This window comes from Liolophura sinensis, chromosome 3 (assembly GCF_032854445.1).
Source record: "Liolophura sinensis isolate JHLJ2023 chromosome 3, CUHK_Ljap_v2, whole genome shotgun sequence".
In the NCBI taxonomy this organism is placed as follows: domain Eukaryota; kingdom Metazoa; phylum Mollusca; class Polyplacophora; order Chitonida; family Chitonidae; genus Liolophura; species Liolophura sinensis.
In genome coordinates, this window is record NC_088297.1 from 23,979,428 (window position 1) to 24,051,516 (window position 72,089).

General features: G+C 40.6%; 2 protein-coding genes across 2 annotated transcripts; both read left to right on the forward strand.

Annotated features, from left to right (window-relative positions):
* Nucleotides 1-12,652: 12,652 nt before the first annotated feature.
* On the forward strand, nucleotides 12,653-52,304 carry LOC135463487 (multiple epidermal growth factor-like domains protein 10). Its single transcript, XM_064740745.1, has 5 exons — nucleotides 12,653-12,722; nucleotides 22,427-22,552; nucleotides 26,764-29,160; nucleotides 35,092-35,130; nucleotides 52,276-52,304. The coding sequence occupies exons 1-5, from the start codon at nucleotides 12,653-12,655 to the stop codon at nucleotides 52,302-52,304; spliced, it is 2,661 nt and encodes an 886-aa protein (XP_064596815.1).
* A 12,650-nt stretch (nucleotides 52,305-64,954) lies between these two features.
* Nucleotides 64,955-66,914, forward strand: LOC135463583 (uncharacterized). Its single transcript, XM_064740889.1, has 2 exons — nucleotides 64,955-65,269; nucleotides 65,566-66,914. The coding sequence occupies exon 2, from the start codon at nucleotides 65,567-65,569 to the stop codon at nucleotides 66,575-66,577; it is 1,011 nt and encodes a 336-aa protein (XP_064596959.1). The 5' UTR covers nucleotides 64,955-65,269; nucleotide 65,566; the 3' UTR covers nucleotides 66,578-66,914.
* Nucleotides 66,915-72,089: the final 5,175 nt, after the last annotated feature.

The window sequence follows — 72,089 nt, forward strand, 5'->3', positions numbered from 1 at the left end:
ATAATTCGACGTTTAGCGTGACGTGGGTTATCATTACCATCTCTCCTCGAAAAATATTTATGGTATTCATCCTTTACTCTGCAATATCCTGTCAATTACTCTACTTTAACTTTTACTGAGTAGCTATATAAGACGCTCGTTCTGCCTGTTTGTCCGTCCGTCTGTTTGTCGGTCTGTCTGTCTGTCGGTCAATCGGTCCAATTTTACTAGGTGACATTATATCTTCCAATATAAACCCATTATGTTTTACTTCAACCGGTCACTTAGCTTAAGGCTGAGGGCAGGACGAGACGAAATCATTATAAGACATTTATCCTACTGGCTGAAGGTTTATTTCAGACGTGCTTTCCTTCTTCCCACAAAAACATATCAACCTCACAGATCTGTTTTCTTGTGAAAGTAATCTCTTCTCTTAATGTAGAAAACTACTCTGTGTAAGCTTTTGCTGTAGTAATATTTTTTATTTCCTCAGGTAAACCCTACAGGGACCGAGCAGAATGGTGTCTACGAGGCCATGGGGGATACTTCTGGGTTAAGGAGTACTGGTGAATATGAGAATGTGGGGGATACTCCCGGATCAAGGGCTTAATAACGCGCTGTACAACGCTATTTAATACGGATATCACCTGAATAACGACATTCATACAAACTGTAACATATACATAGTGCATGTATCAACGGACAGATGTAACGATATTTCTCTTTTACAACACACCAATCAAAAACACATCAATGTGTACATCTGTAACAATATTTCTCTGTTACAACACACCAATGTGCATATATGAAATGACTTCTGTCTGTTAGAAGACACCAGTGTATACAATTGTAATTATATTTCTCTGTTAAAATATTCCAGTGTGCACATATGAAAAGATTTCTGTCTGTTAGAAGACACCAGTGTATACAATTGTAATAATATTTCTCTGTTAAAATACTCCAGTGTGCACATATGAAAAGACTTCTATCTGCAAGAACACACCAGTGTGTACTGATGCAACAATTTTGTATGTTAAAGCGTACAAGTGTGTACATGGGAGCAAACTTCTGTGTGTTATACCGCACAATTAATTACATATGTTCTAAAGTTCATACTTGTGTGACGAAAGTTTCAGTAAAGCACTCGTGTGTACATATGCGACGAAGTCTGTTTGCTAAACCATACAATCATGTACATATGTGACGATTTCTGTTTGCTACAGCACACAAGTGTGTACATATGTGATGATTTATGTTTACTAATGCATACAGATATGTACATATGTGACGATTTCTGTTTGCTAAAGCATACAGGTGTAGACATGTGACGATTTCTGTTTGCTACAGCACACAAGTGTGTACACATTTGACGATTTCTGTTTGTTACAGCACACGAGTGTGTACATATGTGACGATTTCTGTTTGCTACAGCACACAAGTGTGTACATGTGTGACCATTTCTGCTTGCTACAGCCCACACGTGTGTACATATGTGTCCATTTCTTTTTGCTACAGCAACAAGTTTCTACATATGCGACTATTTCTGTTTGCTAAAGCATACAGGTGTGTACATATGTGACGATTTCTGTTTACTAAAACCCACAACTGTGTACATATGTGACGCTTTCTTTTTGCTACAGCACACACGTGTGTACATATGTGACGATTTCTGTTTATTAAAACATAGAGGTGTGTACACATGTGGCGATTTCTGTTTGCTAAAGCATACAGGTGTGTACATATATGACGATTTCTGTTTACTAAAACCCACAAATGGGTACATAAGTGTCGATTTTTGTTTGCTACAGAACACAAGTGTGTACGTATTTGAAAATTTCTGTTTGCTACAGCACATGATTGTATAGACATGTGACGATTTCTGTTTGCTACAGCACTCAAGTGTGTACATATGTGTCGATTTCTGTTTGCTACACCACACAAGTGTGTACATATGTGACCATTTCTGTTTGCTACAACACACAGGTATGCACATATGTGACGCTTTCTTTTTGTTACAGCACACAAGTGTGTACATGTGTGACGATTTATGTTTACTAAAACCCACAGGTGCGTAAATATGTGACCATTTCTGTTCATTAAAGATTACTCGTGTGTACATATGTGACGAGTTATGTTTGCTAAAGCTTAGAGATGTGTACATATGTGACGATTTCTGTTTGCTAAAACCCACAGGTGTTTACATATTTGATGATTTCTGTTTGTTAAATTATACAGGCTTGTACGTATGTGACGATTTCTATTGACTAAACCCCAAAGGTGTGTACATATGTAACGATTTCTGTTTGATACAGCACACAGGTGTGTAAATATGTGATGATTTATGTTTACTAATGCATACAGATATGTACATATGTGACGATTTCTGTTTGCCAAAGCATACAGGTGTTTACTCATGTGACGATTTCTGTTTACTACAGCACACAAGTGTGTACACATTTGACGATTTCTGTTTGTTACAGCACACGAGTGTGTACATATGTGACGATTTCTGTTTGCTACAGCACAGAAGTGTGTGCATATGTGACCATTTCTGCTTGCTACAGCACACAAGTGTGTACACATATGTCAATTTCTGTTTTCTACGGCAACAAGTGTGTACATATGTGACCATTTCTGTTTGCTACAGCACATAGGTGTGTACATATGTGATGACTTCTGTTTGCTTCAACACACAGGTATCCACATATGTGACGCTTTCTTTTTGCTACAGCACACAAGTGTGTACATATGTGACGATTCACAGCATGATTTACATCTTTACATGACGTGGAAAAGTCTGTCACTCACTTGCCCAGTGCCCACGGTTTAATGCAGTCACTCCGCATTCCTTCCAGTATTACACAGACCTCTGTCATATGAGTAAAAGATAATAATTTAATCACTGGATATAGGTTATTGTTTTTCCCCTCAATCTAGATCCGAGTTTCAGTGACGCCATCGACAAGGGACAGGTCAATCACCGTCAGATCCCGGAGGCGTCAGGGTTAGCTGCCAAAACCGAATATTCGCCCTCAACGCTACAAATGCTCACATCCAGGCCACGTTCACCATATCCGATGCCACCAATAAAGACTGGGAGGATGTTGCCGTGGGCACGTGCGGCCAGGAAACATATTTATACATCGGTGACATCAGTGATGGAGGCCCTGAGCCTCACACGATGTACCGAGTGAAGGAGCCGACAGAAATACGTCTTAGGTGTGACTCAACCCAGGATTGACCCTGGATCTACCGCTCCCAAAAGCAGTACCAAGTGTGCTATCGGGTCCGGTCAATTAAACTCGATATTGATGATCTGAATAAACGTGTAAAAATGCTAGACTCCGTTGACCCAGCTCTTGAATCGAGGGTTCCTTCTGCTGAACGAAAAAGTCAAATCCTTGCAACAGGCTGTCATAAGCTAGGCTGAAGGCTTATATTTCTGATCTCGAAAAGACACTAGCTGTAATAGAAATTCACGAAAGAAAACACAACCTCCTGTTCTACGGAATTTCGACCAGACCAGTGACCATGAAATTACCGAAGAAGTCATGAGAAGATTTCGGAAAGATGACATGAACTTGGATAGAGAATCGGCTGACTCTTTTCCGATCTTCAACGTTTATCGCCTTCCCACACCACGACATATTACCAGGACGCGAGACAACAATCTCCCAGCCATCAGTAGGAAATTAGAGCATGCAAAGGACAAAAATCGCAACCTGAAATCTACTGCCACCCTTATGGATAAGAAGATGTCTATACGTACAGATTTCCCACCTCAACTAAAATAGAAACGACAAACTGGATCAAGCCCTGCAAGTGGACTCAAAACTTCTATATGAGTAAGTGTGACATCTTCATATGTTTCTTCCCATTTGGTGAAAAAATGGAAATATTTATCACTTTTTATACTCGGCCTTTTTCGAGGCCTACCTATCAAAGAAAACCTTATAACTCAGAAACGTAAATGAAAGCAGTGAAAATAAAACAAAACAAGATAAATATTAGAGATACTGAGGTCAACATCTTTTCTCATGTATATTTGAGCGAAACTATGTTTTAGAAGGCGACCAAACCGATATATTTACCAAAGAAAACTGTAGCCATCTTGATGAATGTACTGGAGAAAGCCTTGTTAAGTCTTATTTATACATACACAGTAGAGAGCACGAGGAAAACAAACGTGTACAGTCACAAGACGACAAAGACGTAAGAAAACTAAAACTAAACAATTTACAAGCCATGCGTATTAAAGCATACATTGAAACATATCACAGAGAGAGGGAGAGAGAAATGTGCGTGGGTAGGGCGAGGGGAATGAGAGGCATATTGTCTACGTATAGAGGGGCAGGTGGAGTGGTTTATTGAATACAATAAGTTGCTTGAGGCCTTTGACCCATGGTTCACAGCAGGTGATTTCTGTATATTTGCGACAAAAGAGGGTTGAAAAAAGCGGAAATAAAATGGCTTATTTTTTTTAAATGACATTATTGCTATGCTGGAGCATTTTTGTTGTCTTTAAACTTGAGATTTTCAGACGAAGACTCTGAAACACTGATGATTGATCCAAACGAGGAACTTTACATAGCCTCTAAGACGGATGACGAGCCATCATGTATTGCGCATGTGCCAACTAGTGGAAATTGGGGGACAGGAAATGTCGTAAACGTCCAGAGACAAGCCAACTTTACACGATACACCAGCAAGAAAAACCCAGTGGTCGGTGACATTTCCCCGGACGGCACGGAAATGCTGATCAAATTTAAAGAATGGGTGTTATACTACAAGTTAGCAACAGGCGAGTCTTACGTGGATGCCGTCAAAAGAGAACCACTTGTATTGCCATATCACCCAGAACCGCGTGGTGAATCCGTCTGTTGGTCACATGACGCGAATGGATATTTCACTTTGTCTGAAGGTAAAAAGGCCGACCAACCGCTTTACTTCTATCGAAGGGAGTCAGCTACCCACGACTAAGCAGTTCAATGTGAAGCATTTATATCCACGGACAATGGGAACGGTCGTCAGTTACTTGACAGAGGCAGGATGTTTTTGTCGTGTCGTCACATGGATGAACTCTTCTCCAGGACATTGCTATACATAATGAAGTAAACAAATAAATAAATAAGTAGTTAAAATGCTAATAACATAATATACTTAATACCGTTTTTCCCCCATACATCTCGGATTTACTTTTAGTATTTCTGTTGTTATTGGAATGTCATTTCTGTACAATAAAAGCTCTTAAATGAACAAATAACAAATGATATAACCTTATTTATTTCGGAACAAGGGCGTAAACAGGCTTAAATGGCCACAGGCATATTTCTCTGGCTCACTTGTTAACTCTATTAATCTATATTTAATTTAGAATTCTCACGAGGCCATCAGACATTGTGCGAGATTTCGCTTACTTTGAATTCCAGACTCTGAGAAATGCAATATCAGAAATATAAAATGATATGCTTTTTAAACCTGAAGTGGGATGCTTTGCCATACATGTATTCCTTTGGTGAAGGGTTGTCTTTTTCTTTATTTAGTTGGTGTTTCTGTCATATGTGGGATAAAGCAATCCATATTGAGTACCATTTCCATGTAGAAGTAAAATTTATCGAAGCTGTTACATTTTAACGACAAATGCTTTATGGGATTAGCTGGTAACAAGCTTATTTCGGTGTAGTGATGAATGTGAATAAATAAAATGATATATTATGTGAAACTTTATTGTAAAACTTGATTGAGCCAGCTTCTATTTCTACATAGTCCACGGCTGTACGTGGGAAGGTCTGGCAGCAACCTGCGGATGGTCGTGAGTTTCCTCCCACCATAATGCTGGCCGCCGTCATATACGTGAAATGTTCTTGAGTACGACGTGAAACACCAATCAAATAAATAAATTAACATGGTCCATGTTTTTCGGCTAAAAGAGTTCGACGAAGCTGTCTGATGTTTTTAATTTTCCTAGGATTTTAAAATTACCCAGGCCAAGGGATTAATTAAAAAATACATGACGTTTTCCTGTGCTTTCCATCTAACTTATAAAATTCAAATCTGTCTCAAAAGCTAGGTCTTCAACCAGTTTATGCCTCTTCCACTCCGAAACTTTTCATTAGCCATAAGGTCCCACCTAACCACTGTTTACTCTTAAGAACACACCTTTTAAAACCGGAGAGTGGCCTCAAGGGATGTAATTCGGAGCAGACCTACTCTGTTATATCAGTTGATGTAATCGTCTGATGTAGTCAGTTCAGATCCTAGTCTACGAAGCGTTTTGTTGGACTGGGAAGTATTTCTTCTCTACACATCAGTGAAAAAGGAAGTTCACTCCTGTTTTTGTTTACTACCGGAACCTGTTGTCCATTTAACAATTGAATTTGTATGAAGATGCTGCTCTCAGAAAACTTTCAGAGATATATACATCTATCGTTGCGATTTAATGTAATGGTCGTGACAGTGATTGTATATATAATTGTCTTATATCTGATTTTTACTGTGAAAATTGTTCTGGCGCTTAATAAGGCAGCAACAAAAACTGTGGCCAAAAACGTGTAGGTGAAGAGTACATTGTACCTGGTCGGTCTGACTGTGTGGGAGGTATAGATTCCCTTTCTAGAACGGCATTTTTGAATTGCAGCCCGAGGAGTGGAGTTATTGCTGATAATATGCGGAAAACCAAACGGCAATTGATTATGCTTTACGGGACTGTCGTAAAGTAGAAAACGTATCAAAGCGGATATAATAACTAAAGCACTAACACAAAACTCGGTTGATGATTTGTGGATAGAAGTTGAAATATCCAGTAAAATGTAAATGTACTGCTCTCCTTAGTAGAATAGATAATGCAGAAGGCGAATCAGAGAATGTTGTTGTGGCGTGGTAAATTTAGAGGCATCTTAAATTGTATTAAAAGTGATCTGCAACAACAACAGCACGTGTACCGGAAATCGATCAGAAAAACATGTCAGCCAAAAGGGAACAAACATCGACCTTGTGAACCTAAAACTGGGAATGAACAAGACTCTAACTGTTCCTCATGGAAATAGGTATTAAATCAATTAAGCTTGAGTGAGTGAATGAGGGCTAGTGATTTAACCTTGTACTTAACATTTTTTCAGTCATATGACGACGAAGGAATACTTATGTAATGCATGTAATGTGCCTCCTTCTTGCAGGGCAGATTTCCACCGCTCTTTTATCTAGTGCTACTTCACTGAGGCGCCTTGCCAAAGGCAAGTAAGCCGACCCGCCCGAGCTATTATACTGATACCTGTCAACCAGTACTTGCACTATTCCTCTCATGCCGAAGGGCGAATAGAGGAAGCCACTACTTCCTCTTTTAAAGTCTTAGGTTTGACTCAACCCAGGATTGACCCTGGATCTACCGCTCCCAAAAGCAGTACCAAGTGTGCTATCGGGTCCGGTCAATTAAATTCGATATTGATGATCTGAATAAACGAGTAAAAATGCTAGACTCCGTTGACCCAGCTCTTGAATCGAGGTTTCCTTCTGCTGAACGAAAAAGTCAAATCCTTGCAACAGGCTGTCATAAGCTAGGCTGAAGGCTTATATTTCTGATCTCGAAAAGAAACTAGCTGTAATGGAAATTCACGAAAGAAAACACAACCTCCTGTTCAACGGAATTTCGACCAGACCAGTGACCATGAAATTACTGAAGAAGCCATGAGAAGATTTCGGAAGATGACATGAACTTGGACAGAGAATCGCTGACTTTTTTCCGATCGTCAACGTTCATCGACTTCCCCACACCACGACATATTACCAGGACGCGAGACAACAATCTCCCAGCCATCAGTAGGAAATTAGAGCATGTAAAAGGACAAAGATCGCAACCTGAAATCTACTGCCACCCTTATGGGTAAGAAGATGTCTATACGTACAGATTTCCCACTCAACTGAAATAGAAACGGCAAACTGGACAGTATAGCCTATGACATTCGAAACATCCCAGAACAAACTGGGATACAAGTGGTAGATACCTATGTTGTCTTGGAAACTAGGCCAGGCAGTGGTATTGGCCCTTGACAAATGCACAAGGAGTAAACAGTCTCAGGTACTCAACTTGCTTTAAAATATTTCTTCTGAATAACTACTATTTCTGATAATAAGTACTAAATTGAGTAGATACATGACAGATAACCTATTATAAAACTATATCTTTTTTTCTTTGCAGTCCTCACAGTATGAACTCAATACAATAAGTACCTAGAATTATTTACATTCTAATTTAACTGCAAATCTCTATGTAAATACCTTAACCACCAATGTTGTAGAACTTCCTTCAAAGGTCGGCCTTTGTGTAACGCTGCTCGAGGGATTCGTAGAGAAAAACTTAGGACAGTTGCACCTGCGAATCATGCCGTATTTTTAAGCGGATTTAATGGGTATAAAAGACACATAACCGTTCCGTTGAATTCAGTCACTAAGTTGCTTCTCCAACCTGCCAAGATATGCCAAGACTAGACACCGCTACCGGAACATCGTCATTGGTCGACTCCTCGCCGGTGAATCACAGAATGCAGTCGCTAGACGTTATCATGTTCACCGGAGCACGATTTTCCGGCTCTGGCAACGGTACCAGCAATCCGGTTCAACAGCTGACCGTCAACGTTATGCCGACCTAGGGTCACAACAGCAGCCCAAGACCGTTACATCCGGTTACTTCATCTCAGAAACTGAACCGTAACAGCAACAGAAACAGCATCAAATGTCCCAGGTCTCCGACGAATATCGGCACAGACAGTCAGGAACCATCTCCGTGAAAACGGCTTACGTCGCAGACGTCCTTACTTTGGCGTAGTACTGAGACAACAGCATCGACGCGCAAGGGTACGATGGTGCAACAGATTAAGGGACTGGAATCTGCGAAATTGGAGGCGAGTCTGGTTCAGCGATGATCCAGATTCATGCTGCAGAAAAGAGATGGCCGTACACGCGTCTACAGACGCCGAAATGAGAGGTTCGCAAGGAACTGCGTCCTTGAGTCGACAATTTCGGTGGAGGAAGTGTGATGGTGTGGGGTGCCATATCATACGCCCGAAAATCTCAACTGGTGCACATCCCAGGCAACCTTAACGCCGATCGATACAGAGATGAGGTTTTGACGCCACACATGCTGCCCATAATGGACCTTCGTAGGGAAGTTTTTCAGCACGTCAACGCTCGGCCGCATACAGCTCGTGCTACGGTTGACTTTCTGGAGAACCAGAACGTAACAGTGCTGGCCCTGGCCGTCCCAAATCACCAGATTTGAACCCAATAGAACATTTGTGGGATGACTTGGGAAAACGCTTGTGCAGTCGTCATCCAGCGCCCTAAACTCAGCAAGGAAGTGCTGCAGGCTCTTGACCAAGAATGGAGAAGAATTCCGCAAAACCGTATTCGCCCGATTGATCATGTCTATGCCGAGACGGATTCGCGCTGTGTTACGGGTTAATGGTGGGCATAGCAGATATTGGCTTTGCAGTGACGTCATCTGAGTGCTATGGACTTTAATGTGATAAATTTTGACATTGTAATTAAACTTAAAAGTCTGAACAACCAGTGTGGAAAATTTCAGTGTGATGTGATGCTTATTTTTGTATTTAAGATGATGTTGAAAAATTCATATTTGGATAAAACGAATCGGATGTTGCGTTTCTTTTTTGGGAGAGTATATTATAGATATCCATTACAGTCTCTTTGAAATGAGACATGGCAAATATGTTTGGATTTCCTAACGCTCAGAACCATACATGTGTCTAACATGAGTGTGTGTGTGTGTGTGTGCGTGCGTGCGTGTGCGTGTGCGTGTGCGTGTGCGTGTGTGTGTGTGTGTGTGTGTGTGCGTGCGTGCGTGTGTGTGTGTGTGTGTGTGTTTGTGTGTGTGGGGGGTGGGTGGGGGGGGGGTAGTATGTCTGTCTGTCTGTCTCGCTGTGTGTCTGCCTGCCTGTCTGTCTGGATATGTGTATCTGTGTGTGTTTATGTCAATCTGTTCATCTGTCTGTCTGTCGGTGTGTGTGTCTGTCTGTCTTTATGTATTTCTGTTTGTGCGTATGGCTGTGTGTATGTGTGTGTGTGTCTGTATGTGCGTCTGTATGTCTGTCTGTTAAGGTGAAGAAAACGTACAAAAAGCATTTCATCAAGTTTAGACGAAAGAGTGCCGAAAAGTAGCTGTGAATGTGGTGTGCAATATTTTTTTCGATTTTTCTTTAAAGGAGAAGAAAACTTACAATTATGACACTATAGGGTTGAAAAAAGCACATGTTTTTTTTCTATCTGGTGGTGCCTGCTGCATAATTTATCGATTTTTCCCTCGCCACGCACGTAAATCCTGAAAATGTCAAAGCTGGCATAAATCGCTGAGTCCTTCGCGTCCTCCATCTTTAATACCTTGTAATTTATGCTGGGGATGTTTTGCCTCTCAGCCAATGAGAGTTGCTAAACTTGCCGGCTTGTTCGCGTAAACTCGGAACCTACGTCCAACATTCCGATGTCCCGATCGTCAAGGGGAAAACGAACAGTACTGTTCGCGAACCTCTTGGAAGAAGAGTTCTACTGGAAATGTACGTACTGCACTTCGACGGTTTCCGATGGCAATTCTCCTCCTAACACAGAAGGCTTCAGGTCTAGTTCTTAGGCTAAATGAGTCGCCCACAACGGATTTTGACGCTGACTTTATTTATAGTTTGTCAACTTAAGGTACATATTAGAATTTTTATGGCATGTATCTGCGAGAAAATACATTCTCTTTTCAATGATATTCGTTTAATATTTAAGTTTTCTTCTCCTTTAAGAGAAAAAGACACTTGAAAATAGTTTTTGTATGGTGAGTGTTTGGGACCATTTTTTGGGTACATATAGTCTTTGTGTAATAATTTTATAAATGATGGTTTAACACGTGATTAATGAATACAATTTGACTAGAATTTGATCTTTTTAGCTAACAAATATGTTAAACCTGGATTTTGATATTATTTTATATTTTTTATATATTCATTAGTAATATTATAATCCAGATTAAATGCATGTGTTTGGATAGAACAACAACTTTACTTCAGATATATCTGTTAGACATTTTATAATTCATACAGCATTATGGTGGGAGGCAATCGGTCAGAATCCTTGGAAAACCCATGACCATCCGCAGGTTGCTGCAAGACCCTCCCACGTGCGATCTATTAATGACTAATGACACTCTGACATTCTAACTGTGAATCATGGCTTAGACTGTCGGCTTTTTTTTAAAAGCAGATTGATCATGTTAAAATTCAAATATATGTTTCTTTTCCGCCAATATTTGTTCTGATAAGTAATGTGTACTAAATGATTACGCTCTTGTGTAAATGTTTATTTTCCTCTAAACCTTATGATCATATTGCCGAAACATTGCAAGAAATAAATCAACAAAATGAAACTATATGCCTATGCAATTTCACTGTTACCTGTAATTATTAATTCGTGTATTTTCAGCACTCAGTCTTATAGCAAATATCTGGTCTTTAAGACTGAAAATAGACTTCGAAACATGCAGGACCTTCCTGGCTGTTGCAGAGGACTAATATCTCCAGTGATGGCACACAATGTGGCATGTTCACAGCAAGCTTAAGCAACGTTAGAAAATCGGAGATATAATTTATTTATTTATTTAATTGATGTTTTACGCCATCCTCAAGAACATTTCACTTATACGACGGCCGCCAGGATTAAGATGGGAGGAAACCGGGCACAGCCGGGGAAAAACCCTTGACCATCCTCAGGTTGCTTGAAGACCGTCCCATGTACGGCCGGAACGGAGATATAATGCAAAGCAGATATCAAGGGGCGGAGTTAATAATAACAGTGACGTAATTTTGGCTATAATTAGGGTTGATACAGAGCTGGATCTGATGCGGTAAATGTGGCCCTTTTACTGTACGCTTCACATAACCCCCTCTCCCTCCTAACCTCTTTAGCCCCCTATCACGACCCCCCCCCAACCCCTCCAAGATATCTTTTAAAGTGCCGCATTATATTAACTTTAACCAGCCAAAGCTAAATTATAGCGCTGTACGAAAATGTATGGTGGTGAAACATAAATATTGTGTCTCTTTCATTTGATATACCAAATACCCAATTATCTTTTTGTTTATTGAAGCCTGCATATGTCTATATCCCCTCCCCCCCCCAACCATCGGTATTTCAAGACGGCAATACACAGTTGTGCCTTTCAAACATGTTTTTGCTTATGTACCTCAATACCTGTAAAATGACCTGTGTGAGAATGACCATAAAGTAGATCAGACTTATTCTCCCGTGTGTATAAAGCCCAGTCACAATCTTATTTTGAAATTTTATACGCAGCACGAGAGTTATATAGTGTATACACTTGAATGTATGAACACGTTTTTAGGCCCTCACACTCAGGTGTGTAGGTCTTTTGTACCACCAGCGTGTTTTCCCGTGAATATAACCCATACAGGTCTAGATCTCGCTTTGTACGGAACAAAAAGCAGCACAGCATGCGCCTGGACGCCTATGCCATCACAAAGACCAGTATTTGTGAAGAATATATTTTTACTACTTATTCAGGCAACTTTAAGGTAAGCTTGATTACGCTGAAAGCTGTGCTGCTAGTTCAGTCTTTACTGTCTGTGCCTGTCACACGACGGTACCGCAGGATTGTCCGAACACGATGACCATGCTCGCGTCACTCCTGCTGACCCTGGTAGTTCTGACCTCAATTCCGGTCCGCCACGGGCAAGGTGAGTACAATCAACTTGTGACCGTATTTCCCCGACCGCGAATTTCCTCTGCCGTAGAGGCCTTCTTTTCGATAGAACTCTTACCATATATATATACATTACAAGTAATTTAACACACAGCAACATATAGATCAACGCAGTACTTTTAACAAAATAATATTTTTAAAATTAGGCCTTACTGGCTAAACAAATTTCATGGTACAGGCCGTGGTGCGGATGTCGCTCAACGTGGCACAGGTGGTGCTGACTGTGCTCCGCATGGTGGTGACCGTGGCAATGAGGGTACAGATAGTATACCGATTATACTTTTTATAAGAGCATCTTTATAGGATTACCTCGTGTTGCTGCACCCTGTGTTTAAATTGAAAGATTGTATGTATGTTTTGAATGCATGTAAGTTTGGCTTTTCACGTTGTAATTTTTCACTCGTACACGTACTCATTCACATCACACTGTTACTGGGTCAACTTGTCGTGTTTGTTTGTTTGTTGTAGCTTCTCAGTACTGAGCGCTAAGCTAGGCAGCAGCAAGTACCATTTTAAAGTCTCTAGTAAGGCACGACCCAGGCTTGTTCCTAGACTTTAGGACTTCAAGGGACTTTCATTTCAATATACATAGTTGTTCTAGTCCCAGCTGTCCACCATGTGCATACCTAGCTACAGGCAGTGATAGGTATATACAGACTCCTCAATGAGTCGGGTGCGTGGGTGCTAATCGTGTTCCCATCACCTCATCACTTATCGCGTTACAATCTCGATGATGTAGCATATGTAACGGCTAACGGTGAATAAACTTCCTATTTATTATATATGGGCGCTCATATTTATTTATTTAAACGAGCAGAAACATAAAAATGATGCCAAAATCAGATGAAAGAGCCTGAAATCTTATTTACAAATATTTTTGTAAGGTGGGTATTTGGAACCACAATTTGGCACGTGTGATGGATGTTTTAATAAATTTATTTAGATGTAAATTTGTGGTTCATATCCAAAAACATGCATTTAATCTGAATTATTATAATTTTTGAGGATACATTAAAATATAATTAAACTCTGTCAAAAAAGAAACGCCACCCCCGTATTTTAGAGATTTTAATACTTAGTTTTAGGACGGCACAACTTTTTTCTTATTGAAGACAGAAGTCAGAAATTTGGCAGAATAATAATCAAGATGGTCATGTTTAAAACTGTCTTTTCAAAAGTCATCTCACAGACACCAGTTGCTCACCAGGGGGCGTCTTCCTCAGTATCTCGTATGACCACCACGAGCTGCAATCACTGCACGGCATCTCCTTGGACAAGAACGGATAAGATTCCGCCGGATTCTCTCCTGGGGAATGGCCCTCCACTCCTCCTGTAACGCAACGGCGAGCTGTTGAAGCGTCTGTGGCGGTGGCTTACGTTGACGCACGTGTCGAGCCAGAGTATCCCACAGGTGTTCAATAGGGTTGAGGTCTGGTAATTTAGAGGGCCACGGCAAGACATTGACGTTGGAATCCTGCAGAAAGTTCATTGTTGCACGTGCAGTATGAGGCCTGGCGTTGTCCTGTTGAAAAAGCTGTGTCTGTCGGTCAATAATCGGGAGAAGGTGAGGCTGTAACACGTGGTTGATGTAACGTTGGGCTGTCAGGTTTCCTGGAACGATCACCAAGTCTGATTTCTGGTTGTACGAGATGGCTCCCCAAACCATAACACTGCTTCCGCCAAATCTGTCCACCTGCCGGACGCAGATGGGCGCAAAGCGTTCATGACGTCTCCTATACACACGCTGTCTTCCGTCGTGACGTGTCAAAAGAAAATGGGATTCATCAGAAAACCAGATGCGCCTCCAGTTTTGTAAAGTCCATATCCTTACGTTGTTGCACCACCTGAGTCGTAGGCGTCGATGTAAGGGGCGTAGTACAGGTCCAACAACTGGTCTACAGGCACGTAAACCCGCTTCTTTCAGACGGTTCCTAATCGTTTGAGCCGACACTCTCCTCAAACCTGGTATTTGTGTGGCAGTCAAGGTTGGTAGGGCATGCCGATTACGCAAGTGAAGGACCCGGATGTACCGATCTTGAAGTGGGGTCGTGATTCTTGGCCTTCTACTTCTCGGGCGATCGTTGGTCGAATTAAAGTTGTTGTAACGGCTCCAAAGTCGGGATATCGTTGTTTTGTGAACATTTAGGTGTCGTGCAATAGTACCAAAACTTTCTCCGGCTTGAAGACGACCAATGGCGATATTTCGGTCGGCAGCACTCAGTCGCGGCATTTTACCGACTGCCTTTCGTCGACGAATGAATGAATAAAATATGAAAGCACGTGGGCTTTTATACACCCCCACACTATAACTGCCATTGACATGATTTGCATGTGAATGGCTCTGTGTGCGACGTCAACAGGGTCAGTCCATGCGTTGTGATGTCATAAGCAATAAAATACACTTAGGAGAGAAAAGGCAGTTGTTTGGATGGTAATCTTCATTAAAAACGTGTATAATTTCATTACATTTGGCTAAAATTTAGTTTGGAAGCAATAACTTTATTCGAACGAATTTTTGATATCCGAGGACAGGGGTTGCGTTTCTTTTTTGACAGAGTTTTATGTTCAAAATCCTGGCGGAACACATTTATTACCTGAAAAGACCAAATTCTAATGACCAAATATAAATAATAAATAATAAAGACCAAATATATTTATTAAACCTTTTTACACAAAAAAAATATTTATTAAAAAATTTTTACACAAAGACAATATGTACCAAGTGGTGGTCACATATACCCACCATACAAAAAGTATTTCCAAGTGTATTTTTCACTTTAAAACAAAAATCAAAGAAAATATCGAAGACAACTGTTCTGCGTAACCACATTATTACATTACAGTATAATTAGAACCTCATAAACTGTTATAGAAGAAAACACTTGATAAACATGAAGCATAAGATAACGTCACAATACACTGTATTGTGAAACACCGTAACGCTGTTTACAATGTGTCTTACATATATGGAAAAAATATGTAAAAAAATATGATCGTAAGATCATTCTATAACTATTACTACCGTATTGTATTTGTCAAATGTAATATCTTTATACGGTGAGAAATACGTGTGAAATGGAGCTACTTATCCCATATATTGCTGATGTGAATACCACAATGTCTGTTAATTATAAGGTTGAAATTCTTTGTTAAAAATGCTTCTTTGATTTTCCTCTTCTTCCAGTGTGGTACTGTAGATAACATTTTAATATTATCCCACCAAAAAGGTTTTGTTACAGCTCGAGCTGTGTTCAGCTAATGCTGATTTAGTGATTTCCCTTGTACGAACAACCTTTTTATGTTCATTGATTCTGTGATAAAGGGGTCTACCAGTTTCTCCAATATATTCACACGGGACACTCACATGATACGTAGTAAATGTTGTTTTTTTTTATCTACTGTTATGAGGTTCAATATCGTTGATATTTGTCAAAATATTACCTAATGTTTTCCCTGTATTAAAAACTACCCGAAAATCTTCCTTACGTAAAAAAACATCTTAGTTTTTCAACTAAGCCTGGAATATATGGTAAATTTATGATGCCTGTTGGTTTCTTTTCAAGTGTTTTTGTATTATTAACTTTTTTTTAAACTGTTGATGACATGACTAATTTTACATTTTTCATATCCGTGCCATAAAAATACATTAGTTAAGTGATTACGTTCTTCTTCAAGGTATTCTTTATAACAGTCCTTATAGGCTCGATTTACTAAACAACGTAACACTCCATTAGAATTCAGTAGAATGGCCTGACGCATAATGCATATAGAGGTCAGTATGTGTAGCTTTGAGATTCAATGCAGTTCTAATGCTAGTCTTGAATTCACCTACTCGTTCAACTCAAACATATCGGAATGTTAGTTTGTGGTCTTCTTCTACCTCCATGGTAAATTGAATAGACAGATGTTTGGAATTCAAATATTGTAAGAATGAAGGAAGATTCGGTTTACAATGATTCCATGTTACAAATGTGTCACCTACACATCTCTGTCATAATTTGGATCTTAATACTGCATTAGACACGGTAACGGATTCAAAATGTTCCATGAATATGTTAGCAACAGCAAGAGATAAAGGAGCACCCCTGGGGGTACCATCCTGCATTTTAAAGTAATCATCCCTCTGTTGGAAGTAGTTTAATCTCAAACAAAGTCCAGATAGCTGTTTCAAATAATTTGCAGGTAAAGAACTGACAATAAGATCTCTGTTGTGGTCGATTTTCTTCATGATTATCTCAATTGTCTCTGTTATCGTGACTTTGGTGAACAAAAATTTCACATCAAAACTGCCAAGTACATCGTTCTTCTTAAGGTGAATTAATTTTAATTTACCTACAAAGTGTGTAGGGCTCTTCACGATTAAAGATGATGAGCCCGTCAACGATCGAAGAATGGATGGTAAATACTTAGCTATGCTCTATGGCGCGGACCCGATAAATGAAACGATAGGAGGTAGATGAATATTCTTTTTATTAATTTTCGGGAGACAATACAACTTCGGGCTTGTAGGACGTGGTTGACCTCGTTCTCAACGAAGTTCATCTGTAATTAATTTTTCCTTATGCAAATTATTTAAATTTTCTTATTGATAATTATTGTCAGGTCTTTCTTGAGTTTCTGATAACAGCTGTCCGATAAGAGATCTTGTACTTCCTCCTCATGGTCCTTCTTGTTCAGAATAACTGTGGCATTGCCCTTGACCGCAGGAAGAATGACAACCTAGGTATTGTACTTCAGCTTTTTTTGACTGCATTTCTTTCTTCTTGTGCATATTTCTGTTGTTGTGAGACTGGCTGATGTTTCTCCAAAACATCTTTAATTTTAATTCTCAATTCTGTTGCATTGATGTCATCTGTCAAGTTTGAAATAGAGTTTTCCATTGAAGTTACAATGTCCAGATACGGAATATGTTATTCTCGACTCGGAATGTGTTTGAGTCGTTTGCAGAAATATCGTCCTGATATCTTGCTAAGGTAGTGTCACTGAGATTAACGACACATTTGTTTTGGGATTTATTCGATAAATTGCGTTCTGTTTCCTTCTTTTTAACTTTACGAATAGACAGTTTCTGCAATTTTGTAACTTAGGTCAACTTGGTGTGATCATAAACTGTTGTTGTGTATGATCTCATGGCGGTGTGGATTTAGAGATGAAGAAATTAAATTTCTTTATTTATTTGATTGGTGTTTTACGCCGTAATCAAGAATATTTCACTTATACGACGGCGGCCAGCGTTATGGTGGTTGGAAACCGGGCAGAGCCCGGGGGAAATTCACGACCATCCGCAGGTTGCTTGCAGACCTTCCCACGTACGGCCGGAGAGGAAGCCAGCATGAGATGGTCTTGAACTCGCAGCGACAGCATTGGTGAGAGGTTTCTAGGTCACTACGCTGCGCTAGCGCGCTAACCGACTGAGCGGAGGCCTCTAGGAAATTAAAACCATGTAGTCTATTCCTAGGGATCGTAGTGTTACTGCGTGGAGCTGCCATTGTAAAACAAATTTCTGTTCTCGCCCACTGTCCAGCATGTAACTTGCTTTTGAATAATTATAACGCCATCTCAGGCAATGATCTCTTGGTGTCGAAAATGAGCTTAAAGAATTGAACACATTATGAATTAGCAAAAATATTTTCCTTGTGATAATATGGACGTTCAGCATGTCAAAGTGTAGAGCTTGGACTGTTACGTGTCAGTGACTAAAGGCAAATCTTGGTAGTGAGTATGGCTGATTTTACAGACAATTGAATATAGGCGACTCTCTTAAAGAAATAGATTGATCAGCTTCATTGTATGGTGTAGTGTATAGACATAATTAAAGACGTACAGCATAGAGAGTAAAACCAGAGCAGCGACGACTGTGTGAAAGTGGTACAGCATTGCGAGTAAACCAAGAGCAGTGACGACAGTGAGATAGACGTCCAGCATAGAGCGTTAAACCAGAGCAGCGACGACACTGTGATAGACGTACAGCATAAAGAGTAAAACCAGAGCAGCGACGACAGTGTGATAGACGTACAGCATAACGAGTAAAACCAGAGCAGCGACGACAGTGTGATAGACGTACAGAATATAGAGTTAAACCAGAGCAGCGATGACAGTGTGATAGACGTACAGCATAGAGAGTTAAACCAGAACAGCGACGACAGTGTGATAGACGTAGAGCATAGAGAGTAAAACAAGAGCAACGAAGACGATGTTAGTCCATCATAATCATAGTAATAACTGCTGGATATAGTGCATCTTCAAAATTCTTCATGTCAAAGCAAGATGACAGATTATATATTAAGCGTCATAATATGTACCATAGACTATATTGGTAGCAGTTTCACATCAGCCATTTTCTGAGAATCATAGTACAAAACATAAAGCCAAAAGCTACGATAGAAAGAATTCAGAGTATATAAAGACTTTATTTATTTATTGTATTTAGAGCCTAATACAAGCAGCTTTTAACGTATCCTGAATTGTACATGTATTATATATATCTAGTTATATATGACTGAAATCCTGAGACAAATGATGTACAAGAAACTCAAAGTTAAATAATTAAACGCTGTTTACATAACACCGATGTATGGCCTCCATTGAGAATTAATGTCTTCTACTGGACGTTCACATATACTTGACCAATATACATTTAAGAATTGCAAAATAAGGACACGCATTTAACAAGCGAAAACTGCCATGCCATACTCCTTACAGCGCATGCGTCGCTCTTTACCTTTCGCTTTAGATCATTGCCACCAATAGCAAATTTTGTACAGGAATCTTTCACAACGTCGAGGTGATATTTGGTGACGGTGATGAGGCAGGAAGTGATATCAGAAAACACAAACAATCCGTTTCAACCTTTGTCTCTAATAATAATTTATACATATTAGTATCTATTCGCTTTACTCTCCGGCTGTAGATGAGAAGGTTTTCAGCAACCTGCGGATGGTCGAGGGTTTCCCCCGGGCTCTGCTTTGTATCACCTCCCCTACCCCCTACTACAAAACACACATTTTGCATTCTTTAGCTTTCTTAGTTCTTTTGGTAGTTTATGTTGGAGGATTTGGAACTTGACCTTGATTATTCCCCTCAAAGGTCCACTATGGTGGACGGTTGTGTGTTTCGGAGTCTACGAATATGTGGTGTTTTAGACGGTGAATTCGTTTGAAGACATACACGAGAGAGTTGTATACTGGTTGTATACGGAGTTGGTCCCAGTCGACGATGGGAACACGACTTTGGGATTGAACTGTATTACATGTAACAAATGAAAACAGCTCATAGCAGCTTTTTGTTTATATCGGGTTTCTTAGCAAAACGCCAAACTTCCTACATTTGCCATTTTGACTGTGACTGGCTGTAATCCTGACCTCCTAGACACTGAGGGTGATACAGGGTAACAATGCGACTTAATTAACCTGAAAGCAGTCACAGATTTCTGGCACTGTCAGAAACTGCGACTGAGGACAACTGGGCACTGATTCTAGTTACAGGAGAAGAAAACATGAAAAATAATGCCAGGTATACCGAATCTGAATAGTTCTAGACTCCAGCCCAATGTACTAGTACATGCACGAGTTTCCAAAGGCCAATGTGTCATTACATGTACCAGTTTCGAAAGGCCAATATACAAGTTTATCAACAAGTTTATTGATACATGAAAATGCATGTTTTTTTTCTACATTATCGGACAGTATTTGAGAGCTTACTGGTTAATGACAAGTGATCTTCATCGGCCAAACGAGCGTCATCCACCGCTAACTGTTTCCTAGCCTGACAATCAATGAAGGCGAAAATTTTTCTGTCCAAATAGCGAAAGTGAACCTATACCTACATGTATTGGGTATATATAATACGTTGAAGTCAACCTCTGTGTAACCCGTTAAACGCATTGATAAGTTTGTTCTTTCATTTGAAACACTATTTACTTTCAAGTTTTTCTTCTGTTATTCCACTGACTTGATAACGATGTAAGTTTAAGGAACTTGTAGATATAGACATCTTTTGTCTGTAATAATGCGTGTAGAATACATTGTATGCTGTTACTGTAGCCAGTTTGCAATAATACCTGTAGAATACATTATATGCTGTCCCTGAAGCCAGTTTGTAATAATACCTGTAGAATACATTGCATGCAGTCCCTGGAGCCAGTTTGTAATAATACGTGTAGAATACATTGCATGCTGTCCTTCTAGCTAGTTTGTAATAAAACGTGTAGAACGCATTGTTTGCTGTCCCTGTAGCCAGTTTGTTATAATGCGTGTAGAATACATTGTATGCTGTCCCTGTAGCCACTTTGTTATAATGCGTGTAGAATACATTGTATGCTGTCCCTGTAGCCAAGGTCTAAGTATGTATACAATGCTCACCACAAGCATATAAATGGCCCGAATGCCACACTTCTCAGCCAGAATGTCCTAGTGGTACCTGTGCCTTTCAGGACGCACTGTCGAGTCTCCCTCTGCCCTATCACCACCCCCGGGCCACTGAAGGACGTGTAGATTGCACTATGGTATGCACTGTGGTTTGGAGCAAGATTGAACTATGGGATTTACAGCCTGGAACCGAGCTTATTTATCAAAACCTGTCCAGTGTTGATGTTGCACAGAGTTGATCGAAGTTGATTATTTATATTATATGTATTTCCTCACGCCAGTTAACCATGCTCAAAAAGAATATTCTTTATTTTTTGACTGGTGTTTTTGGCCATACTCAAGAATATTTCACTTATGCGACGGCACACGGCATTATGATGAGAGGAAACCGGGCAGAGGCCATTGGAAACACACGGCCATCATCAGATTGCTGCAAGCTCTTCCATTTACGATTGGAGAGGAAGTCAACATAAGCTGGACTTGAACTCACAGCAGCCTAATTTATGAGAGAATTCTGAGTCATTTCGTCAAGTTAGCAGCCTAGTCGCTAGGCCAAGGTAAATTTTGCTCTAGAGCACAGGTGTAGGTCTATATATAGGGCTATATTAGTTCGGGACCGGTTGTAGCCGTGCACTCATGCACAAGAATGAGAACAATGGCATGGTTTATTGATTTGAGTTTAGTTTTCTCCTTACAATTGGGTAAAAGCAAGCCAATTAATTTAATAATACATTTTACAAACAAGCTGGCGTTTGGCTTTTCTCTGTTCCTTCACTATGGTCTTGTCGATCAGGCTATGAGCAGGCTTGCCCGATTTTTTTCGTTTTACGCACTTTTCAGCACTTGAGCTGAGTTTCTGGAATAGAGAAAAACATAACCCACAAGGTAAACATTCGGAACATCGTCGGAATAAAACCTCCAGAAGAGCTGCTTTGCGTACTTATGGCCGGTGGATTTTAACGTTAATATTTTACGATAGTTAAACAGCAGACCCGACACTTTTCACGCCTGTGGTTTAATCCCTTTGCTGATACTGTCTTAGGTGGTTTTTTGTTGCACCTTGATCATATTGATCGAGGTCCATTTGAGAGAGTTTACATGTATATATGTGTGTACTAGGCATCATGGTGTAATTGGGCCAATATAGCCTCATTTGCCTCGGGCAATTTATAGGACTCAGTTCTTTACTTGAGATTGACTTTGCGTACATTTTCACCTGGTTATGAAGTTTAAACACATTTACATACAGTTTGCAGGTGCTAAAACGTCTTACAAAAATGTCACGTACGTTGTGGAAACATTTATGTTTTAGTCTGTGACCCGGAATCATTCACTAAATGTGGAGATGAGTGTCACTGTGTGGACAGGATGAGGTGTGGAGGAGGGTTATGTGAGGGAGGCTGTCAGGACGGATGGACGAACAATGACTGTCAGCAAGGTAAGTGCAGATATTCATGTTAATACTTACAGGACGGCATACTTTCAAAACACATTGATATCTTCTGACGAATCAGAATACTCCTCTAAAGCATAGGCCTGTATAGTTACACTGTACACCCACCTTTTCATACATGTACACCTGCTTTTATTTACTGATGATTTACCTGTCGCTGTTTTCGCCGACGTTCTCTAACCGGTGTTTACAATGGTCATGTGGCATTCTCTGTGAGGGAGATAGTTCCGGGTAAGTGAGGAAGTCTTGTACATGCTACCGCGGGCTTTACATCAGGAGATTTGGTCTGCAGCTGGTTTGTGACCTCTTCTAAGAAAAGAGAGTTGTATTAATATATCAGTTTAAACACAAAAACATCTAGTTCAGAACAGTGCGATAAGAAAAAGCAAAGTTCAGATCCGAGCACAACTCATTTAGATGTCCAAGGTTTACATTTTGCTGGAAGTGATAACAAAATTTTTATGGCCATAGAAGAAATGATTGCATATTAATCACCCACTAAAAATGCATTATCGATGAAAATGATATTTTCTGGTTGAAATAAAAACGTGGCCGCTGATATATATGCTGAACCGCTTTAAAAACGCACCAACGTGAATCTGTGAAAAATATGGTCATAGTCTGAGAATAACAACGAAAATATCCATGGTTGGGAGTAAGAAGATCCAAAGATGATGTCAGGTCTGATAGCCTTTGTATGGGTCGTCACCAAAACGCAACAAGGTACTGGACAAAAAAAAAATATGTTTTTAGACCTGAAAATCACATTAGAGTCATTAATGTTGGGTGTAGAAATGAGGTAAGAAGGGAAGGCATTCAATGACTCTCCGCACAATCGCTGTAGCAGCGGAATAGCACTGAAGATGCAGTGTCACGATTGACACCGGGGGAACAGGAGCACGCCATTGATTTGACTGAGGTTGGCCTGACTGCAAGGGCCATAGGAGCAAGCTTTGGATGTCACCGCAGTACCATCACAAGACTGAACAGTCAATGGTTATTTCGACGCTGGTATGGCCTTCTCTTTCCTGCCGAATTTCACCTCACAGAACACCTAAGGACATATACGCGATGAGGAACGTTATCTTGATGATTGTGTTGTGCAGACTAATCGATGGGGTGGCAGAAGTGTGATGTTTTGCGGCGGTATCACTTTTCATCACAGAAAACAGCTCTATGAATGCACTGGTCGTGATAATGCAGTTTGCTGCAGTGACGCCATTTTAAGGCTTTTCCAACAGGACAAAGCCAGGGCACGTGCTTCTATGGGCTTGCTGGCAGAGAATAATGTACCTGTTATGCCATGGCCTACCTTATTTCCCGATCGCCCATCGAGCACCTTGCGGGATTACCTGGGACGGCACATTGCCTGTCGATCCCAAATCAACAACGTTAGAGGTCTTGCGCTTGTCTTACAACGTGCGTGGCGTCGGATACGACAAGCTGTTACAACATACACGGTACTGATTTTGTATTTGTCTTGTGTGTTCCATTTCCCTTACATTAAAATGGTGTGCTTTCCGGTGACACTTGTCATTACTAACGCATGACTGACTCTTCTGAGTGTGAATATAATGAACACTCAATACCAAATTAGAATCGGTTTAGTGCCATTTCCTCTTTACCCCTGATGCGTTTTAAATGCGTTTTAGTAAAGACACATGTATATGAATATTGGTTATAGATTCAATTAGAGGACAGAGCCATTATCTTCACCACTCAGATTTTTCTAATATAGAAAACATTTGTCTTTATACTCTATAATAATTAAGATATAGTGTTATTCTAGTGATATTCCAGTGTTACCAGAATCTCTTTGCTTGTACAGTCCTACGAGGGATATAAACTCGCATCCGAATGAACACTCATGCGTGCGCGGACTCGCTGCCCGTAGCCAGTAAAGTCGTGTGTTCGAATGCAGCTCTCGCCATTTCTAATACCATTTTAAGTCAATAGTTCTTGTCAGGTTGACTGTGCCTGGCGAACGTCAATGGTTTACACCTTACACTCCGTTTTGCCCCACCCATTAACCTGCACGTTTATTCCTGGTGAGGGATCTATAGTCACCGAAGTACAGACTACAATACTGACTAATAAAAAATAAAAACACATAAAACTGACTAAATCTGACTAATATTATTTGCATTACATGCATTATATTTTCATTGGTGTCTACTAAAAAATAGGATTAAAAAACAGACATGAATCATCAAACAATAGGCCTAGTATAGTTTTAATAACGTACAGATGCGACATATCACTTTACGCCTTACACACCGTTTTGCCCCACCCATAAACCTGCACGTTTATTCCTGGTGAGGGGTCTAAAGTCGCCGAATACAGGCTACAATACCCTGAATGAAATATTCGGAATTGTATTTAGCTTATTTTTAAGCCAGGGGATTTAAGATAATTGGAGACATACCTTGGTTATATTCAGGCTTGTATGACGTATTTGTCAGACATGGGCAATCAATGATACCCTGTATTTTCGTCTAAATTGTGTGTCAGGAGGTATGCCACATAAATGGTGATTTATCAGATAATTGATGACTTCCCTTGGTGGTGGATATCCAGAAAAAAATCCTTCCAGAAAACAAGAAACTGCGTGTTGTAGCATCGTTTCCTATATATGACCCATTACCATTTATACTGTGTGTATAGTATAACTTTATAGTATGTTTACCTGTGACCCATTACCGCATTTACAGTTTCGTCTCTTTATGTTTCAGTGTGTGATGTGACGAGTCCTACCAAATGTGGAGAGGATTGTCATTGTAATAATACCATGTCTTGTGGCTTTGATATCTGTTTGGGGAGTGGCTGTGCTCCTGGGTGGGAAGGGAGAACCTGTCAAACACGTACAGGTAACAGTATTTACTCTGTCATATCGCCAGTTAGCACCACCAACTGTGGAAAAGAATATCACTGTAATAAGTCTGTAATGTTAATCGGCCAGACCTCCAAGAGCAGACAGGTGTACATGTAGTCTTACTCAACAAGAGTTCTAAAGCCAGAAAGAAGCATATTTTTTCTCGGCCAGGCTTGGAACTGCAGATAGGCGTAGTCTTTTTTAGTCGGAGTTGTGAGGATAGAGATAGGCATAGTCTTTTTGAGTTGTTATAGCAGAGAGAGGCGTCCTTAATGGTAGTTTCCAACATTATTAAAATGATCTTTAAAACCCACATTAAAACTTTGCTACTAAACTGCACTTCATTCCGTCAAAGAAGCTAAGAAATAAAATAAATGTTTTTAATTAAATTTTTAAAAATTTCTTTATACTTCTTAACTTTGCTATGGAAAGTCATAAAGACTGTAATGTTAAAAGGCTGTACATCCCCAGCTATATACAGTATTTTGAATTTAGTAAAAACCCAAAAGATTTAAATTTAAAGCAATATTTAAATATGTAAGCATTAAAAGAAGGAATAGGGACCATATTGGAGCATTTTAATTCAGTAAAAATATGTAAATGGTGAGGAAAGAAACAGTTTTAAATGATCCGTTCACTGATGCTGACCTCTTTTTAAACCTTTCTTTGCCTTGAAGGGCTAAGTTTTGGAAACTAGAAGAAAAATATGTTCGCGACTAACATGTGTTATGTTGACACAATCCTATGACAGTCAAAGCTTTCAACATTCGTGTGTACAAAATAAATAGATCGTTTACTTCAGTGAGAAAGGTTTATTTTCAAAATCTGCCCCAGATACCTTTGTGTCAGTATACTGAATGGTATGGATCCTCACGTTGATCTTACATACGTCATGTATTTGTGAAAAATATTAATTAGATATTAATTAAGTTGATGAACACCAGCTTACGTTGTTTTGGCTCTAGTGGCAGGGTTAAATTTCCAGAGTACAGTTTTCTTTCTTTGACTCACGACCCAGTCCATTGTTATCAGTATGCTAAAAGAGTATTCCAAGCAGGCCCGGATTAAAGTCATGAGGAGACATTGTTGGTAAACCCAAAACAGGAACAGTGTCAGTATCTTGCTCTGGGCTCACATCTGGTTTTGTTCTGGTGAGTAGCGTGATTCAAATAGTGTAAAAATTAGCATTAATCCTTCTGATTTCATTGACTTTGAATGAAAGAGACATATACGTACAAAGATTTATACCCCTCCTGTTCCTGATGTGTGGTATATTGTGGGTTATAAAAGCTTCAAACTTGAATAGGTAGTGTTTTATTTTTAGCTGTTACAGGACCGTGTCTGGATGGTATGTACGGATCCAAATGCCAGGAAACCTGCAACTGTTCCAACCGACAATCAACCATCTGTGACAAGACGACTGGGGCGTGTACAGGACAGTGTAACCCCGGCTATACTGGACCAGATTGTCAACCTGATACAGTCACATGTCCAGTTGGTAGATACGGACAAACGTGTCAGGACATCTGTAACTGTCCGAACAGAGTGGCAGCCTCCTGTGACAAGACGACTGGGGCATGTACAGGACAGTGTAACCCCGGCTATACTGGACCAGACTGCCAACCTGATACAGTCACATGTCCAGTTGGTAGATACGGACAAACGTGTCAGACCATTTGCAACTGTCCGAACAGAGTGGCAGCCTCCTGTGACAAGACGACTGGGGCATGTACAGGACAGTGTAACCCTGGCTATACTGGACCAGATTGTCAACCTGATACAGTCACATGTCCAGTTGGTAGATACGGACAAAAATGTCAGGCTATCTGTAACTGTCAGAACAGACAATCAACCATCTGCGAGAAGACGACTGGGGCATGTACAGGACAGTGTAACCCTGGCTATACTGGACAGGACTGCCAACCTGTCCCGTGTCCTGTCGGGAAATACGGATCCACATGTCAGAACACCTGTAACTGTCCGAACAGAGAATCAGCCATCTGTGACAAGACGACTGGGGCATGTACAGGACAGTGTAACCCCGGCTATACTGGGCCAGACTGTCAACCTGATACAGTCACGTGTCCAGTTGGTAGATACGGACAAACGTGTGAGGACATCTGTAACTGTCAGAACAGACAATCATCCACCTGTGAAAAGACGTCTGGGGCATGTACTGGACTCTGTAATCCCGGCTTTACAGGACCAGACTGTCAACTTGATACAGTTACGTGTTTAGCTGGTAGATACGGACAAACGTGTCAGGCTATCTGTAACTGTCAGAACAGACAATCAGTCGCCTGTGACAAGACGACTGGGGCATGTACAGGACAGTGTAGTCCCGGCTATACTGGGCCAGACTGTCAACCTGATACAGTCACGTGTCCAGTTGGTAGATACGGACAAAAATGTCAGGCTATCTGTAACTGTCAGAACAGACAATCAACTATCTGTGACAAGACGACTGGGGCATGTACAGGCCAGTGTAACCCCGACTATACTGGACCAGATTGTCAACCTGATACAGTCACATGTCCAGTCGGTAGATACGGACAAAAATGTCAGGGTATCTGTAACTGTCAGAACAGACAATCAACCATCTGCGAGAGGACGACTGGGGCATGTACAGGACAGTGTAACCCCGGCTATGCTGGACCAGATTGTCAACCTGCTACGTGTCCTGTCGGGAAATACGGATCCACATGTCAGAACACCTGTAACTGTCAGAACAGACAATTAGCCATCTGTGACAAGACGACTGGGGCGTGTACAGGACAGTGTAACCCCGGCTATACTGGACCAGACTGCCAACCTGATACAGTCACATGTCCAGTTGGTAGATACGGACAAACGTGTCAGAACATTTGTAACTGTCCGAACAGAGTGGCAGCCTCCTGTGACAAGACGTCTGGGGCGTGTACAGGACAGTGTAGTCCTGGCTATACTGGACCAGACTGTCAACCTGATACAGTCACGTGTCCAGTCGGTAGATACGGACAAACGTGTCAGAACATTTGTAACTGTCCGAACAGAGTGGCAGCCTCCTGTGACAAGACGTCTGGGGCATGTACAGGACAGTGTAATACCGGCTATACTGGACCAGACTGTCAACCTGATACAGTCACATGTCCAGTTGGTAGATACGGACAAACGTGTCAGAACATTTGTAACTGTCCGAACAGAGTGGCAGCCTCCTGTGACAAGACGTCTGGGGCATGTACAGGACAGTGTAACCCCGACTATACTGGACCAGACTGTCAACCTGATACAGTCACATGTCCAGTTGGTAGATACGGACAGACGTGTCAGAACACCCGTAACTGTCAGAACAGACAATCGTCCGCCTGTGACAAGACGTTTGGGGCATGTACAGGACAGTGTAGTCCCGGCTATACTGGACCAGACTGTCAACCTGATACAGTCACGTGTCCAGTTGGTAGATATGGACAAAAATGTCAGGCTATCTGTAACTGTCAGAACAGACAATCAACCATCTGTGACAAGACGACTGGGGCATGTACAGGACAGTGTAACCCCGGCTATACTGGACCAGACTGTCAACCTGATACAGTCACATGTCCAGCCGGTAGATACGGACAAACGTGTCAGACCATTTGTAACTGTCCGAACAGACAATCATCCGCCTGTGACAAGACATCTGGGGCATGTACAGGACGCTGTAGCCCCGTCTTTACAGGACCAGACTGTCAGCCAATAAAAGGTAAATATGAGATGGTCTATTTTGTTGGCACCTTACTCTTCGTAACCATTGAAGCCAAGTTTTCTGCGAGAGGAAAATTTTCTCTCAAGGGGTGGGGTGGGGGAGGGGGGTGGGGGATGGGGTGGGGGAGGGGCTCCGTTGCGTTAGGGCTTGCAGGCCAGCGCGGCGCAATGACCCAGGAGCCTCTCACCAGTGCGGTTGCTATGACTGAAGTCCAGCTCATGCTGGTTTCCTCGCCAGCCGTACGTGGGAAAATCTTCAGCAACCTGTGGATAGTTGTGGGTTTCTCCTTGGCTCTGAGCAGTTTCCTCCCACCATAATGCTGACTGCCGTCATATGAGTGAAATATGTGAGGACGGTGTAAAACACCAATAAATTTAACAAGTAAATGTTCACTCAAGCCGTGTTTCCGATGTATCAAATATGAAACATTTACGCTGTTTTACGGTTTTTCTAACAGTCGATCAAATATAATATTTGTTAAATTTTATGTATTTGTGTGTGGGTGCATGTGTGTGTCCATAATGCTTTTCTTATTAATAACAATATTGGCCGCATTTTCTACGACAGAAATGAAATCATGTGTTTTTATTTGTACTATTTTGCTTCAAGAAGACTTTTTCGTTAGTTGTAACTCAGGCGTAAGTTGTACCAATGTTATTTACAAAGCTGATTTGATAATCCGAGTCACCATTGACACAAAACAATTGGTTTGTCGAAATGAATAATTATTATAGTTACACAAAGCCCACATGCTAAATTTTGAGTTTTTCTTGGCGATTATGCAAAAAGCACAACTTGAACGGAAATAATTCCTTGAAATTCATAATCCTGAGATCAAGGAGGTCTCAGAAATGTTTCTGTTCCATCCAAGTGTGCAGTTTTTACAGTTGAAGTACTTTTGCGCCATTCTCAATCGCCATCTAAGTCTAATTTTCATACCGAAAGGTGATTGATATTAAGAAGTTTAAATGCCGTCCAACTTTAGTCATGTGTGCCAGATTTGAAGAAACTCGGTTTAGTGGTTCTAGAGAAGAAGGTTCTTAAAGAGTTTTCATATATGTGATGTCATGTGACACAGGGCGACAATGTTTGAAGTGCACTGTTTCAGACCCTAGGCAATAACCGTGTAAAGTGACGCACATACGATCAATATTTTCGTCATTAATACAGGGATGAATATATTTGAAGGGAAGTTTTAGTTGCCCTCAGTATCAATAGCTGAAATCAAATCAAACGTTACTATGGGCGGATCGATCAGTTTAACCATTGCCGTAACACTTTCAAGTCTAAAGAATGCGCTGGGAAAGCGTGGAATGTGGACGAAACAATGGTGCCTCCAGTGCGTGAAAAATTTAGCCACCGCAATCTACTTCGAAAACTTCGACAAAACGAGCCAATGGATTATTAAGACTATTTTTGTCTCTTTTACTGTAGTCTTCCGATTTGATCATTCATATAAGCAGGGTAGCTCACGGTATGGTTCAATGACCTCGAGAATGAAAGCCCTTTTTTCTTTCTTTGGGCAATGCATGGTGCTTTCTCCTCGACGTCCACGGGGAAAATGAAACATTCCACAATAATACTGAAGACATCTGCACCCGTTAAATTATATTGGTGACTCATCAGTAAAAACCTAGTGAGATTTGATTCCTTCAATAATACTGACATCAATATTTTGGGCTTCAATATCACATACAGACAGACGCTCAGTACTATTGTCAAAAATCAGAGTTGAGAAAAATACTGACGAAAATAGTTGGCGTGTGTGTTCAGCAGATTTGTTATGGTGAATTTCTCTGTAGCTGACCCACAAAACCATACTTAATAATCCTGACAATTTCAAGAAAGGTAAGAACGGAAAGATGTGATGACGGTTTGGAGAAGAGAACCTGTAAGTGACCTGCAGGTATGACTGGGAAATTGTGATGACGGTTGTGAACCTGTCCGCTATATGTACATGTAAAATTGAGGAGTTGTGATGACGAATGAGACGGGGGAACCTGTTGGACACCTAGAGGTAAGATTTACTGGCAATTTGAGTAACGATATGTGGAAGAAGAAAATATGTCAGATACGTAAAGGTAAGGTTGGGAAGCTGTGATGCAGGTGGGAGGGGAGAACCTGTTTGAAATGTAAACGTTAGTCTGTTTAGTTGTGACGAAGTGTGTGAAGAGAGAACCTGTTTGACACCTAAACGTCTTGAAACAGACGAAAAACACTTTACATCTTGTTTTGACTTTTATAGTTTGAGAGACTAAAAATACCTAAGTATTTATTCGTTTCTCTGACTGATGTTATTACGAACTGTTTTATGTGTAACTCAATTAAACATTAATGCAACGACGAGAAAAAGAGAAATTAAACCGATCCAGACCGAACAATAACATTAAAGCAGTAATTAAATGCAATGAACAAGGTTCACTCTGCAACCAATGGGTCAAACAAGATTTTGCGCCAGGGCTATTCAGACAATACAGTGCTATTCTCATATATTGTGCCCATCGCCGTTATTCGTCTATGTCATCAGTCACCATGACTAGACAATTGAAGGTACGATCTCATACGAACATACCATAACAGAGAAACGGTTTCTTTTTAAAAATAACATGTCCACGTACCAGCTGTGCAGGTGATGACTTTTACATACCTGTGGAGGATCGAAAAGAAAAGACACATCATGTAGCTGATTTTAACATTTACTGTTCAAAATGGCGGACACAACAATAACGCTCAGTCATAGTATATACCCGTTCCTAGACGTTAGACACGAATTACCCCCCTTGAAACATTAACCCTGGCGTTGTAGAAAGACCAAAAAACGTAAGACCCCCCCTCCCCCAACATTGTCAACAGAAAGGCAATGGTTGATTGTCTTGTTGCCTGACAGAGGGATCAACAACGTAGTACGCAGTACAACTGGTCCAACATTAATTACATAATACTTACTGTCTATCTAACACGTTGATGGTTCGGTTGCAACGTATTTGTACGTGATTTAGGGAAAATAATTACTTTTCTTAAGAACTTGTTTTTAACTTTGGATACTTGTCAACGTATCAGTTTGCCTGTAAACAACTTGTATGTTGTCACACTTTGCGACTTTCTGGTGCGTGTCAGTAACGCATTTCTAATGTTGTAAAGAGCTAGTGGAACGTTTGAACTTGTCTGCATAGCTGTATCGTTCATTTCATGGGATAATCTATCTTTACGTCAAGACATAACCAAGCAATTACATAACCTCACGACCCCAAATCACGATTACAGTGATTATGGTGTTTTACTAATAAGAAAAATAAAACAGATAGTCATGTGACACGTTAGAGTCGCCGTCTCAACAAATACAGTAGAATGGAAACTGTTGTACTGGACTCCGTGATATCGACAAAAGACAACCAGATGACACTGAGTCCAAAACACTGTGGTAGTAGTGTGATACAATTTCAGCTATCGTGTACCTGTAGCGGGTATCTAGCTCAGGGGCCATAACTCCGTGAGGCAATATCCTACAATAAAACATCATATTGGATACGAAATCGGATACAACAAATGTTTTAGCTGACGTCTAGGGAAGAGTCCGGTGACGGAACTGTGGAATACTCCAGACAATTGGCCTAAATAAATGACATAAGTGAATTCTGAATAGTTATTTTTTTCCATGCGAGATTTTGTTTACACCCGAGAGCAGACAATACACAGAAGGACCAGTCATTTGATTGGGAAACCAATCAGAGTTCAGAGATGTCATGTATATGTTGTTGTTGTTGTATGCGGAACGTTTGACAGATCCTTACAAGATTTGTATGTATCGCGAGACAACACAGTGTGCTAAGAAATAGAATTTTTTCCCACGTTAATCAGAGAGTATTTTAAGTGAAACATAAGATGTCCATGTTGTAAAGCGTTTGTCTACTTCTCTGCCAGGATCATATCTAGAAACAAAAATTAATGTTTTGATCCCAAATTTTAAAGGTGACTTTGTGTCAGTGCACAAAGAAATCTTATGAAACGCAACTTAAAATGACGCTCTTTTTTTAGGCCTTTTGAATAAATGTGATTGAAAGCAATCGTTCAAAAAACTTAACTTTGTATAGGTAAACCACCGTAATTTACTTGTTAGTTTCAATACATCTTGATTGGTTTGGGCTCCCCAACTTTTTGCCAAACTAAAATGGCTCTAGATATGGCTCTGATTGCTATTTCCGGATCTGCGCACTTTGCTATGTCCTTATCTTTACAGAATGCTCTCATTTTCAGGGGCTGAATTACCTGTCAATGCCGGCGGTTCTACGGGACTTCTGACCGCTGTCATTGTTCTGTCAATTCTCTGTGTGATTTTACTGATATGCTTCATTGTGTCGTCCCTAAAATAGAAAACGCTTCGCAGTCGACTCAGAGAAGAGATACAAGCTGGATACGTCACCTACAAGGTTATTATTTTTTGCTGTTGCAAATTTTATTATTTGTTTTTCTGTTATTTTCTTTTCATTATCGCTAAAAACGGTGAATAATTTTTCGAAATGTTATTCGACACAAATTTCGATGGACAATGTGCATTCGTATTCGGACTAGGCCTAGTTCTTTTCCATCCGGTGGACAACATTTGATATGGCTGCTTTAGCGAGTACAGGTGTACAGGTGTACACACACATTGTGTATAATCGACTGGACGTGACCACCAAAACTTTCCAAGTTGATGTCAGCTGTCGTCTGTACGTGGTGTTCTTAGACGTACGCTGTGCACGTGGTGTAATCAATTTACTGTACGTTTCCATGTACGCCTTTGAACTGTGTGTCCTTGTGCAACGTCAGTTTTTCGTTCGTACATTGCTATATAGAAAGCATGTACATTTTGATACATATATCAGACCATTGGTGCAAGACGTGCGGTCTGCGACAAATTATCTGTAACATCTCACCGAGAGCCCCGTGAACGGGTTTTTGCCACCAGTATCCGGAGACCAACGAAACGGAAGAATTTTGGAAATTAACTGTTGCAAAAATGGGATAACAACAGGCAATCGTCTTAACCACGCAGATTCTTCCCGGTGCCAAATCAACCAGTAATTCACCAGTGTCCACTGTTAGAAGGACTGGGTCAAAAGCATTGTCATAATCTACCAAATATTTCTGTTTACAAACGTGACCGATCAGAACAAGGTTTTAGCTGATTTCTCACTTACAGCTGTTTGGTTATCCGTTATGGTTCATTTTGAGTAAAAGAATCTTCTTCACACTGATTGTGAAAAATGTTTTATCCGGGTGAACAGAAACGGTGGTCAGACACTACATTACAGCACTTTTGCCGGCTGACAGCAAATAACTTTGAGACCGCTTCAGTGGTCTAATGGTTAGAGCGTCTGCCTCGAAGTCGGGTGATACTGGTACTTGCTGCTATTCGGTTTGCTGCTCAGCATTGAAATGTTGGAGCACGGAGATAGGAACGGTTGTCCCTGCGTCGGTATAATGAGACTGGATGGGGTGTCATGCCTGGTGTATTTGGCATGATGCTTCAGTGACGGCAACACTGTGGCGGCATGGATTCGCCCTGCCCCAAGGAGACAGTATATTTCCTAAATACACAGTATATGTACACACACCTAATGACTCCTCGTCGCCATAAGTGAAAAATTGTTAAGTACGATGTCAAACCCCAAGCATTCAGTCATTCAATCAAATAACTTTGTCAGACTGACCACAAGTAACTTTGTCTTTATTTCTCGTAAATGTGTTCGTTTAGCGTCACGTGGGTGATCATTCCCTTCTCCCAATCGAAAAATATTTATGATATTCATCCTTTACTCTGCAATATCCTGTCAACTACACTACTTTAACGGCTACTAAGTAGGTATAAGTCGCTTGCACTGCCTGTCTTTCTGTGTGTCTGTCTGACTGATTTTCTGTCTGGAAGTTTATCCGTCTGTCTGTCAGTCTGTCTGTCTGTCTACCTGTCTATCAGTTTGTCTGTCTGTCTGTCTGTCTGTCTGTCTACCTGTCTATCAGTTTGTCTGTCTGTCTGTCTGCCTGTATGTCTCTCTGTCTGCCTGTCTGTTTACCTGTCTATCAGTTTGTCTGTCTGTCTGTCTGCCTGTATGTCTCCCTATCTGCCTGTCTGTTGGTCAATTGGTTAAATTTTACTAGGTCACATTTTATATCGTCTAACACGGACAATTTTTTTTTTACTTTGGTCAGTGATTTAACTTAAAGGAGAAAAAAGTTTAAAAACATGGCACTATCGGCTGAAAGAAGCACATTTTTTCTATCTGGTGCCTGCTGCATAATTTTGCAATTCTTCCAGGTCATACATGTAAAGCCTGAAAACCGAAAGCTGGCATAAATCGCTGCGTCCACCGCGTCCTCCATTTTAACACCCTGTAATTTATGCTGGGGTTGTGTTGCCTCTCAGCCAATAAGAGTCCTTAAAACTGCCGGCTTGTTCGTGTAACCTCGGAACCTACGTCCAATATTCCGGTTTCCCGATCGTGAAGCGGAAATCACCGAAGCAACGCGAAGTACCGGCGGTTGACAGGTCACATACATTTTCTACCAGAAATGTACGAACTGCACTTCGGCGGTTTCCGACGGAAATTCTCCTCTTAACACAGGACTAGTTCTCAAGCAAAATGGAGTCGCTTGCAGCGGATTTTGGCGCTGAATCCATCTATAATTTTATCAACTTCAGGTACACGTTGAAATTTTTTTCATGGCACACACATGCGAGGAAATGCTCACTCTTTTAAATGGTATTTGTTTGACATTTAAGTTTTGTTCTCGTTTAAGGCTGAAGGCAGGACGAGACGAAATCATTATGACATTTACCCTACTGGCTGTCGGTTTACTTCAGACGTGCTTTTCTTGTTCTCACGAAAAACATGTCAGCCTCAGAGATGTATCTGTTTTCTAATGAAAGTAATCTGTTTTCCTGATGTAGAAAACTACGCTGTGTCAGCATCTAGTAATACTTTTGATTTCCTCAGGTAAACCCTACAGGGGCCGAACAGAATGGTGTCTACGAGGAGATGGGAGATACCTTTGGGTTAAGGCGTACTGGTGAATACGAAAATGTAGGGGATGCTTCAGGATCAAGGGCAGTCTAATTCAGTATGGCTTAATAACGCGCTGTACAACGCTATTTAATACAGAGATCACCTGAATAACGACAACCATACAAACTGTAACATACACATAGTGTATGTATCATGGGGCAGATGTAACGATATTTCTCTGTTATAACACACCAGTGTGTACATCTGTAACAAGAAGTCTCTGTTAAAGCACATCAATGTGTACATATGAAAGGGCATCTGTCTGCTGGGAGATACCAGTGAGTACATCTTTAACAATTTTTTTCTGTTAGAATACACCAATGTGCACGTATGTAACATATTTCTCTGTTAAAACACAAAAGCGTGTGCATGTGAGCAAACTTCTGTCTGTTATACCGCACAATTGTTTCTAAAGTTCGCAGGTTTCTTTTTACTAAAGCACATAAGTGTGTACATATGTGACGATTTCTGTTTTCTACAGCACACAAGTGTCTACATATGTGAGGATTTCTGTTTGCTAAAGCACACACATGTGTACACATGTGACGATATATATTTGCTAAAGCAAACACATGTGTACATATGCAACCGCTAAGGAACACAGTTGTGTACATATGTGCCAATTTTTGTTTTCTACAGCACACAAGTGTGTACATATGTGATGTGCACAGGAGTGTAAATATGTGACTGTATCTATTTGCTGAAGCACACGCGTGTGTACATATGTGACGATTTCTGTCTGGTATAACAAAGAATTACTTACGTGCGCGACGATTTCTGTTTATTAGAACATTTCAGAATATTCATGTAATGACTTTTGTCTGTACCAAAACGCAAGTGAATAAAGTATTGACCTATACATGTATACTTTCGGCAGCACTCCTTCTCTACTTTCTACAGTTAAAGCGTAGGACAGCAACTTACTAATGTTTATGTCCACTGAAAGACTACCATACAAAGTGTCTTCAACCGGCATTAAATATTTGTTTTAGGTTTTTATAACCCAGTAAAGGTTTAGTGAAACTTTGTCTGGACACAACTTCAGCACGTCTCCGTTATTGAGAGACAGGCAACGTAACGTTTACTCTAGCTCTCTAAAGTCGAAGGTATTTTCCGTATAATAGTCTAAACAGTTGCATATGGCAGATAAAAGTTGTGGACTTAGGCGATGAAGGCCTAAGTGATCAACACAGTTTTCTTCGCAATTGAAAGAACATTTCTTCCATTGCTTGAACAGTTGATGCAGTTCGCCTACTATATTATTTACAAGCAGCTCCTGCGTCCCTCTTTAAATAGTCTATCTTCAGATGCACGACCGGTTGTACTCCTGGTTCAGGTCGTAGCCTTAGGAGGGACTGTGCTTGTGATTTTGACACTTACTAAAGGTTACAAAAACTACCATTAGATTGTTGTACAACTAGATTCATGCCGAATTCTGAAACAAATGGAAATCGATCTAAGTACCACTGAGACTTATCTGGGCATTTCGACTGTCGCTGCATTTTATGCTTCAATTTTTCATCGGTGGCTTCTAAGATGAGAGGAGTGCTGACATTGTCATCGCGGACGTCAAATAAAGCACCTCGACTTGAACACCGCGGTTTGATAATTTTACTGTATTTTATAAAAGAAAACAGTAAAGAAAACATCCCTTGTATGACAGAAAGACAAAGGAGCAAAACTTAAATTCTTCATCTGTAATAACTTAATAAGATTATTAGTTTTAAGTAATTTTAAACGTTGTCCAGTGAATTGCCGTCTTCTCATTCCCATAAACCTTCGGCTTCACTTATGACTTTTGCACTGAGTGATATTTGTTATTTAGAAACTGCTTACTATACGCGAAAATCAACGACAAAAATGTATTTGGGGACATGAATGCGGTTTGCACCCAGACAGTATGCAGCTGTCTGACATAGTTTGTGATACCGAATATTACACGGCTTGTAAATCAGCTGCTTTGACGTCTGTGGTGCAGACGTTACAGACTTGTCCCACAATACTGTGTGAAACGGCCCTTCGGCTAAACGTAACTAAATGGTTGTAACCCATTTTAAAATCATGTTTCATGCAGTAGTTCTGTGTTATCATGTCACTTCATGGTATGAATGGGTAAAGGCTACGTCACCACTTAGTCCACGCAATTTGATAGCAACGTGCTTGATTGGATAAAATTCTCAAGATGCCTGCCTCGACTCACACCAGCCGTTTGTACAGTATTGTTATCTTGTTCTACATGTTATTCGGTCAAATCTCATTAAAGTAAAAAAGTATGATACTTTTTAGAAAGCTTGGGTGTCCTGCTTTCGATTGAAATATGTTTTAGCCAGGTGCTGCCTTGTCCTTTAAAATGGTCTCGCACAAAGGTCTCCTCTAACTCACAAATAATGATTTATGTCCAACATGGTGGTAATGCACTTTCCTTCATACACGATTCTTTGTGGTTAAGCTTTAGAATACTAAAGAATATCTACCAATGCTAAATAATTTGCTAAGGAAATCCCACACGTGGGACAATGCACTGAAAACCATAAGAAGAAATCATAGTTTGAGTTTTTAAAGTGTTATGTACATTCCCCGACATGTTCCTTGTACAACTAATCCCAACTTTCCGACAAGCTTTGTGTGTCATTCTTGGTTTGGTCGGACCGGCCCCGCTACCACAGTTGGTAGAGCGTCCGGTAGATCCACGATCAAACCTGAATCGAGTCATAGCTAAAACTTTAAAAGAGGAATTGCAGCTTTATCCCTTGACGTTCAGCATGAAGGGGATCAACGACTGGTTGACCCGTATCAGTATAATGGCTCGGGCAGGTCGGCTTACTTGCCTTCGGTAGGTCGTCTCAGTGAAGCAGCACTAAATAAAAAAAGCGGTGTGAATCCGTCCTGCAACAAGGAGGCACATTACATACACTGTAAGGACTCTTTCGTTGTCAACGGGGTTAAACTCCAAGCACTCACTCACTCACTCACTCACACATTTGGCCGTGAGTTCTTCCACCACTTTTTGTGTTAGCCTTGGTATTGTCCTACTGAATTGGTGTCACACCGTATGCATAAAAACTTATGCAGACAGGAACCAATCAAGTAGGTACTATTGTGTATATACAGCTTGTTTCTTAGATAAAATCATTTAATCTGTTGATGGTGATACGTTACACCGACAATGTCGGTGTTAAATACACTATTTTGTAAGTAAACCTGTCTTATAATTTTCTATCTCATTTACAAAAACAGTTTAACTAAAACCCAAGGCGAGGTCACCTGAGAAGAAGCTCTTTTTTACTGCTTACTGAGATAATGTGCCAACTGTCACATTTTCATCGCTGCTCTGCTTTAACTCTTCGTGCCGTAGATGTTTTAAATTACATGTTTGGAGAAATTCCTTGTAATACGATATAACACCAAAGCTGTCAAATTGTAAAGGGATAATGAATTTTTCACTGGAAAGTTTCATTGTCCCTGAATAAGCAACACTTCACTAGTGTATTTATTTGGTAACAGGGAACTCCATAGATGACAAAACGCAAAGGTCACGTCTACAACCCGATGATGATTGCAATAGTTTATGTATCTTTTGATTGCATTGGCTTTCAACGGAGCAGTCAAAAATAATCCAGTTCTACAAATGTAGTCATGTTGATGGTTCCAGGAAACCTAGCGGACTCAGGACAAATCTACCGCCCATTGGCACACACCTGACAAGCTTCCTGGTTTGAAACTTTAGCCAAAAAAGTCCTCTGGGAAAAACTTGAAAACAAAACACGTTTGTCCGGCAATTCCTGCATTTTCCCAAATTTTCTGAAACTATTAACTGTATTATTTATATAGAAATTATGGTTTGATACCTGTATTTGGTTATGTGATAATGTGTGTGTTTGACTCTTATGCTGACAATCCTCCTGACGCATGCGCATAGGATAATCCTCCATAAATCAATATCACCTCCAGTTTTTCAAATCTATTATATCCAATCGGGGTCTGCTAGTGAACTTTAAGTAAGGAAGTTTGTCATATTGCTGGTGATGTGCGGTAGTTTCCTCCGTCGTATTGCTGGTGGTGCGGTAGTTTCCCCAAAACACAAGTTTTACCGTGGTATTCATAATATAATACTTAGTATTTATTTATTTGATTGGTGTTTCACGCCGTACTCAAGAATATTTCACTTATACGACGGCGGCCAGCATTATGGTGGGAGGAAACCGGGCAGAGCCCGAGGAAAAAACACGACCATCCGCATGTTTTTGACAGACATTCCCACATACGGCCGGAGAGGAAACCAGCATGAACAGTGACCGCATTGGTGAGAGATCACTGGGTCATTACGTTGCGCTAGCGCGCTAACCAACCCACCCACGGAGGCCCCTAATACTCAGTACAGCATTAAACTATTAACTGAATCTTTAAAGAGCGAGAGGTATTAAATTTATCCCAAGTTTGTTAGGACTGTTTTATGATAATAGTAAGCTGACACAACCACTAAACTATTACAGGCTTTATTTGGTCGTCTGTGTTTGGACGAAATCAGATCTTAGCCTTTCACCATGTAGAGTAAATAAACTGATCTGCAAGTCACTGTATATACAGTCGTCAACGTCATCATAACAAACACGATATTTAGATTGAGAACAAAACACATGTGTTTAGTTACTTTGAAAGATACAATAGGCAACAGCAATTTTTCTGGTTTGCTTGGGTACCGTACCCTATAAATCGACTTTTAATCTCGAAATATTCCGAGGCCATATAATACACCATGCTAGAGATACCGGCCATGCGATATTGCGTCACCCGTACTCCAACCGGATACATCTAAAAACATATCAGGGTTCATGTGACGTCTGCGGAGAGGGGTTATAGATAAGGCTTATTTTCGGTTGGCTAGAACTGATGCTGTAAAAGACCGATCTTGAGATTTTCTCAATGTCGCTTTAGCTTACTGTGTATCTACATACAGGCTGTGTGACATACAAAATTAAAAGGGTGCGTTTTTAAAACTTCCTGTAGGATACTTTAGCTATGCATATACAGATTCGGTGAACAGTAATTTCTTTTATTTTAATTGTTTGTACTTATTTGCCAACACGTTCATAAGCAATGTGCCCATCAATAGTTGCGAAATACAAGACATTTACAAGTCTACACATACTGCGTGCACAAGCACTGGAACATGAGAATTTCTCTCTCTCTCTCCCAGTCTGTCACTTTTCCTCCCTACATCTGTAACACGACAACACAGATGCGATAAAGTTCTGTCAGTTTTCGTTTTTCCGCCTGGAACACGACAACATCTATCAGAACGACCGAGCTCCATCAGTTTTCTCTCTCGCCGCCTGTAAAACAACAAAACAGATCAGGACGATCCAGCTCTGTCAGTTTTCCTCTCCCCGATTGTAACACTACAACACAGATGAGGTCGATCCTGCTCTGGTAGTTTTCCTCTCACCGTCTGCAGGAAGACAACACCCATCAGAGCGACCCAGCTCTGTCAGTTTCCCTCTGTCCAACTGTAACACCGCAACACAGATCAGAACGACCCAGCTCTGTCAGTTTCCCTCTGTCCAACTGTAACACCGCAACACCCATCAGAACGACCCAACTCTGTCAGTTTCCCTCTGTCCAACTGTAACACCGCAACACCCATCAGAACGACCCAACTCTGTCAGTTTTCCTCTCACCGTCTGTAATATTACAACACAGATCAGGACAACCCAGGTCACTTAGTTTTCCTCTGTCCAAGCGTAACACCGCAATACCCATCAGGACGACCCAGCTCTCTCAGTTTTCCTCTGTCCAACTGTAACACCGCAACACAGATCAGAACGACCCAGCTCTCTCAGTTTTCCTCTGTCCAACTGTAACACCGCAACACCCAATCAGAACGATCCAGCTCTGTCAGTTTTCCTCTGTCCAACTGTAACACCGCAACACAGATCAGAGCGACCCAGCTCTCTCAGTTTTCCTCTGTCCAACTGTAACACCGCAACACCCATCAGAACGACCCAGTTCTCTCAGTTTTCCTCTGTCCAACTGTAACACCGCAACACAGATCACAACGATCCACAGAGTCCACCATGTCACGTGTGTTACTCACCCTTGTCATCCTGATACCACATGACACCAAAAGCTTTACCCAAGGTAAGCCTTAACAGCCTCATCGGTGCACGGTCAATACCATGTCTCCAGATTTTTGAATCACTGGAAATTAGAACAACCATAATGATCTATTTTGAAGACAGGAAAACCTTATAAACCGAACTATATCTTTCTTGTTATAGACCCAGAAAACCTAAGTGACGCTGTTGTTTGTTGTTATTGCAATTACTACTAAATTAGGCGATTTGTAGGTGTAGATCTAAGATACAAATGTAGATAAATCATATTTAAATGATGAATGCGGTATTCGTACGTGCCTAGGAAGAAAACGCAAAGGTTACATGGGAGAGCTAAGGTAGCACGTGACAAAAAGCCTGTTTATTTATTTATTTATTTGATTGGTGTTTTACGCCGTACTCAAGAATATTTCACTTATACGACGGCGGCCAGCATTATGGTGGGAGGAAACCGAGCACAGCCCGGGGGAAACCCACGACCATCCGCAGGTTGCTGACAGACGTTCCCACTTATGGCCGGAGAGGAAGCCAGCATGAGCTGGACTTGAACTCACAGCGACCGCATTGGTAAGAAGCTACTGGGTCATTACGCTGCTCTAGCGCGCTAAGCGACTGAGCCATGGAGGCCCCAAAAAGCCTGTTTCATGTTAGTTATAGGGAGAAAATGAAGCAAACACCTGTAGAAAAGCAATAAAAGATCATTTATTCCATATCATATATCATTTTTTTTATAGTTGTCTCAGACGGTTTAAGTTCAGGTCAGTCGCCCTTGATGAGTATAGTCGCATGTTGTGGTAAAATTATTCTTGTGTTTACATGTAGCGGTACCGTAAATAATAATTTTTGGTGTAGAGCTATAACAACAAACTTCATATTAACTTCAGATGACAGCTGGCATGGAACTGTGTCTACAAATACCGCAAACGTTTTCACACATTTTTTGTTATGAAAGAAATTCCACAAATATCAGTGATTTTCTAAGATCTTCTCGAGAGCATATTTTCCAAAAGTTTTCCGAACGTCTAAAATCCAGTAAAGCACGCACTGTGTTTGAATGACTACATAAGGTAGTTTATCATAGATGATTTTGCAATACATAGCTGTTTTCAAAATGATGCCTGGGCTGTTTAAGAAAACATAATGACTGAAGATCGTTTTGTTGACAATTTTGAGAGAGGTCTTGAATGGCGCTGACTATGTCACATGGTGTTGTGTACAATTTTGTGAGGAGTCTGAAATGGCACTGACTATGTCACATCGAGTTGTGTACAATGTTGTGAGTGGTCTTGAATGGCGCTGACTATGTCACATGGTGTTGTGTACAATGTTGTGAGTGGTCTTGAATGGCACTGACTATGTCACATCGTGTTGTGTACAATTTTGTGAGTGGTCTTGAATGGCACTGACTATGTCACATCGAGTTGTGTACAGTTCTCTGAGGGGTCTGGAATGGCATTGAATATGTCACATCGCGTTTGTTTACAATTGTGCATGGCGCCTGGATTGGCAATGGCTATGTCACATCGTGTTGTGTGCAATTTTGTGAGGCGCCTGGAATGACACTGGCTATGTCACATCGTCTTGTGTACAATTTTGCGAGGACCCTTAATTGAAAATGGCTATGTCACATCGTGTCGTGTACAATTTTGCATGGCGCCTGGAAGGGCACTGACTATGTCACATCGAGTTTGTGTACAATTTTGCGAGACGCCTTGAATGACACTGGCTATGTCACATCAAGTTTGTGTACAGTTTTGCGAGGCGCCTTGAATGACACTGGCTATGTCACATCGAGTTTGTGTACAATTTTGCGAGGCGCCTTGAATGACACTGGCTATTTCACATCGTGTTGTATACAATTGTGCATGGCACCTTGAATGACACTGGCTATATCACATAGAGTTTGTGTACAATTTTGCGAAGCGCCTTGAATGACACTGGCTATGTCACATCGTTTTGTATACAATTGTGCATGGCGCCTTGAATGACACTGGCTATGTCACATCGTGTTGTATACATTTGTGCATGGCGCCTTGAATGACACTGGCTATGTCACATCGAGTTTGTGTATAATTTTGCGAGGCGCCTAGAATGACACTGGCTATGTCACATCGTGTTGTGTACAATTGTGCATGGCGCCTAGAATGACACTGGCTATGTCACATCGTGTTGTATACAATTGTGCATTGCACCTTGAATGACACTGGCTATGTCACATCGAGTTTGTGTACAATTTTGCGAGGCGCCTTAAATGACACTGGCTATGTCACATCGTTTTGTATACAATTGTGCATGGCGCCTTGAATGACACTGGCTATGTCACATCGTGTTGTATACATTTGTGCATGGCGCCTTGAATGACACTGGCTATGTCACATCGAGTTTGTGTATAATTTTGCGAGGCGCCTAGAATGACACTGGCTATGTCACATCGTGTTGTGTACAATTGTGCATGGCGCCTAGAATGACACTGGCTATGTCACATCGTGTTGTATACAATTGTGCATGGCACCTTGAATGACACTGGCTATGTCACATCGAGTTTGTGTACAATTTTGCGAGGCGCCTTGAATGACACTGGCTATTTCACATCGTGTGGTGTACAATTTTGCGAGGCGCCTTGAATGACACTGGCTATGTCACATCGTCTTGTATACAATTTTGCGAAGTGCCTTGAATGACACTGGCTATGTCACATCGTGTTGTATACAATTGTGCATGGCACATTGAATGACACTGGCTATGTCATATCGTGTTGTGTACATTTTTCCGAGGCGCCTTGAATGACACTGGCTATGTCACACCGTGTCGTGTACAATTTTGCGAGGCGCCTTGAATGACACTGGCTATGTCACATCGTGTGGTGTACAATTTTGCGAGGCGCCTTGAATGACACTGGCTATGTCACATCGTGTCGTGTACAATTTTGCGAGGCGCCTTGAATGACACTGGCTATGTCACATCGTGTTGTATACAATTGTGCATGGCACATTGAATGACACTGGCTATGTCATATCGTGTTGTGTACATTTTTCCGAGGCGCCTTGAATGACACTGGCTATGTCACATCGTGTCGTGTACAATTTTGCGAGGCGCCTTGAATGGCACTGGCTATGTCACATCGTGTGGTGTACAATTTTGCGAGGCGCCTTGAATGGCACTGGCTATGTCACATCGTGTGGTGTACAATTTTGCGAGGCGCCTTGAATGACACTGGCTATGTCACATCGTGTCGTGTACAATTTTGCTAGGCGCCTTGAATGACACTGGCTATGTCACATCATGTTTGTGACAATTTTGCCAGGCACCTAGAATGACACTGGCTATGTCACATTGTGTTGTGTACAATTTTCCGAGGCACCTTGAATGACACTGGCTATGTCACCTCAATGTATAATCTACTATCACACTTCCCCAGATTATTTGCAAACTTTGGTCAATTCAGATTTACTTTTCCGCATAAATAATCATAGACTGAGCCACTGCTTATAATCCTGCACACCCATACATGCTCATGTAGTAACCTATATAGAGTACAACCGACTGAACGGCCATTAGCTAAAAGATCTAACGCCGTTGCACTAAAATTTCATGCAACACCGTTACAAAAGATCAACCATACAATGTAACGCTCCGCGCTTTGTCGATTCTTTCTGAAGAATTAACTGTTGCTCGTCCGTTCTCCAATACATAATATATTTCCAATCATACATGCATATCCATGGTCGTGGGTTTCCTTGCAGGTAGGTGTGGTAGTGAGCTTCCCTGCGGATTGGTGCATGTGTGTTTCCCTGCAGATGGGTGTGGATATCCCTGCGGGTGGCCGTGAGTTTCCCTGCGAACTGGTGTGAGTTTCCTTGCGGATTGGCTTGGGTTTTCCTGTTGATGATTGTGAGTGTCGTTGTGGATGGTCGTGGGTTTCCCTGCGGGTGGTTGTGAGTTTTCCTGTGGGGGGTCGTGAGTTTTCCGGCCTTTTAGTATGGGTTTTCTTTTGGTGTTTCCTTGCAGATGTGCGTGGGTTTCTTTGGGGATTCCCTGCTTGGTTGCCGCACCGTCCCACGACAATGTCCTCCCAGTCCTCATTGTCTGCCTGTCGTATGGTCAGCGTGGCAATCCTCTTTCCGGTGTTAGCATCAATGGCGAAGAGGCGGGACTGGCCGCCGGAATCGTTGTGAGTGTAGAGGATGCCAGGGTGGCGCCTGCTGGCCGCCAGTCCGGACGCCTCCGTGACGCTGAAGGATTTTACGGCGCCAACGTTTACAGCCGAGTGAAATAATGACGCTGGATAAAAACAAATGGATGATTATGGTTTCACATGAAGTAGGCAAAGTTTCAGTCAAGTCTTGACGATAGTGAAAGAGAAGCTCGTAAATACTGGCGAATATTACTGGCCGATGGGCTTTGCAGTCTGGGAGCTGAGCAAGGTTTAATTAACATGGAAGGTACAAAAGGTTAAGGTAAAGGGGGTGTAGTACTACCCAGCCTTAACACAGAACAGTCATCCATACGTTCGGTAGCGGGTGGGTGTGATAGGGGACGTCACCCGAAAACCCCCCAAATTGGATTTAATTAACATGAAAGGTACAAATTTCATTTCTATACCAAATGATTATGGGCACCACACTTAATCCAAATCTGCAAGGTAAGAATGGAATTTCAGGTAGAAAGATCACTTAAGATCGACGTTAATTATCACTACTTCAGGTTTTAATTAAAATGAAAGTTACAAGTGTGGAACCAAGTCAAGAATGTACAGGGTGGTTGCCTGGTTGAGAATCATTAAAGTAAGAATGACAATTGTGGTGATAAGGTTATGTAAGAACAGGTCAAAGGTCACTAGTTAAGCCAGGGACTACTTAAAAGTGGCATATCTCTTGAACTAAATTATACACCAAGTTTAAATTGGTCTGTAAATGAAGAGAGAGTAAAAAAGCACCACTCGGATGTCAAAACTCCCAGAATGTTACTCCTAACTGGGTTAAATTTAGGAAAAAACACCTAAAAATGTACCTACCTGACCCCAGGCTAATTACCATTTTAATTAACATGAAAGGTATAATTACGAAACCACTGTGGATTTGTAGATGGTGGTCATCTGAATATAAATCCCCAATTGAAGAACGGAAGTTGAGGTGGGAACGTGACTTAATTTATTTATTTATTTATTTCATTGGTGTTTTACGCCGTACTCAAGAATATTTCACTTATACTACAGCGGCCAGCATTATGGTGGGTGGAAACCGGGCAGAGCCCGGGGGAAACCCACGACCATCCGCAGGTTGCTTGCAGACCTTCCCACTTACGGCCGGAGAGGAAGCCAGCATGAGCTGGATTTGAACTCACAGCGACCGCATTGGTGAGAGGCTCCTGGGTCATTACGCTGCGCTAGCGCGCTAACCGACTAAGCCACGGAGGTCCCTGGAACGTCACTTAAGAATAGGTCAAAGGTCATACCACGCCCAATGACCTCTACTTAACATTTTAATTAACATGGGAGGTACACGTTTAAAACAACATGGATATTGTTGCCAATAGTGTCACGAATGTTTTAGCACTAAAGATTTAAAAGGGCTTGGATATATCGTATCTGTTGTTAATGTTAACCATTGCACAATAGCCTAATAAACTAACTCAAGTGCTACCTCTTGAAGAACCTTAAACCAGGAAGAAATGATCACAAATGTTTTAGCACGAAAGATTTGAAAGGGCTTGGATGTTGACCTAGTCCTTCAATGATCTGGACTTTAGGCAGTCACCAATGTTCTTTGGGCACTTTTGCTCGGCACCAGATATAACATACTCCCGCTTCTCCATCTCACCAAGACATCTTCTAGCACTGAATCAGTGTTTTGTTTTTTGAAAACTGGATTATGGCACCCAGCTGGCTCCTCATGCAACAAGTGCTCATGCTACAGGGCATGCCACATAATATCTAGTTGGGGCCCGGAATAGAGGCCTACTCCAACGAGGGAATTTTATAGAATAGTTGAATTATCTCTTTCCCCATTTAGACGTCTTTTTACCTTTGACCTATTCTTAAGTGTTCTTCCCCCATCAATTACCGTTCTTAAGTTGGTGATTTATATGCAGATGACCACCATCTACAAATCCACAGTGGTTTTTGTACTTATACCTTTCATGTTAATCAACATGGTAATTAGCCTGGGGTCAGGTAGGTACATTTTTAGGTGTTTTTTTCCTAAATATAACCCAGTTAGGAGTAACATTCTTAAAAGTTTTGACATCCCAGTGGTGCTTTTTTACTCTCTCTTCATTTAGGGACCAATTTAAACTTGGTGTATAATTTAGTTCAAGAGATATACCACTTTTAAGTAGTTCCTATCTTAAGTAGTGACCTTTGACCTGTTCTTACATGACCTTTTCACCACAATTGTCATTCTTACTTTAGTGATTCTCAACCAGGCAACCACCCTGTACATTCCTGATTTGGTTCCACACTTGTAACTTTCATTTTAATTAAAACCTGAAGTAGTGATAATTAACGTCGTTCTTAAGTGATCTTTCTACCTGAAATTCCATTCTTACCTTGCAGATTTGGATTAAGTGTGGTGTCCATAATCATTGGGTATAGAAATGAAATTTGTACCTTTCATGTTAATCAAATCAAATTTTGGGGGTTTTCGGGTGGCGCCCAGTATCACACCCACCGGCTACCGAACGTAAGAATGACTGTTCTGTGTAAAGGCTGGGTAGTAGTACACCACCTTCACCTTAACCTTTTGTACCTTCCATGTTAATTAAACCTCGCCCAGCTCCCAGACTAGTGTATTTTAGGTAGAATAACAATCCTTACTGGCGTTTGGATACAGTTCTAGGCGTAAAACTTTTAGACTTGACTACAGAAGTAGGCGAGGCCTTATACACGTAACTGGCAAGTGGGCATTGTATGAGGCGAAGAGTTACAACGCTTTCTTTTACGCTTGGCTTTTGTGTTAGGTGTCAAATTACAAACCTTAGCGACAAGTGGGCATTGTATTAGGTGTAGCGTTTGGATACAATGCTAAGCATAGATTAGCAAAATTTCCTGACGGTTGGATACAGCATAGTGCCATCTGTTTCTTTCAACGTGTCAGCTATATTCGCCTATCTGTAAACTAAGGCATACGTGTAAGCCATATTCGTGATCACACAAGTTCACGATAACATCAAAGGAGGTAATGAAGAAAATAAGCTCTTTTGTCTCTAAAATAAGCTTTAATGTCATATGAATGAGCGGGTAAGGTACGAGTTTATATGTGCATGTAATATCAACTTGCACATGCGTATTGTGATGTGTCGGGCCTGCTGGGAAGTCTAATACTTGGAAGTTGAACTTGATGTCAGGATGGTGTGTTATGCATTAAAATACAAGTGATTATTGACCATCTGATTCGACTAAAGACCCATACCATGTAGTTTAACATTATCAATTAGCAAAAATTTTTTTAACTACATTTCTTATGCAATAATATGGACGTCCAATATATCAGTGTGTAGAATTTGTGGTGTTAAGTGTCACTGGCTAAAAACAATTTCGGTAGTGAGTCAGAGTGATTTTTACAGAGAGTTGAAAATAGGCGACATGTTGATAGAAATTGACTGTAAGGGCAGGTCAATAAGACTTACTTGCTGCCTCGACATATTGCTTGCCATAGAATTTGTAAACTTACTGGCGGTTTGATACAGTACTAGGCGTGTATTACACTAAAAGAAAGCCAAAATATGCTTTAAGGTTAATCATACAGAGAATTGAAAACTATGTGTAAAAATATTTTCATTTTTTTATATTTTTTTGAAGTGTGTTGAAAGGCATTCAAATATTTGAACACTGTGGTGGGCTTTAAGAGCCATGCTGAGAGTATCTAGGAAATCTGGCGTCACATCGCTTTTTTTTCCCTGATGTTCACCAGAAGGAACGAATTTGGGGGAACATTATTGCAGTAATCTTTTACTTATGGGTAAAAACATTCCAACACTCAGTGTCGTGACTAGAGTTGAAAACACTTTCTGTGACGTCAAAATTCCTAAACAATGATAGCATGGTCCATAAAGCCCAACTTAGAAGTCAAATATTTGAACGCCTTTAACTCTTTTCACAAAAATCTAAAAAAAAATAAATAAATAAACGAAAACATATCTATGCACAGCTTTAAGTGCTGTATTTAGTGATGCCTAACTCGATTTCTAGAGGCCTATTTATTTAAGTTTCTAAATGTCTTACACTGCCGCTTGGACATCGTTCTGGCTGATCCAGGATCCGTCCAATTACAGAGCAGGAGTAGCACCCAGAACATGGATAACATGGTCGGGACGTTGAGAAGTGACCACGTGGTATACCAAATCTGCAATCATGAGCAGAAATGTCATTCAATATCGCTGCTGTTATGATGCCCTGAAAATCATAAAACTAAATGGCCACATATAAACTATATTTGTGGCCACTTTTAAACTATATTTGTGGTCACATATAAACTATATTTGTGGCCACATATAAACAGTATTTGTGGCCACATATAAACTATATTTGTGGCCACTTATAAACTATATTTGATTACCAGGGTCAATGTCAGGCGACTTTCAACTAACGCAGAAGACGGGGAAGAGATTCCAAAGCTAGCTGAAAAGAAACGAAATACCTGACAAAGTGTGAGAGTGGACCAGTCTGAAATCTTACCTGGATATTCCAGCAAAGCGGTAATATGTATCAAACTCAAAAACGTTTGTCCAGTGAACCCTGTGATGTGATATCAAGGTAAATATTGCTCCAGTCTTGACATTTTATACACATCTGGAGAGAGAAAATCTATAAGAATCGTTCGGTTGTGGTTTTGTGTCGACACCTGTTAGACCGAAGGGTCATTATATTACCGTCTCTTAAAATATACGCAAATGCAAACATAACATGACAGACAGTGTGTTTACATTAAAAAAATAAAAAAAAAACAATTACTGTTTGTGGTTATCAAACATGTGAGACAACCACATTAAATTTTGCAAAGGACCTGGTACGGTAGGTCGGATAATCGGGTCCAGAGAGGCCAATAAGATAAGAAAGTGCAAATTTAAACATTCCAGTGCAATTATGTGAATTCCCCAATCAGAGGTACAAAACTTGGTCGAAGCCTTCAGAAATTAGTTTGTTATGGAAGAGATGGTTGCTTAGCAAATGTAATAACCTGTCAAAATGCACACAAAATGCCAATTTTTTGAGACGTTTAAAATCCGCATTTTTGCCATAGTCTGCCAGGCATCCTTCATAGTACAGTCAACTAAAGACTTCACTATGGAAAATATGTAGCACCTCGAGGAAGAGTTCGAATTTTTATGGTTCTTTCTCGTCTTTGGAAACATACTTTTGTGTGAGTAAGGATATCGGCCGCCTTGCAATAAATAAGTGTTATCATATATATGAATGGATAAATGTCAAGTTAAGGTAAGCGTATCATTTGGTAACAATAGCGAATTATAAGGCTGAACATTACATTTGTTACATATTTATTTGATTGACCAGTGCATCATTACGTGATCAAGAATTTTACACGTTACACTTGTGGTGCAATGATTTTCCCCACTCTAAAGTGTCAAATGGAAAAAAATATTACAGTGTGACTGTAGCAGGCTACCACTTTTCGATTTCATGACCTATACATCGCTTTAGTGTGTGTTTGGAGTTGCATAACTCGCATGCCTCTTTCTTATGCAACAGGAACAGAAGAGTAAAACAGAAATGAAAAATGAAGTGATCTTTTGGGCGTGTCAGCAGCTGTCACACACAGCTATTGTAATTTGCATTGTTGTAATTTGCAATTATGCATAATTTGATGTTTATAAAACACAGTTTAGAGCAAAATAGAATATCGTCTAATGACGTCATCCGTGACTAACACGACCGACATGATCCATACAGTTCAGAGGAGAGCTCAAATAATTTATTTCCTTTTATTTTGTTCAGATAGATTTTAAAAATAATTTATGCGTCCAGTGAAAAATTGTTTTTGTTTTGTTCTAAATCTTATTTTAATCTTTTATGTGCATATTACTATTATAAACGTATCAATAAGCCAAGTTTAAGGCAACTTGTGAAATAAACAATCCCAAAAGAAAGACCTCAAAAAGTTAATTTTGTCCAGATTTAAAGGTTGTGCTATCGACCTGTAAAAGAGCTATTCTTACCATAACTAAGGGAAGTCATAATCAATATTTTTCATCTGGCGTTTAAATTAGAGACATAAAATCACAAATAATTATGGGCGTCTTTGGATCAATAATCTAAAATTCTTCCTTCCATGTCGATCAAGGGCCTCCATGGCCTAGTAGTTGGTGTACTAAGGCAACTCACCGACCCAGTGATGATGTCATGACAATCGTCAACGTGTCATGACATTTGTCAACGCATCATGACAATTGTCAACGTGTCCTGACACGTTGCCCAGACCAAGCGTGTTTTCTTTTCAATTTTACAAATGTATTTGCTAGAAATTTCAGCAGGAAATAGAATATCCCCAACTTTTTGTTTCAACAGTTCAGTATGGTGGTCTACACGCTAAGGCCTCCTTAGTCGTGCCATCTTGTATGATTGCCAGACTGGATCACAGAAAGCAGCCTAGAATCAACTTACATTGATCCTGCACATTAAGACAATGTGTGCATTTCATCATGGGTTTTTCTTCATTCTGATTGATTCATCCACACCATAAGGACATTTAACTGTTTTTGTGAACTGTAATAGCCGTTATTATTAGAAAAACTGAATACACTATCTTAATGCCGCTGCGATGATAACTGCTGTGCGATATTGTCATAAACCAGCCCCCACAGGAAAAAGCTTTGAGAGTTTTACAGACTTTTATTCTCCCCCTTGCCGCCACCCGCAACCACCACCATTGTCATGATTTACCTTCACTTAACTTACCAATTCAGCTACATTTTTTTTTTTGAAAACACAACTCTCGTCACATCTTTATCGTTTTTTCACGCCTCTCCCACCAGGCTTTCCCACGGGCAGATCAATATACATTTCCGCTGTTCAGTTAAAATGAGGTCAATTTCATGTCTGTTAACGGTTAGTAAAGAAGCTGACCATTTCAAACTCTTCTCAGCGACTGTAATGAGACGAACTATCACAGGTCCGATCTATATTGTAGCGGATGTTTCTTTAAAACCCCAGTCTAATGACCTTCAGAGATTAAGAATACAGGCTTTTGTCTGTTCTCTGTGTATCACCAGTGAATCTTTATTGACTCCGAGGTAAAAAGTCTTATATTTTTCGTAGCGTATGGGACCGATATTTAACCCGAGTATTTGGAGACATCATTACAGAAGTGTGGATTTTCTCTCCGTACTCCAATCATTAATTCAGTGTTGTTACTCTGTTTCATACACCAAATACACTCCCCGTCTGTATTGCTCCAGTTTAACTATTGGAGGAAAACTCAAGTCTTACGACTTATTTCATTGAATCGGCAAAAGCAGCATAATAGAAGATCCGAAGATATATACATTCAAATCATCAAATGTTTCTTCAGAATCAGCAGTACCATGAGCAAGAGAGAGTTTCAGGGGGAATAACTCCGGCGGCTTGTTGACAGGGCTAACTTTGTCATCTCTCTAGCAGACAAGGCTCCTAATAATGTCATCTTTATTTGCAAGAATTATTATTATAAAATTCTTGTTCAAGAGCTATGTACATCTACAAAAACATCCACGTATTCTGCTATTACATGTACTCTGGAGGAACTATTAAATAAACACAAAACCATTCTCAAAGAAAGGCGCATAAATATACCCACTCGTCATACAGAAATAATACAACTTAACTGGATTCCTAAAATGCATAAATCCACATACAAGGCTCGATTTATTGCGGATTCAAGAAGTTGTACCACCATCCACTTACGAGAGCGTTACAAGAAGTAAAGTCATTTTGGAATAAGTATTGTTGTGCCATAACAAAAAAATCAGGTGTCAACTGCCTGTGGATTTTTAACAACTCCAAACCTTTTCGCCATTTTCGTGTTGCCGTTGGCTCAATGATCTTCTCTTATACAGGTCATCTATTTCATGTGAAATACTCAGTCCAGTCAAGTAATCACAATTACACTTCCAATGGAACTTGAAACAACCAGATTACTTTCTGGTAACACCAGTCAATTTGATGTGAATTAAAGATTATCCATAAGTTTTTCGTCACCATATGTTATATATTTCCGGATCTTTGTTTTTTTCTTTTCCGTTTTTCAGTGCCATTCCTTATTTATTTTGTTATTCATTTAGTAAATTTGTGTTTATATAACGTCGTTAGAGCGTCCGCTTCAAAGTCGGGAGACCAGGGATCAAACCCGGATCAGTGCAGGCCTACACGCTTTGCAATGTCATCGCCAACCTTTTCTGCAGGTGTCACATACGAATCAGTTTAGGCATGCAGAGTGCTTTGCCATGTCACCAACAACCTTCTCTGCAGGTGTCACTTGCGAATGATTTCAGGCCTGCAGAGTGCTTTGCTATGCCATCACCAACCTTTCCAGCAGGTGTCACTTGCGAATCATTTCAGGCCTGCAGAGCGCTTTGCCATGTCATTCCCACCAATATTTCATGTTTTTTTTAAATTTAGGAACTCACTATACAGGCATTTTCCAACTCATGCAATAATCTCTGGACTCTGATCGTCTGGTCAAGAAAGCAAAAAACCTTGCTGCCTCCTGATACCAATGGTAATCGTCTTTCTTTTTTCCCTGTAGCAATCTTCTGACACCAATGGTAACGGTCTGTTTTGCTTCCCTCTAGCAGCCTCCTGACACCGCCTGTTTTGCTTCGTACTCTTGTCCTTCTGACACCACTGGTAACCATCTGTTATACTTCGCTCTAGCAGCTATCTGGCACCAATGTCAATTGTCTATTTTGCTTTGGACTCTCAGCCTTCTAACACCAATGATAACCGTTTGTTTTGCGTCGCTGTAGCAGCCTTCTGACATTAATGGCACCCGTCTATTTTGATTCGCTCTAACACCCCCATGACACCAAGGCTGACCGTCTGTTTCGCTTATCTCTAGCAGGCTCCTGACACCAATGGCAACCGTCTATTTTGCTTCTCTATAGCTGACATAAATGGTAACCGTCTGTTTTGCTTCGCACTTTCAGCCTTCTGACACCGATGGTAACCGTCTGCTATGCTTCGCTCTAGAAGCCCTCTAGCACCAATGGCTACCGTCTGTTTTGCTTCGCACCCTCAGCCTTATGATCATTTTAACGATTTTGTTGACATAACACGTATGTGTACACGTGGAAAGCTCGTCGGTATCGTGCCGTGGATCGATAGTTTTAATCAGGCACTGATTTTCTCCACACAGATCAGCTAGCAGTGGCATGAATGAGAAATTCTTGTGCATAGCTTCAAAACAAAGATCATCTAAGTATAGAGAACCAGAAATGTCTGTGTGTCTGTCTGTGTGTCTGTCTGTGTGTCTGCCTGTCCGTGTGTATGTATGTCTGTGTATGTATGATATTGCAACCAGCAAGGAAACAAAAATGTCATTGATCATTTCGGTACTTGTTGGTGCCTTGATTGACCTCGATTGGCGCTGAGCACTGAACACTGGTTAGCCCTATATCAGTATAATGTGACTGGCTGGGGAGTCTTCATACTACTGAAAAATTGTTAATTATGACGATAAACCCAAAGCGTTTAACTCACTCACTCACTTATTTATAAACTTAGCAATAAGGCCATCTTTTTATATTACTTCAGGAGTTTAAACAAACAGATCCCCAGATCCCGAGTTACTTTTGTGATAACACAGTTTATCTTCTCCCGCTAATTGGCTGGGGCCTCCGTGGCTCAGTTGATTAGCGCGTGACCCAGGAGCGGTCGCTGTAAGTTCAAGGCCAGCTCAAACTGTCTTCTCTCTCCGAACGTATTTGGGAAGGTTTTTCCAGCAACCTGCGGATGGCCGTGGGTTTCCCCTGGGCGCTGCCCGGTTTCCAACCACCATAATGCTGGCCGCTGTCGTATAAGTGAAATATTCTTGAGATCGGCGTAAAAAAGCAATCAAATACTAGTAAACAAATAAATCTAATTACCTTACTGTACCTAATGTACATATCCAGTTGTATTAATCTCGACCAGGAAATCTCTGACCTAACTCCCAAACTGGTTAACCCCTGTTTTGAACAGGTTCGCACATTTTTCTCTGCACACACATGGATCTGTTCCTATGCAGCAAGCTTTCGCCGTAAGTCTTGACAATGGACCGGTTTTTGTTCAAGTTTTCTTTAACACATAAATATAAAGAGAGAATTTAAGTAAGAGGGCCGTTGAGCTAAACTGAAATTTCAAATTAGACCATGGCAAATATCTAGTAATGAATAAACATGTCTGGGTTTAGGTACACTTTCAACAGTTAAGTTACATGTTGACAACGTGATTGGGTATTGGTCTTCCACAAAAACTGCTTCACTGAGACGCCTTACCGAAGGCAAGTAAGACAGACACACATACACACACACCTCCCCGCCCAAGCCGTTATACTGATACGGTCACCTTCTCGTCACACTATACACCTAATGTTGAACATCGAGTTACAACTTCCTCTTTTGAAGTCGTAGGTGTGACCCGACCCATGACTGACCCTGGATCTACCTCCTCCATGCGGACGCTCTAGTAACTGAGCCTTCGGGGCCAGTCAAACTATTATTTTTTTCAGGAAATAGGGTATTTAAAATATTTTTGTATGGTGGATACATTGGACCACCTTTTGGTATTTATCGTCGTTTTATAATAATTTCCTAAAAAGATGTAATGCATCTCTAATAAATATATCTGAAAGTAATTTTGTTGTTCTATCCAAACACTGGTATTTAATCTGAATTATAAAATTATTAATGAATATATTAAAAATATCAATATGATCAAAATCCAGGTTTAACATATTTGTTAGGTGAAGAGATCAAATTCTAGTGCAAATGTATCATTAATCATATGTCAAATCATCATTTATGACATTATTACACAAAAACTATATGTACCAAAGACTATATGTACCAAAGACTATATGTACCAAAAGGTGGTCTCAAATACCCACCATACCAAAACTATTGTCACGTGTCTTTAGAGACATACACAGAGACATACACAGGGCCACACACACATAGAGACGGAAATACATACAGACGGACAATATCATCGACTTCAACCTTCTTCTGGTCACCAATGGAATATGCGTTCCCACCCAATGGCAACTCGGGTCCAAGCTGGATTAACCATTGTCCTCTTGTAATGAATGAACATGAATAAGCCACAGAATACACGGCTTGGACCCGAACGACTTTAGGCGGGAAACGTTCCTCATTGTAAAAGACGGTGTCTCCTAGGTACGACATGCTGCCTCACTGAAATGAGGCCGACATGTGACTCAACTTTGTGGTTGACCATTATCAAGCCTGTCCACCAACGTTAAGGGTTTCAGGATACATTAAACGCTTGGTTTTTATTTCTTAATATGGAGTACATAATGTGGCCTGACATGTGAAAATACAAAACATCTCATGTTTTTATGACTTTAGTCTACAGTTTTTCTCAGGCCCCAGTAGTCCTGAAATTAAGTAGCCCGCTGTGGTGAAGTCAACGGTGATACCTGTCATAACTTGAAATGACGTCCGAGGATTATTCAGAAATATAATATAAGCCTAAAAAAATTTCTAGTTATCTGGCATATTCTTCAGTCATTTTCTATAAAACCACACTCTTCATTTTATATGATCTTTTTATGTAGGAAGGACGAGCCCACATTGGCCATTCTTGGCGATAGCAGGATTCGCATTGAACCCGGTCTTTCCCACGCAGCCTGAACAACTAGGTCATTTGCCGATTTCAATTATACTATCCAAAAAAGAAACGCATAGGTGTTTTGTTTTATTTTAAAATGAAATAAATACATTTTGTCTTCATTTCATGAGCAAAATGTGTTTTAATATTGTTAATAGTCACAGTTAGCACACATTTTATTCCTCAAAACATTTCTGGGTTGAAAATGTTGAGTTTGGAGGCCGTTTTTGGAAGAAGTAAAAAATACAGCACCACACTGCATCACGTGCAGTCTTACACGCCGAACTTACACATGGAAAGCATGCAGTGTGTGACTATAAAACCGCAACTTCGGGCCGGAAATCGGCGTCTTTCAAGTGGTGTTTTCAAGCTGATTCAACATGCCACGTCTTGACACTGTCACAAGAAATATTGCCATTGGAAGACTTCAAGCTGGAGAGTCCCAATCGTCCATTTCTAGGCGTCTACACGTCAGCCAGAGCACGATTTCACGGCTTGCTGCCCGCTACAACAATACTGGGACAACAAATGACCGTCGGCGTTCAGGTCGACCACGTGTCACTACAGCAGCCCAAGATCGCTACATAAGGGTCCTCCATTTGCGTGACCGTTGTGCTACAGCTGAAAGCACAGCAGCCAGCATACCGGGACTGAGGAGGGTATCAGGTCAGACAGTGCGGAACAGGCTGAGGGAACATAGACTGAGAGCCAGGAGGCCCTATGTTGGGATCGTGCTGCGTCCTCACCATCGCGCCAATCGCCTCCGATGGTGTAACAACGTGACTGCATGGAATCTACGCAACTGGCGACGCATTTGGTTCAGTGATGAGTCCAGATTCCTATTGCAGAGACGTGATGGTAGAAACCGGGTTTACAGACGTGCTCACGAACGTTATGCCCCTAACTGCGTACGCCAAGTGGACAGATTTGGTGGAGGGAGTGTGATGATGTGGGCAGCAATATCGTATACTGGTCGTACAAATCTTGTCCACGTTCAGGGAAATCTTACGGCCGTACGCTACCGAGACACCATCCTGCAGCCACACCTCTTACCTGTCATTGACGTTCAGCGGGAGTTGTTCCAGCAGGACAACGCCAGACCGCACACGGCACATGTCACAAGGGACTTCCTCGCCGAAAACAATGTAAATGTGCTACCCTGGCCGTCCCGTTCCCCGGATCTTAACCCAATTGAGCATCTGTGGGATGAACTTGATCGACGTCTACGCCAACGTCAACCTCAACCCCAAACGCTTCAAGAGCAAGTTGCATGTTTGCAGGAGGAGTGGCAGAACATTCCCCAGGCCTCTATCCAGCGTCTCATCCAGTCCATGACAAGGACTGTGTCAGAACTGTTATTCGTGCCCGTGGTGGTCACAACAGATACTGACATTCCACTCAAGTGGGAGACTCATTGTGAGTGTCTTACCTCAAGTTGATGGCCTTGTTGTCTAGATATGGACCCTTCCTTAATCTGTGTAAAAAAATATTTGCAGAATAGCAATTCTTATTTAGTTATACATAATTGAAAAGACTGCATCACCTCCGCCAAAAACCGGGTTATGCGTTTCTTTTTTTGGATAGTATATAAATTATATTACTGTTATTTCAACATGAAGCCAAGTACATGAGATCTTACTACACGTGTCTGAAATGCTGTTGTCGGGTTATACGTGCAGGGAAAAAGATAGTAAGAGCTTAAAAATAGTACGTTTTCGCCTCCAGACGTTGGGATGAACATCTATCTTTGACCTTGTGCCATTTTGTGTTACTTGTTTAGTTAATGATGAATTCATATATTTATTTGATCGGAGCTTTCTGTCGCACTGAAGAATATTTTTCTTATGCGACGGCGGCCATTATTGTGGGAGGAAATCAGTCAAACCCCGTGGGAAACCCACAGCCATCCGCAGGTTGGTGCCAGATCATCCTATGTACGATCTCTGTCATGATTAATGACACTCTGACATTATCACTGTCAATCATGGCTTATACTGTCAGCTTTGATGAAAGCGGATTGATCATGTGAAAATTCACATATATGTTTCTTTTCCGCCAATCTTTGTACTGATAACAAATGTATACTAAATGATTAAGCGCATGTCTGAATGTTTTTCTCCAAGCCTTATGGTCATATTGCCGAAACATTGTACGAAAATAAATCAACAAAATGAAACAATATGCATATGCAATTTTACTGTTACCTGTGATTATTAAATTCGTCTATTTTCAGCACTCAGTCTTACAGCTAATATCTGGTCCTTGAAGATTGAAAAACAAACCTCAAAACATACAGAATCTTCGTGGCCATAGTAGACTGATATTTCCAGTGACTGCACACACCAGTTAACATGTGGCATGTTCATAGCCAAACACAAGCAGCGCTAGAAAACCGGAGATTCAATGCAAGGCAGATACCAAGCGGCGTTGTTTGTAAAAACAGTGATGTAATTATGGACTATAATTAGGGTTGATGCAATGAGCTGGATTTGAAGCGGTAAATGTGGCACTTTTACTGTGCGCTTCACATAGCCACAACCACCCCCACCCCCACCCCCTTTAGCCCCCATCACCCAAGAGACACACACCTTCATCAACCAAGAGCTCCCCCCCACCCACGCCCTCTCTCCTTCAAAGATATCTATAAAAGTGTCGCAGTATATAGATTTTAATCGGTCCAGGCTAAATTATAGCGGTGTACGAAAATGTATGGTAGTAACACATAAATATTGTGTCTTTTACCCTTCACATACTTTAAAGGGCAATCAAATGTCTCATTATATTTGCTGAAGTTTGAACACAATTAGGAACACAAATACCTCCTCCACATCGGTATTCATTCCGTTTCTTCCATGCATGTTTTTGCTTATGTAACTCAATACACGGGCGGTATGTAAACAGCCCTCTCTGAGAATGACTTTAAGGTAAATCAGACTTATTCTCCCGTGTGTATAAAGCCGTGCCACAATCTTATGTTGAGGTTTTATAAAAAATTTAAAAAATAAATAAAAAAAACACGTGAGCAATATAGTGTATACACCTGCACGCATGAACGTCTGTTTAGTACTTGACCGTCATGTGCATACATCTTTTGTACCACCATCGTGTTTTCCCGTGAATAGAGCCCATACAGGTCTACATCTTGCTTTATGCGGAACAAAAAGCAGCACAGCATGCGCCTGGGCGGCTATCCCATCAAAAGACCAATATTTGTGAAGAATATATTTTTACTTTCTGCTCAAGTAACTTTTGGGAAGGTATGATCACGCTGAAGACTGCGCAGCTCGCTCGGTGTTCACTTCCTGCATGTGTCAAACGACGGTACCGCAGGACTTTCCGAACACGATGACCACGCTCGCGTCACTCCTGCTGACCCTGGTAGTTCTGACGTCAATTCCGGTCCGCCACGGGCAAGGTAAGTACAACGAGCTTGTGACTGTATTCCCCCTGACCCCGAATTTCGTCTGCCGTAGAGGCCGTCTTTTCCACAGAACCCTTACCATATATATACATTATAAGTAATGTAACACACAGCAACATACAGATCTAATCAACGCAGTATTTTTAACAGAAAAAAATAATTTTAAAATTAAGCCTTACTGGCTAAGAAAATTTTATGGTACAGGCTGTGGTGCGGATGTAGCTGAACGTGGCACAGGTGGTACTGACTGTGGTACGCATGGTGCTGACAGTGGCAATGAGGGTACAGACAGTATACCGATTATACTTTTTATAGGAGCATCTTTATAGGATTACCTTGTGTTGTTGCACCCTGTGTTTAAATTGAAAGACTGTATATATGTTTTAAATGCATGTTTGGCCTTTTACGTTGTAATTTTTCACTCGTGCACGTACTCATTCACATCACACTGTTACTGGGTCAACTTGTCGTGTTTGTTTGCTGTAGCCTCTCAGTGCTGAGCGCTAAGCGAGGCAGCAGCAAGTACCATTTTAAAGTCTCTGGGAAGATTTTAAGACTTCCAAGATACTTTCATGGGGCTTTCATTGTAAGATATACAGCTGCTAGTGTCAGCTGTCCACCATGTGCATACCTAGCTACAGGCAGTGATAGGTATACACAGACCCCTAAATGAATCGGATGCGTGGGTGCTAATCGTGTTCCCATCACCCTATCACATATCGCGTTACAATTCCAATAATGTAGCATATGTAACAGCTAACGGTGAATAAACTTCCCATTTACCATATATGGGAAAACATATTTATTTAATTAAAGGAGCATAAAAATGATGCCAAAATCAGATGAAAGAGCCTGAAATCTTATTTGCAAATATTTTTGTATGGTGGGGATTTGGGACCACAATTTGGTACGTGTGATCCATGTTTAGTAAATTTATTTGGAAGTAAATTTGTCGTTCGTATCCAAAAACATGCATTTAATCTGAATTATTATAATTTTTATGGATACATTAAAAATATAAATATGATCAAAGTCCAGGCAGAACACATTTGTTAACTGAGAAGGCCAAATTCTAATGCAAATATGTTTATTAAATATGTGTTACATCCTTATTTATAACATTATTACACAAAGACAATATATACCAAGTGGTGGTCCCAAATACCCACCGTACAAAAACTATTTCCATGTGTGTTTTTCATTTGTAAAAGGAAAATCAAAGAAAATATCGAAGAGCATTACTCTGCGTAACCACATTATTACATCACAATACAATTAGAACCTCATTAACGGTTATAGAAAAAAATTAGATATACATGAAGTCTAAAATAACGTCACAATACACTGTGTTGCGGAACGCCGTCACGCTGTTTACAATGTGTCTTACATATGTGGAAAAAATTGTCCACGCCCATTGTCCAGCATGCAACGTGCTTTTAAATAATTATGACGTCACCCGACGAAATGCGCTCTTAGTGTCGAAACTCAGCTTATGGAGTTAAACACATTATGAATTAGCAGAAGGGTGGTTATACACAGAGGTGTACTTTTTTGCATGGTCAACTTCAGTACATGTTTTTTTTATCCACCAATGTTGTATGTTTTATTCCAAAGTATCATTGTAATTAGCATATTGTATTTGAATAAAATTCACAATTATAACTCTGTGGGTTCTCCAGATAAATACTTTGAGCAAGAAATGCGTTGGTTTCTTAGGTTATTCTTCGCGACGAAGTGTGACATGCATTGACAATGTCTTTTCGACCTCCGTTTTTTCATTGCCACGAATGCCTTACCTTGCTCTTTTATACATTCCATAGCAAATGAAATCGCGTTTTTTGGGGTGATTAGCAAATAAAACACGTTTATATTGTGTTTCCTTGGAAAATATCGCGTCCAGTTATTTGTTAGTCAGACAAACATTGTCCGTCATCCGCTACATAAATCTTTGAATGTTCCATTTTGAGAAAGAAATAAAAGTTACTTGAAATTTTTGAAGTCACTGTGTCTTGTTTGTTGATGTTTTTAATGTGATCAGTCAAGAATGGTCTTGCTTTCCGTTGTTTTCGAGAAAAGACAATTAAAAAGAATGTACTTCGCTTTCTGTCCGATGTTACGCCCGACACACAGGTGTGTGTAAACCCCAGTAAACCGGGCTATTTACAGAAAATGCGCGGTCTACGTCATCAGTTCGGCACCTAAACGTCATTTCCTCCAGCGTCTCTGTTGAGAAGCAGATGACAAGATGGCTCGATGGAAGTTAAGGGAGTCTGTCAAGGTAAGTTCCGCTTTCGACTGACGTTACGGGCGACACACGTAATTATGATACCATAATAACGGTCTTAGTACCCCATGTAAGATTTGTAGCGGCCGCCAACTTCGAAATTTGCCAGTTTCTTGCTGTTTGCTGATGAGTTTCAAGCGTAGGTGTTGTGCAAAATGGTTCGTTTGGCTAAATTTTGAGTCGGGCGTAACGATTAGACGGAGGGCGCTTGCGTCGGACGTAACATCCTGACGGAATTACATTGTGTTGGACAAACATTTGATGGATTTTTCGTTATGTGGGATTAACCGACCAAAAACGGACGGAAATCAACTGGCTTTGAGTGAGGACAGGTGTGATAAACAAACTGCAATAAATATAAACCTCTCTTTTAGTTTAAAAGATACTATATTATTGGCCAAAAGTCTATCAATGCTAATCAATCTAACTTTTCTGTATTTGTGAGGAATAGCCCAACTCAAATCAAATAAAAAAATATAAACAAAAAACATTAAACTGGCATGTATAGTATTATATTTTGTTGAACTGATATTAAAGTTGGGAAAGTCTATAATTCGACCAGAATGATTACCATTTTTTTTTCAAAAATCTGTAGTATAGTACCTTCTGGTTTCATAATCCATAGAGACAACAATACTTCTTGCAATATTTCATGACGACATGGATTATGGCATCTGCAAGTTCAGTTTACAGATGTTTATTTTAATTCTTTTCTGTTTTATATAAGATATAAGAAAAATTAAGACTGATGGAATTTATGGTATTCTGTTTTTTCAAACACTTCCTTAAACTAACTTGATTATTGTTCCCCTTTTTTCCACATTTTGTCCCCTTTTTTTAGACATTTGGAGACCAATTCATGGGTTAATATGTGATTGATGGGCAGTGAATTAAAAACATAACAGTATGTGGGAAGGTCTGTCAGCAACCTGGTCGTGGGTTTCCCTGGGTGCTGCCAGATTTCCTTTCACCCTAATTCTGGCTGCAGTTGTGTAAGTGAGATATACCTGAGTACAGTGTAAGACAACAATCAAATTAATAAATATAGAACATAGAACTCAGAACAACACAAAACGTTTTTTTAACTTATTCCTGGTGTTTTTTCCAGACACCAGGAGATTCTGGTCAAGCTCGTAAAAAGACAACAAATGCCGAAAGATGCAAAGCTTACAGAGAAAAGGCAAAGCAGAGTGATAGCTATAGGATGTCAGAACAACTACGAAAAAAACTGTTCTGAAGTAACAGGACTGAGGAACAAAAAGCACACGATCGGGAACTGGCTCGACTTCGGATGGCCAAAAAATGAGCGTTAGACAAACAGACTGAAACACAGGCACAAGCAAAAAAATCTGTAGCGGCACCAAGCACTAGGAAAAAGAAATTAGAGCAACGTCAAAAGTGGAGAGAAGCTCAACAAAAGTACAGGTGAAAAAACTTATGATTTTTCCTTTTTTTTCTTTTACTGTTTATGAAAATTTTTGAGAGATTCTTTTCTAAATTCATGGACCTTCTAATTCAAGTGAAATATTGACTGACTGACTGTCGTTTCATTCATAATTCCTGAAAATTCCTTTCTCCTAACCTAACTTGGACCCAGAGCTGAAGTAAAATACAATTCCACATATATCTACATGTGTACACTTTTAGCACACCTTTATTGCTCAAAAGATCAACCATATTTACTGAAATGTGTAAAGCTATCCTGTATTTTTTGTCAACAGAATGAACATGAGTGGCCAAAAAAAGAGGCGTGTGAGAGAGAAAGACAGGGAGAGAAAGGCGGCTTGCAGGGAACTGGCCAAGAAGTCGTCAGTTAATTACTTGATGGACCAACCGGACACTACATACAGCACACCTAGTGCACAAAGAAAGGCAGTTAGCAGGGTGAAAAGTGCTTTTCCCACCAGTGCACCGAAATTCAGCTCTGTGCTCCATGAGCTGATTAAAAGTGCATGCCGTACTTCAAGAAAAAGAAAACTCCTGCACAAGTCTGGTGTAATTTTGATGCCCAATAAGAAGCGAAGAATTGAGTTTTTGGAATGCACAATGACCACATTTAAGGAGTATTATCAGAAAATGAAGGAATCAAGGAAATCCAAAGACACAAAGCAACAACGTGTACTGGGTAGTCATGTAGCTCGAATGAAAAAACACAAGAGAAAATGCTGTAGGGAAATGGGAATTCGGGGTGCAACACTTATGAAATGGTCAAAGCTTGATGAAGCTACCATGAAGATCCACATTCCCACACATGAAGCTGTGCAAAACTTCTACATGAAGCCTTACATCTCGTACATTCATTCAGGCAAAAAAGCTGTACTCAAGCAATTAAATAAACAAAGACAAACAATGACCAGAACCCTTCGGTCTGCATATGAAATTTACAAGTCTGAAAATCCGAATATAAAACTGTCCTACAGCAAATTTACTAAAATCAGACCTAAGCATGTTCAAACTCAAGACCGTGGCAAGTTTTTTACATGCTTATGTGAAAAGTGTGTAAATATAGAAATGAAGCTGAAGGCAATCAACTCAACAGGTGAAAGACAGTTGGGGAATAAGTACGAAGCAACAGGGATCACACTGTGTGATTACCCCAAAGGCTCTCTGCCAAACATAAAATGTGCGAAAAGGCAATGCCATCAGTGTGGCACCAAAAAGTTGAAAGAACGGCTTCACGCAGAACTGTCATCTAAGGCACAAGTCATGTGTCTGCATGTTTCAGATGGTTGATGCTCCTGCAGAATATGAAGATCCACCGGAAGGCACCTTCTATGCACACTATTTCCATCCCAGTATCAACAACCAAGATGAATGGACAATGGACGAAACCGTACACCTTATTACTGTCGATGAGGTGGTCCATAGCCTGACACCCCCAGACATTCTTTCTCATGGACAACGTGTCATGTATATTTTTGAGGACTTTTAATTTACACAGTCTTCTTCCCGTCAACAAGAGAGGTCAGGAGATCCAGGTTCAAGCCAGTATAATGTGACTGGGTGAGGTGTCATGTTTGGTGTCTTTGGCATGATGTTCCAATGGCGGCATGGACTCGCCCTGACACAAGAAGACACATTATATATGCACACACCAGAAGGACTCCTCGTTGTCATATGACTGAAATACTGTTAAGTACGACGGTAAACCCCAAGTACTCATTTATTCCTGTCAGCAAGATGGATAATGCGTTTATAGGCTACGTTAACACCCTTTCTTCACTGTACATTTGAAAGTCTTCAGAAACCTGCTCTTTCGACAGACAACAGCATTGTGATCCAAGTACCTCTGCCAGGGCATTTTCAGCCAATCATCGATCGTTCGGTATAAGTGGGCATTTCCTTATTTAGAAGTAGCTCTAGATAGCTGTACACCTTCACTACCACTATGGGGTGGAACATTCTATTTGATTCTTGTGTAGTAGTGCCAGAGTTCTGCCATCTCGCACCTCAGGCACTTTTCCCATGTCTCCTGTGAAAGAACAGGCCAACACAAATATGCATGCTACAATCATGGAGGCCTTGCCTTCATTCCTTAGGAAGAAAATCATCACCCCACATTCAAATGAAAACGACGGCATGTTTATTGTGGCTCCCCGTCTTCGGTTAGCACTTCCGGTTGGGCCGCATACAACAAAGTAACAAATCTGACACCTTTCTCTTTTCCTCAGTTTTGGTTCAAATTCCTGATTTAGTTGTACGCATCCCAACCGGAAGTGCTAGTAGAAGATGGGGAGCCATCATAAACATAAACAATCAAAGGATTTAGGGTAAATGCCAGTCATGCCAACTGAAAATTGGAGTTCTCTAACATACTGAACACAAGCTATAATGAAATTTAAAAAGCAACAAGGAAAAGGCAACAAACTCCAACGTTGGTAGCTGTCGAGTAAAGAATGAAGCCAAATTAGCATGCTGTGGTTGACTAGTTGGTACAGAACAGGAGGCTAAAATAATTATTGACACACTTTCATATGTTGTTTGCTTCCTACAATAGTGGAAAGAATAGTTCTCACTTTATACCAATATCCAATTTATGTGTTCGTCCAACATCTAAGTTGTCCGTCTTATGTTCGTCCAACATATATTTTGTTTTTTTCAAGTGTTTATTTTATGGACAAGATCAGTTTTCAGGCATTTTTTTTTATGAAATCATTCTACTAGCAACTGTTTACATTTTCTTAACCAGCTGCATTTAAGGGCAATATTATTTGGACATTTGGAGAGGACATTGTCCGTCTTGTGTTCGTCCAACATAAAGTAGGTATTTCTGTAAAATACACTAATTCAGAATTTTTTGCAGACTTCTTTACTTTAGAATTGGTTTGCACTCTCAAACAAATGCATTTTTAATAAACTTTTCCATGAAAAGCTATTATTGTGTATGAAATTCACTTGTGTGTCTGTCAATGTTCGTCCAACATAATAAAACCATCTACTATTCTCGGAATGTTACAGGTCAACAGGGCTGCTTAGTTATCTAATAGATATGCTTTTCAGAAAATATAATGATTATTTTATGTGAAAAACAATTGATAATGTGAATCATGGTATTTTGAAAATTTTTTCAATTGTCACACGTCATGGTACACCTTTTCATATAAGCACCCAGAAATATTCTATCTGCATTTTCCTTGTAATAACATGGACGTTCAGCATGTCATTGTGTACAGCTTGAATTGTTACGTGTCACTGACTCAAGGCAACTCTTTGAAAGAAATAGAATATAGTTTGATCAGCTTTATTTGTTGTGTATAGACATAATTAAAAACGTACAGCATGGAGAGTAAAACCAGCGTAGCGACGACAGTGTGATGGACGTACAGCATAGAGAGTAAAACCAGAGCATCGACAACAGTGTGACAGACGTACAGCATAGAGAGTAAAACCAGAGCAGCGACAACAGTGTGACAGACGTACAGCATAGAGAGTAAAACTAGAGCAGCTACGACAGTGTGATAGACGTGCAGCATAGAGAGTAAACATGAGCAGCGACGACACTATGATAGTCGTACAGCAAAGAGAGTAAAACCAGAGCAACGAAGACAATGTTAGTCCATCATAGTCATAGTAATAACTGCCGGATATAGTGCATCTTTGAAATTCTTCATGTCAAATCAAGATGACAGATCATGTATTAAGCGTCGTAATCTGTACCATATGCTATATTGGTAGCAGTTTCACATCTTCCATTTTCTGAGAATTATCGTCCAAAATTTAAAGCCGAAGAATTTAGAGTATATTAAGGGTGTATTTGTTGATTGCAAATAGAACTCAGTACAAGTAGCTTTTAGTGTATCCTAAGTTGTACCTTTATTCAGTTATACATGTCTGAAATCCTGAGACAAATGGTGTACAGGAAACTGAAAGTTAAATAATTAACACGCCGTTTACATAACACCGATGTATGGCCTCCATTGAGAATTAATGTCTTCTACTGCACGGTCTCATATATTCTTTGAATTTAGCTTTGTTGTTTGTATTCAAACACCAGCTTTTAATCTGAATTGTGATAATATTTGTGAACATAATGATAATATAAGTATAATAAAAATCCAGGCTGAACACATTTGTTAGCGGAAAAGGCCCCTCGTGTATGCCGAACCTGATTGGTCAAACACTCCAGGCCATTGTAGCATTACATGTGCGCATTTCCTTCTGGCCAATGTGGCAGTACATGTACGAATATCCACAGGCCAATGTGGCAGTGCATATAAGAGTTTCCACAGGCCAGTGTCGCAGCACATGTACGAGTTTCCAAAGGCCAATATGCCAAGGCATCATAAATGTATACACTGTACAATAAATTTATTGATACATAAAACTACATGCCTTTTCTACATTCTTGTAAGTTTGTTAATTCATTTGAAGCACTGCTTGAGTAAAAGTTTTTCCTTTGAGTTTATAACGATGTAAGTTTAGGGAACTTGTACATGTTCATTCGTAAGCATCTTTTGTCTGTTTGTAATAATGTAGAATACATTGTATGCTGTCCCTGTAGCCAGTTTTTAATAATGTGTGTAGAATACATTGTATGCTGTCCCTGTAGCCAGTTTTTAATAATGCGTGTAGAATACATTGTATGCTGTCCCTGTGGCCAGTTTGTAATAATGCGTGTAGAATACATTGTGTGCTGTCCCTGTAGCCAGTTTGTAATAATGCGTGTAGAACACATTGTATGCTGTCCCTGTACCCAGTTTGTAATAATGCGTGTAGAATACATCGTATGCTGTCCCTGTGGCCAGTTTGTAATAATACGTGTAGAATACATTGTGTGCTGTCGCTGTAGCCAATTTGTAATAATGCGTCTAGAGTACATTGTATGCTGTCCCTGTAGCTAGTCAAAGGTCTAAATATGTATACAATGATCACCACAACAAGTAGCCAGTCATAGGTCTAAGTATGTATACAATGGTCACCACAACAAGTAGCCAGTCAAAGGTCTAAGTATGTATACAATGCTCACCACAACAAGTATATAAATTACCAGAATGCCACACTTCTTAGCCGGAACGTCTTAGTGGTGGCTGTGCCTTATAAATGTTGACGTCTTTCATGACGCACTGAAAGAAAAATATACAGCTTGTAGAGTCCAAACCCCAGGCCACTGAACGACGTGTAGATTACACTGTTTATTTATCTATTTATTTGATTGGTGTTTTACGCCGTACTCAAGAATATTTCACTTATACGACGGCGGCCAGCATTATGGTGGGTGGAAACCGGGCATAGCTCGGGGGAAACCCACTGCCATCCGCAGGTTGCTGCAAGACCTTCCCACTTACGGCCGGTGAGGAAGCCAGCATGAGCTGGACTTGAACTCACAGCGACCGCATTGGTGAGAGGCTCCTGGGTCATTACGCTGCGCTACAGCGCTAACCAACTGAGCCACAAGGCCCCGATTACACTGTGATATGCACTATGTTTTGGAGCAATGATGAACAATGGGATTTGCAGCCTGGAACCGAGCTTTTTAACTAGACCCTGTCCCAAGTTGATGTTGGGCAGAGTTGATTTTGCACAGAGTTGTTTATGTTGCGTAGAGTTAATGTTGTTAGAGTTGTTGTTACACAGTATTAGTGTTACACAGAGTTGATGTTGCATAGAGTTGATGTTGCACAGAGTTGATGTTGTTAGGGTTGGGGAAGGAAACTTTTTTCATATTATGTATATTTCCTTACGCAAGTTAACCATGCTTGAAAAGTAAATTCTTTATTTGTTTGATTGGTGTTTTACACCGTACTCAAGAATATGTCACTTGTACGACGGCGCTCGGCAAAGTGATGAGAGGAAACCGTGCAGAGGCCATTGGAACCCACGACCATCTGCAGACTGCTGTTAGACCTTCCATTTACGATTGGAGAGGAAGGCAACATGAGCTGGACTTGAACTCACAACGACCTCATTGATGACAGAATCCCGAGTCATTTCGTCAAGTTAGCAGGCTAGCCGCTAGGCCAAGGTAAATTATGCTCTAGAGCACAGATGTAGGTCTATATATAGGGCTATTTTAGTTCGGCACCGGTTGTAGCCGTACACCCAGGCACAAGAATAGGAACAATGGCATGGTTTGTTTATGAGAATTAATCCGACAATACAAACAATCCGGTGTTTGGATTTTCTCTGTTCCTTCAATATGGTCATGCCGATCTGGCGATGTGCGGGCTTTTCCGATTTTATTCGTTTAAAGCACTTTTCAGCACTTGAGCTGAGTTTCTGGAATAGAGAAAAACATAACCCACAAGGTAAACATTCGGAACATCGTCGGAATAAAACCTTCAGAAGAGCTGCTTTGTGTACTTATACAACCGGTTGGAATTTAACTTTAATATTTTAAGATAGTTAAAAAGCAGGCCGAAACTTTTCACGCTTGTGGTTTAATCCCTTGGTTGATATTGTCTGAGGCGGTTTTTTGTTGTACCGTGATCATATTGATCGAGATCCATTTAAGATACCGGTATGTTTGATAGCATTACCATGTATCTGTGTAAGTACTGGGCACTATGCTGTAATAGGGCCAACACAGCCCCATCAGCCTTGGACAATTTATAGGACAGCCCTTTACGTGTGATTGACTTTGCGTACATTTTCACCTGGCGATAAAGTTTAAATCCATTTACATACAGTTGGCAGGTGCAAAAACTTCTCACAAAAAATATCACTTAAGATGTGGACCCATTTATGTTTTAGTCTGTGACCCGACATCACTCACTAAATGTAGAGATGAGTGTCACTGTACGGACAG

Coding starts and splice junctions, on each gene's coding strand:
- LOC135463487 (XM_064740745.1), top strand. CDS start 12,653: ATGACCATGCTCGCGTCACTCCTGCTGACCCTGGTAGTTCTGACCTCA. Junction 29,161..35,091: donor AGACTGTCAGCCAATAAAAG/GTAAATATGAGA, acceptor TCTGTCTGTCAG/TCTGTCTGTCTGTCTACCTG. Junction 35,131..52,275: donor GTCTATCAGTTTGTCTGTCT/GTCTGTCTGTCT, acceptor TTGTTCAGATAG/ATTTTAAAAATAATTTATGC.
- LOC135463583 (XM_064740889.1), top strand. CDS start 65,567: ATGAACATGAGTGGCCAAAAAAAGAGGCGTGTGAGAGAGAAAGACAGG.